Below are 62,641 nucleotides of genomic sequence, written 5' to 3' on the forward strand. Positions count from 1 at the left end.
AGGAGATCAGGCTGAGTAGGAGCCTAGGGACACTCTCAGCAGGGTCCGCCCTGAGGCCACCTCAGCTCTGAGCCAAGCCTCCCTCCAGGAGGCCGAGGGGGGGGGGGGGGGACAGCCGCGGAGCCCCCGCCCCCAACCCCCCTCCCCTGCCCCTCCTCCCTCTGCCTTGCGGGCCCGCCTCCCGGAGATCCTCCCCAGCAGGTGGTCCGGGAGGCTTCCAAGCCCACCTCCGCTCTCGGCTCTGCCCTCCTCCCTCCCCTCCCCCGCGGGCCCTGGAGCCAGCTGACCGACAGACAGACGCAGGTGCTCCGGAGGTGGGGCAGCGCCAGCAGCCAAGGAGTTAACGGACGGTGCTAGCGGGGGCTTGGCGGGGACGCAGGGGTCAGATGACCCTCTGGGATGGGGACGGGCACGCCCGGGTTGCTATTCCGGGGCTCAAATCGTGACCACCTATTTATAGTGCTGGGGGGGGGGGGGCGGGGGGAGCCTTGGCCCGCCCCACACAGGCAGCAGCGAGGCTGTCCTGCGGCAATGTCAAGGCGGCCGCGGCGGCGGCGGCGGCGGCGGCGTCACGGCTCCTGCAGGCTGCCGGCACCTGTCACGGCTGCCGGAGGAGACAGAGGGGCCGCAGGCCCGCGGGGACCCCAGCGCCAGCGGGCACTGTGCAAGGCGAGGACGACGTGGCCGGCCAGATGGGCAGCACCGTGGAGCCCCCCGGGGGCGGGTACCTGCACCTCGGCGCTGTGACGTCCCCCGTGGGCACGGCCCGCGTTCTGCAGCTGGCCTTTGGCTGCACTACCTTCAGCTTGGTGGCCCACCGGGGCGGCTTCGCGGGCGTCCAGGGCACCTTCTGCGTGGCCGCTTGGGGTTTCTGCTTTGCCCTCTCGGGCCTCGTGGTGGCCTGTGAGTTCACCCGGCTCCACAGCTGCCTGCACCTCTCCTGGGGCAACTTCACGGCGGCCTTCGCCATGCTGGCCACGCTGCTGTCGGCCACGGCCGCCGTCATCTACCCGCTGTACTTCACCCGGCTGGAGTGCCCGCCCGAGCCCGCGGGCTGCGCCGCCCGGGACTTCCGCCTGGCAGCCAGCGTCTTCGCCGGGCTCCTCTTCCTGGCCTACGCCGCGGAGGTCGCGCTGACCCGGGCCCGGCCGGGCCAGGTGGCCAGCTACATGGCCACGGTGTCGGGGCTCCTCAAGATCGTCCAGGCCTTCGTGGCCTGCATCATCTTTGGGGCCCTGGTCTACGACAGCCGCTACGGGCGCTACGTGGCCACCCAGTGGTGCGTGGCCGTCTACAGCCTGTGCTTCCTGGCCACGGTGGCCGTGGTGGTCCTGAGCGTGACGGGCCACACGGGGGGCCTGGGCTGCCCCTTCGACCGTCTGGTGGTGGTCTATACCTTCCTGGCCGTGCTCCTCTACCTCAGTGCCGCGGTCATCTGGCCCGTCTTCTGTTTCGACCCCAAGTACGGTGAGCCCGGACGGCCCCCTGACTGCCCCAGAGGCGGCTGCTTCTGGGACAGCCAGCTGGTGGTGGCCACCTTCACCTACGTCAACCTGCTCCTCTATGTCGCCGACCTCGCCTACTCCCAGAGGATCCGCTTCGTGCCCCCCCTGTAGCCCTGTGGGCAGCAGTCCACCCACCTGCGCTCCCCAGGGGCTCCCGGCACCTTGGGGGGTGACCGGGTGAACCCAGACCCCGAAGGAGCAGGCTGGAGGGAGGCAGGCAGGACAGGTGCTCCTGGACCTCGGGCAGTGCTCCGCAGCTAGGCTTGGGGAGGAGGGAGGGAAGACAGACGGGCTGGCAGCCCTGAGCAGGACACAGGCGAGGATCCTCCCCGAGATAGCTCCCAGCCCTCTCTGTCTCTTTCTATCTCCATCTCTCTCCCTCTCTCTCTCTCTCTCTCCCTCTCTCCATTTCCTGGCTTTCCCTGGCTCAGTGCTACCCACTGTAACACAAGAAGCCTTTGAAGTAGGTGCTGTGGTGACCCACTTTAGAGATGGGGCCACTGAGGCTAGGATTTTGGAGGCAGCCCCACGTGCACGTCAGCGTCTGGAGCTCACACTCAGGCTGTGTGACCTAAGCAGAGTTGGAAAGGGGACAATTCCTGCAGGTATGGGAAGGGGATGGAAAGGAGCCCAGGAGAGGGCCAGAGCTGGACCAGCAGAGGGACAAGGGGACCTGGCTCCTGTAGACGTGAGGGAAGGGTTCCCAGAGCCCTGGAAGGAGGCTGTCTCAACAGGGCCCTGCTGGGGAATCTGTGTGCCAGCTCAAAGAGGAGCCAGGACTTGGGGCCCACCTTGCCCACCTCCACGTGGCTATAACAAGGACAAGGGCCACGGTGTGGTCACACAAGGCAGCCTCAGACGCACCACAATGAGCACAGAATGCTGGGGGGGTGGCGGGGAGGTGGGTCCCCACCCAGGGAGGGAGTGCCCGCCAGGCGCTCACCATCAGCCCCGGGCATCAGCTTCTGCAGAGCTTGCGGGGGGGGGGGGGGGGGGGGGGGGGGAGGGGTGGGGGCAGGGAGGCTAGTCTGGAACCGCTGGGGGAGGGCCCAGCCCCTCGGCCACAGCGCCTGGGCCCCGGGTCCCTCCCTGGTACTCCCAGGCCCATGACCTCCACTCAAGTATCCGTTCACCTGGCCGCTGACCACCAGAGCCCATCGGGACTGTCACCCTCCACGCTCTAGCCAGCTTCTCCTGCTCAAGAGCCCAGACGGGGCCACCCCAGAGTACAGCAGCCCCTTGGCCCGGCGAGGGGTCTAGGGCCTCACGCAGGAAATAAACGCCAATGTTGACCCGCATCCTGGCTCTGGTTAGCAGTCTCTGCCAATGGCCAAGGGCACCTCCTGGGCCATCCCTCCAACGTGAGTCGGAAGAAGGGCTGAAACTAGGCTTGACTGAGGGAGGATGTGGCCGGGGGACAGCCTCTTGGGGAAGAAGCAGGCAGTGTCCTCCTCCTCAGTGGGCAGTGGGAGGGGTGAAGGTGCCGCCAAGATCGTCTCCCCCCCCCCCCCACCTCCCGGTGGGGCTCCGGGTCACACCGCCCACACCGCTGCCGGGGGCTGCCAGGGGCACAGCCTGGGGCAGAGGGGCCGCTGTGCCGGGGCAGCCGAGCCCAAGCAGCTTTTAGGCGGGCTTCCCAGGGTTCCCTTGCGCTGGCGCCAGGCAGAGTGTGAGACAGGCGGCTGACAGGACAGGGGTCCTTCACCTGGAGGGGCAGGTGTTAGGGCTCAACGGAGATCCTCGAGGGGGCCAGGAGGCTGCGTCCTGGAGTGTCCTGAGGGCCTCCACGGGCTGAGGGAGAGTGAGGGAGAGCGGGGGCTAGATGGTACCCTCTAGGGTACATCTCCAGGTGACAAAGGAACATGGGCGCCACGTCCTTCCTCGCCCACAGGGAGGTCTGGACACCGACCAGTCTTCCTTCCTTTTCTAGCCACACTTCAGAAATGGTCATCGGTCGCCAACTCCCCAATTTCCTCACTGCCCAGGGGCCTTGTGCCCCCAGGGCACCACCCACCCTCAATTGCAAAGGTCCTGAGAGGGAGACAGAGGCAGGGAGGGATCCAGGACTCAGCATAAGCATGGCGGGGTCCCCCAGGAGGAGCCTTGGGATGTTCTCCCAAGAGTCACCTCCGGGGCAAGAGGACTTTCTCATTCTGGAGGAGGGAGTTACTTGTTTTTATCACTTGAAAAACAGTACTTTCCAAAGGAGGGGGTTCTGTCCTTTGATTATACAGTCAGGCAAAACTCAGTGGGACTGCTGGGTTTTCTGTGTATGGGTTTGAGTCTGGGCCACCCCCAGACAGTCCACGGTGGACAAGAGGAGTGGGCTCAAGGCCAGATGTCGGTGGGCGGGAGTCAGGGGCACGTGGGTCCTGAGGCAGGGGTTCCGGGGGGTCAGAGGCGTGGTGGGCATGGAGCCTGGGGGCGCCGACTGGGGAAGGGCTTCTTACGATGGCCCCTTCCTCAGAGGGTGAGGGCTAAATGCCCAGATACAGGCGTGCGGAGGAGGCCAGGAAGTCCACCTCGCACACACGGTCAGCACACAGTGGTCTGGTGGCGTTATCGTCAGTCATCGCTCTGTCAACAAGAGCTCACAGCCCTGCTTCCGAGGTACGACATCCGGGTGATGCTGAAATCAGGTTTTAGAGCAATCTGTCACCGTTGAAGATACAGAACTGAAAAAATAGAGCAGCTCACCCCTTCCCCGGGGCTGGGGGCAAGGACGGATTGTCAATGATTATAACTTCTTTTATTCGTTCATTTTTTTAGAGGGAGAGAAAGCTGGGGAGGGGGGCAGAGACAGAGAGAGGGAGAATCTTAGGCAGGCTCCATGCTCAGTGGGGAACCTGATGTGGGGCTCAATCCCTAGGATCATGACCTGAGCTGAAATCAAGAGTCGGACGCTCACCCAACTGAGCCACCCAGACGCCCCAACGATGATGACTTCTTACTTTGCCCTTAACTCTGCTGCTGACTGAGACCCTGGACTATCCTGAAACCCAAATGCAAACTCAACTCGGATGAGTTCTGAGCGAGTCCTCAGGGGAAAAATGACTCGTTCTTCCAAATGCAGGGCCAAAGATGTCAGGATTTCAGGTGACCAGATGTCAGGAGACATGGGGGTGCTCCATGGGAGCTGGGGGGACACTATGGGATCTCATCTTCTATTTACTGGTTTATCACCACCCACCCGAAGCACCTGTTTGGAGCGGTTTTACATGGTAACTGGTCTATGGCTTCTGTCACCCCAGAGCCCTAGAGAAGACTCCCAGAGAAAACCCCAGTTGGGAAGAAGAGGGTCTGGATGTCAAAGGGGATTGACCTAGACCTCCCAGGTGCCCCTTAATTTTAAGAGCCCAAAAAGGCTTAGGCTATCCTTTCCAGTTTCCAAGCCTCTTGGTACAAAGAGAAATTTTTGCCTTTTTTTTTTTTTTTAAGTTTATTTATTTTGAGAAAGAGAGAGAATGAGCACAGGAGGGGCAAAGAGAAGGGGGACAGTGGATCAGAAGCGGGCTCTGGGTTGCCAGCAGAGAGCCTGATACCAGCCTCCAACCCACAAACCACCAGACCATGACCTGAGCCATAGTCAGACGCTTAACCAAGGGCCCCTACAATAAAAATATTTTAAAGCGACAAAATACACTATCAAAATTGTATGCTTTAAATGTTTCCATCTTGCAAATTGTTTTCAACTCTCCCACAAAACAAAAAACAAAAACAAAAACCAGGACAAAAAAAAAATCCCTAAGCAAACAAGCAAAACTGTTACACGGTTGGGCGTCTCCAAACAGGATGATCCAGTAGCAGCCATCAGCCGCCGCGCCACTAGGACACCAGCCTGGCGTGCCCGAGCTCGCTGTGGTCCACCCAGGCCCCGCGTGCAGAGCTTCCGGCCGGGCGGTCCCGGCGCCCCAGGCCCCAAGCGCAATCGGGGGCGCGCAGACCCGGCGCGCGGGGACCTCGCGGGGTGGGCGGGGGCCCGTGGCAAGCGGCTGATGCAACCGCCCCTCGGCACCTCCCGCGCCCCTCGATTGGCCGGCGTCTGGCGGCCGCGCTGCCGATTGGCTGCAGCTGCGGAGGCGGGGCCGGCGGGGCCCGGGTGCCGCGTGGCGGGCGCGGTTCTGGGGAGCCGGGAGACCTGCGCGGGGTAACTGGGTGAGCGCGCTGGGCTGGGGTCCTGCGGGGGCGGCGGTGCGGGGAGGGGCTGCGCATCCGCACACCGGCTCCAGGAAGGGGAGGGGTAGCTCGGACGTGGGGAGCTTCCGGGCCCGATCCGTCGCCCCCCGCCCCTCTTCGACCCCTTCCGGAGGTCGGCGCGCCCCTCCCTGTCTCCTTGGTCCGAGACCCGCGGGAGCAGGTCGGAAACGGCACTGTGGGCAGGGAGACTGGAACAGTTTCCCACGTCGGGGCTGCCGGGCAGCAGAGGGGAAAGTTGGACCAGCTGGGATGGAGGGGTTGGGGGGGGGGGGAATGGGCGCAGGGCCAGCGGCCCAGTGGCCAAGCCTGGCACTGCACACCTAACTTCTTCTTGCTGTGGATCCTGCCCCATCTCGCCGCGCAGCTGCCCCTGCGTATCCGGTACCAGCTGCGAGGGCTGTGGGCGGGGCCTGCGTCCAGCATGAGCGTGGGCTTTATCGGGGCGGGCCAGCTGGCCTTCGCCTTGGCCAAGGGCTTCACAGCAGCAGGTAGGCTCCTCAGCCGGGAGTGCCCCTTGTGCAGGGGGCGGGTGGAGGCAGGGGTTTGAGTCCTGTGGGAAGTGGCAGCCTTGGGGTGTCTGGGGTGGCTCAGGGATTGCTGTTTTACTCTGAGCGGTGGGATTTCCACTTTCCTTCCTGGGAATGTGAGGGAGGGAGGCTGGGCCAGGCCTTGAGGAAGGAACTCTGTTCCCCGCAGGCATCCTGGCTGCCCACAAGATAATGGCCAGCTCCCCAGACATGGACCTGGCCACAGTTTCTGCCCTCAGGGTAGGTGCAGGGTGGAGGGGGTCAGGGAGGCAGTCGCTGAAGGGGCTAGTCAGTGTGTCTGGGGAGAGTGTGTGATAGCCTTGACCCTAAGGGCCGGGGGTGGAGGTCCCGGCGGGAGACACCATGCCACCACCACCCTCCCACCCCCCTCCCCCGCTCATGAGAGAAGAGCCTTGGGGGGAGCATGTCACAGACCCTGCCTCCTGGCCTGCTGATAGCCCCTCTTGCTTAGCTCTTGGGACCCAGGTGTCGCTGGTGGGGAGGGTGTGCTGGTCTGGAATGGGGTTCGCCAAGGAGCCTCCACAGGGACGGTGGGGGCCAGGTCAGACACATCTGGGGACTGAATACGTTGGCTCCAGATCCAAGGGTGGGGTGGGCTCCAGGCTGGAGACTTTCCACCCGGACACCAGGGGGATGGCAGCCCGAGGCAGGGTGGGTCAGGGCTGTGGCAGGGATGCGGCACCCCTCTTCTGTTTGCACAGGGGACCTATTCCGGGGCCGACTGCTTCTTCCACTTTGGGGCGGGAAGGGGGGCTGGGGGCCGGCACAGCTCCACACCCTGAGCCCTCGACCCTGGCCGTCTACATTCTCAGCAGCGTCTGTGCTGTTCTCTACGTGGGGCTTGGGGAGGACACTGGGCGGGGCAGGCTGAGCCCACGTCTGCACTCCCCGCAGAAGATGGGCGTGAACCTGACGTCCCACAACAAGGAGACCGTGAGGCACAGTGACGTGCTCTTCCTGGCCGTGAAGCCGCACATCATCCCCTTCATCCTGGACGAGATTGGCGCCCACGTTGAAGATCGGCACGTCGTGGTGTCCTGCGCGGCTGGTGTCACCATCCGCTCCATCGAGAAGGTGGGCCTGTGGGTCCAGGCCGGTGGGATCTGCAGAGCGGGTGGAGGCGGATGCTGCCCGGTGGTCAGGAGCTCTGGCTGTGAAACGGGCCCACTGGCCCGGCCCACGGGGAGGGCGGGGACACGCTGCTTGCGTGAGTGTGTTCACACGCGTGCCCCGCACACCCTGCTGGGTGGGATGGACGCACAGCCGGTTTCTCCTCCAGAAGCTGACGGCGTTCCGGCCAGCCCCTAAAGTCATCCGCTGCATGACCAATACACCTGTCGTGGTGCGGGAGGGGGCCACCGTGTACGCCACGGGCACCCACGCCCAGGTGGAAGACGGCAGGCTCCTGGAGCAGCTCATGAGTAGTGTGGGCTTCTGCACCGAGGTGGAGGAGGACCTAATCGATGCTGTCACGGGGCTCAGTGGCAGCGGCCCAGCCTATGTGAGGCCTGGGGGTGGGTGGCAGCTGGTGGCGGTGGGCGGTGCGGGGACCTCGGGGCACATCCTCCCTACTCCTCCCTGCTGGGTTGCCGTGGGCAGAGCTGCTGGACCCACCGTTGCCTGGAGGAGAAGGAGGAAAGGCCTAGGGCGGAGGTTCAGGCGCCTTCTCCCTGCAGGCGTTCACAGCCCTGGAGGCCCTGGCCGACGGCGGCGTGAAGATGGGGCTTCCGCGGCGCCTGGCCATCCGCCTCGGGGCCCAGGCTCTGCTGGTCAGTGTTTTCCTTGACGCCTTGTTGGGGGCCACTCCTTGCCAGGCCCGATGCTGTCGCCCCCAGGCGGGTGGGTGGAGAGTGGACGTGCAGGGGGGCCGGGGGCAGGGGTGCCCCCGCGGCAGCCAGCTCTCTCTCTGGCTGCAGGGAGCCTCCAAGATGCTCCTGGACTCGGAAAAGCACCCTGGCCAGCTCAAGGACAACGTCTGCTCTCCCGGTGGGGCCACCATCCACGCCCTGCACGTGCTGGAGAGCGGGGGTTTCCGTTCGCTCCTCATCAATGCCGTGGAGGCCTCCTGCACCCGCACACGGTGGGCCCCCGCCGCCTACTCGGGGCTGCGCGCCCCAGCACAGGAGCCCCCGCACGCTGTGCTCAGCCATCGCTCAGCGGATGCTTATCGAGGCCTGGCGGCGGTGCCCCTCACCATCCGTTGTCCTGTGAGGACGGGCTGCCTTCGGCGCCTGCACTCTGCTCCCCACAGTCTCCCCACTGCGGCCCTCAGACCGGGGGGCGGGGGGGATCGCGTCCAAGCCGGGGAGGCAGGCCTGGGGGAACCGGAGGGGATCCCTGTGGGTCTGACAACACCTTCCTCCCGAGCTCCTCCTCCTGGGGAGATTAAGCAAGTTAGACGGCAGGCCAGGCCCAGGATGTGCCTCTGTGCGCTGGCACCGGCTTGGTGAGACCAGGAAGGAAATCAGAGAGGAGGGCGGCAGGGTTAGGATCTTGGCTCGGAGCCATTGTCCCTAGTCTGGATCTGCCGGATGGACAAGGCATCCCTCTCACATCCCTGCCGGCCACGGCCGAAACCCAGAACTTCTCCAGGCGCCACAACACGACGGCAGAGCTGGGATGCAGCCCCCCCGCCCCAGCCTTCAGGGGATACGGATGAGGCACATGTCCCACACTTGGGGCACGATGGGCTGGGGTCTGGGTGCTGTTAGTGGATCCGGTGACCCTGAGCTGATCTGAAGGAGGGGTGAGGGAGGCAGATGGCCATCTGGCGGAGGGGTGGCTGGTGGAGGGAACCGTGGGTGCGAAGGCCGCGAGGTGGGTGTGAAGGCCGCGAGGTGGGTGTGACTGTCCAGCAGTGCCGGGGAGGCAGGCGCTCGTCTTCCCCGGGGGACGGTTGGGCTCAGGAGGGAGACAGAGCCTCGGACCTAACCCTCCCCACTGTCTCCTCAGGGAGCTGCAGTCCATGGCTGACCAGGAGAAGGTCTCGCCGGCCTCCATCAAGAAGACCATCTTGGACAAGGTGAAGCTGGAGTCTGCTCCAGGGTCCTCGCTGGCCCCTTCCGGCCACTCCAAGCTGCCTCCCTACAGCCTGGCCCCGGCAGGCAAGAGGAACTGAGGTGCCGGACAAGCCCGCGCTGCTCTCCCCTCCTCTTCCCTCCTGGGCCTGGAACCCTGAGGCTGTGTGTTCTTAGCCCCAGGCCTCAGTGTGTCACCGCGGCGGCCTGCCTCCCACGACTCTGGTCAGCTCGGGGGTCAGCTGGGGTTGTAACCCGGGATGGGGCACATCACGTCCCAGTGGGAATCTCCAGTCACTGAGGGCTTCCTCTCCAGAACAGAGCTGGATTCTCTGACCTCAGCCTACCTTTCCTTTGCCCCCACACCGGGTCAGGACCACTTCCTCTGGAGCTCAGGAGGCCTGAGCTAACTCCCCATGGTCAGCTGGCTTGGGGCCTGGCCCCTTGCTGAGTACAAAGGTCAAGTCCCCCTCTCCCGCCCCGTACCCCCGACTCCCGTGAAGGCCCAGCTAAGGAGAGAACTTCGTCCCACTCCTGCCCCTTCCCCGACCTCCACTTGGGGGGATGCCTTCTTCTCCGTGTGAGAAGGACCAGAGGGTTCAGTCCAGGGAGCAGGACCACTGCCCCTTATCTCCGTTTGGCATTTGAGAAAAGGGCTCTTCGATAGTCCCGACCGTTAAGGCCCCCATCTCCCATTCCTGACCCAACTTACAAGCCTGTCACTTCTCTCCTGACCTTTTAGGTTAAATACATTGGTTTCCAAGTCAGTGCCTTGATTCTACCTCTGGCACCACGTGTGGAGGGAAGGCCCCAGCTGCCCTAGAGGGTCCTCGTTGGGTGTAATCTTAGAGGCCATCAGCAGCCCACAGGTCCTGGAGCCCTATTTTTGCACGGCATTCTGGCTCGGGCGGGGGGTGGGGGGGCTGGGTCTCCCAGTCAGCAGTAGTGGAGGGAGCTTCTGGGGAAGAGTGTACTGCTTTGGGCCCCCATCACAAGTGTTGTGGCCAGAGGCCGGCACCGAAGGCTGGGCTTGGCGGGCCCTGCTCTGGGAGGGGCGCCAGCCTCTGCACCCTCCACATCTCCCAGTGTAGCAGGGGCACATGTCTCAACCCATGCTGGCAGGGGCAGGTGAGGAAGGAGCCCCCTGCAGAGGTACGTCGGGCTCTCCAGAGAAATAGGACTAGTAGATGTATATACATCTGGGCCTGGAATGTCTGTGGGTCCCTCCTAAGGTGTGAGCCCCATCATAGGCCCTGTGTGTGCAGGGGTGGGCAGTGAGTGCCCAGAATCACCCCTTCCCTGACAGCACCTTGTCACCCTCCCCCTGGGAAAAAGATGTTCTCAGAAGAGGTGGTGCCACAGGCCTGCCCAGGACCAAAGCTGGTCCCCAGCTAATCCCTTCAAGTCAAGACCAGTCTCACTGGGCGTCTGCTGTGTGTTAGACACCGGCCAATACGACGAGGGGCAGTGCTGCCCCCCCCCCCCCCCCCCCCCCCCCCCCCGTGCTGTGGGTCTGAGGAAAGTGAGCTGGTGAGTCCGAAGAGGGGAAGAGGCACATCACGGCCTAGGAGGAGGCACAGGGGTCCGGATGAGCTTTGCAGGGAGGCTTTACTCTGACCCACGAAGAATGTGCTGGGTTCCAGCAGGCAGGACTCGTGAGCCTTCCACCTGTGGTTCTCCATCAAGCCAAAGTTCCACAGGTGGGGAAGCAGGAAAGGCAAATGAGCCTGAGGGAGGGGAGTGGCCTGGGCAGGAAGGCTGCGGAGGCGAGGCGGGTGAGGCCCCCGAGGGTCCTGTGGGGACAGGTGTCCAGGGAAGGCGTTGTAAGCGGGAGCACACTGTGGAGGGGAGCGGGGACGTGTTGTACACGCGATCAGAGCAGGTTAGGGAGGCGGACGGGCTTCAAGGGCCAGGGGCCCACAAGTGCCAGGTGGGAAGCATTGCGGTCCTGCAATGAGTCCAAGCAGGAGCCTTGACAGGGGTCTCAGTGGGTGAAGGTCAGTCTGGCGTACCTTCCTGGCCCCCGTCACTGCTAGCTCTGACACCCACCACGCCCTGGGCCTCCCCAGATGGGGCAGAGGCTGGAATGAATTTACTGTCCTTTGCCCAATGGGCCAGGTGAACCCTGGTGGCAGAGCCACCTCCCTCTGCTTGACCCAGCTTCTGCCTCAGTTTCCTAACTGCAACTCTGCCCTGGGCTCCTGCCTGCCCGGATGGGGCCTTTGCCCTGCTCCTCTCTGCCCGTCCTTTCCTGTACCAGGCTAACCCCTGTCCAACTGGGCTCAGGCTCCAGAACAAACAGGTCAGCAGCCCTTGGCCAGGCAGGGAAGGGAGACGTCCATCCTAGGAGGGCCCATCTCCCTGCCTGGACACCAGTGGGAGCAGGGCCGGTCAGTCTGGGTTTGGACACCAGCCACATTCTATATGGCCGGGGCCTCCTCGAAGTGTCAGGTTGGGGCCTGCTGAACTCCAGAAGAAGCCAGCGGGGTCTAAGATCTGCCCACGGAGGGTTCAACCTGGAGGGGGGCTGTGGGGCTGGAGGACATGGGGGGTGGGGTGGGGGTGGTGGTGCCAGCATTCAGCTGCAGCAGGAAGCAATGTACTAAGGCCCTGAGAGGGCGAGGCCAGACCAGAAAGCCAGGTCTAAGCGTCTGCCCCCTAGCGGCCGATCTGGAAGCTGGTCAAGGTGGTGCTGCCTGGACCAGCAGGGACGCTGAAACCTGGGCCTGTCCCTTTGCAGTATCAATCCCCGGCAAGGCTGTAGTGCTATTCCCGGGGGACAAATGTCCTGCACCGTGGGTGGCAGTCAGCCAGACTTCTGACAGGTGGGAGAGCAAGCACGCACTCTCTTGGGGCCTTTAGCTGGACCCTAGTACAGGTGCTGGGGGCTTGGCTATCTTGATTGTTTCAACAGGGCACCTCCTCTCCCTCGGTGGCCTCTCCCAGACATGCAAACAAACCCCCTATTGGTTATTCTGCAGGTGGTCAGGACACTTTTCCACATACTCTCCCATATTCCTGAAGAGTCTGGGAGGGGGGCAGCAAAGAGTCTGGGTTGTCTCCCAGAGCATTGACCTCCCAGGGCCGTAGAGCTGACCCCCATCCCATGGCCAGAGGGCTGACCTCAGGGCCCAGGGTCATCTCTGTGGGAAGCATCCCTGACATCCACACTGTCACTGGCCTCCAGGTGAGTTGGGCCCCGATTCGCTTCCCGACCTCTCTGATGGCCCTGGGTGGGTGCATCCCCATGCCTGCTTGTCCTTCTTCCAAGACAGAAGAGGTGGCTGGGTGTGTTCCCAGTGGGGAGGAGGAGGAGGGGACTCCTTGCTCGGTGAGAAGGAGCAGAACGCGAATGACTGATAAATCAGCCTCTCAGTCACCTCCCACATGTCAATGGCAGCCAGACTCCCTCCCATGAGGACTGGGGAGTCAGGGGTGTGGGAAGACGAGTGGGGATTAGCCACCGAGCTTCCACCCATGGTGACCCCCAGCCCCAGGCCAATCACCGGTGTTTCCTGATGGCATCGTGGTTCTGGCGTGAGCTGGGTGGCACCAAGTCAACCCCATGTGGCCTGCCAGGGCCCTGCTTCGTGGACTGGCTCTTAAGGTCCAACAGTAGCTCAGACCCCACATCCCTGCCAAGTGGGACCAGGAGAACGGGGCTGACATCCGGTGGTGAGGAGGCTGGAGGAGCTGGAGCCCACAGGACTGCATTCTTATCCTCAGGGGCCTTTGTTGTTCTGTAGATTGAGTTGACTTTAAGTCACACCGTTGGGGCACCTGGCTCGCTCAGTCAGTACAGCATGCAATCTTGGGGTTGTGAGTTCGAGCTCCACGATGGGTGTAAAGATTAAAAATATAATCTCAAGGCCCTGGAGTATGTGAGATTCCAGCGGAGCTCAGTACAATGTCACACCCTGCCCTTAAAGAGCAGCTTGGATTAAGACAACCACGCCCAAACCTGCAACGCTGGTGACAAGGCACTGTGGGATTCAGAGAGGTTACTGGAGGCAGGCAGGGGGTGCTGTGGTGCCCTTCTGCCCCCAGCTTTGGGGGCCTCCTCGAGTGGCCTTCATCAGTCAGTGGCACTGAGTTCCTGTGAAGCCCCGGCCACCTGTCCCTCACTCCTCCCTCTGCCAGCTGAGTCCCACTGACCCGCCTGGCGGGGTGAGTCACCCTTCCTGACTACACACGAGGAAGGAAATCCAGAACTTGGAAGTGGAAATGGAAAGGATCCCTCCAATTTCCCCTCTTGCCCTGGGTTGCCCCGTTCTCTGGGAATTTTGAACAGCAGCGAGAAGTCCTTAGAGAAAAGGCAGGCGCAGCCACGGACTCCTGTGAGCTGAGTTCCAGGCAGATGTGGATGGAACGGGAAAGGAGCAGTTGGTGCACCAACTACTCCACACTTGTTTACGGCGCACCCACTCCTGGGCTGCCTGACTGCCCCTCGCTCGGTGTGGGGTCTCGGGCGTTGGGTGAAGCCAGACCACCCTCCCCGCAGGATCTTGGAGGCGGCCTTGAACACGCCTCAGTTTGCCTCCTGGACAAGACTGTCGGGTCCTCCGTGAACCAGGCCGCGGCTACCTGGCAGGGCGGAGGTCGGCTCGCAATTAGGCGAGGTCATGCCTGCAAGTGCCCGCCAGGCAGCCTGGGAAGCCCCGCGAGGACCCTCCTGGCGATGCCCCGGGACCGCAGGTCCGCACGGGTCCCCCGGGCCAGGAAGGCGGCGGGACAGTCCCACGAGGCTCCCCGCTCGAAGGCCGGAGCCTGGCCCGCAGAGGTGCGCGCGCCCGGGGCCAGTCCCGCGAGACCCCGCCGGGGCAGGACGGCGGCGGCATCGCCGGGGCGACAGCTCCGGGCGCGCAGGCGCAGTGCAGGCGCGTCCCGCCGCGGCGGCCGCCGCCGCCGCCGCCGCCGCCGCCGCTCCTTCCCCTTTAAGCCCCGGCCGGCCGCGTCGCCGCTTCATGAATGGAGCCCACGTGACCAAACATCATGTGACGTCTGTGGAGCGGCGGCGGCGGCGGCGGCGGCGGATCCCGAGCCTGATCCGGCCCGGCCTTCCCAGCGCGCTCGGCCCGGCCCGCGCAGGCGGCGAGCCCCCACCCCGGGCCCGGAGCCCCCGCGCGGCCTCGGAGCGCCCCCCGCCCCGCCCGCCCCGGCCTCGGCCCGCCCGGGCCCGCAGTGTGGTGGGTGAGTGCGGCGGCGGGCCGGGCGGGGGGCTCCGGGCCCGGGGTGGGGGCGGGCGGGGCCGCGGCTCCTCCTGGAGGGCCGGGGGCGGCGCGGGCCGCGCGCTCCCGGCTTCGGGTTGGCCCCGCGCCCTGCTGGCGGCCCGTGCCTCGATTTCCCCGCGGCTCAGAAGCAGCTCCCGGCCCTCGCGCCGGGGCTGCTGGGGGTGGGCCGCGGGGGCCGGAGGAGGGCGGGGCGGGGCGTACGCGGGGCTCGCTCGGCGGAGCCCGGGGCGTCCCGGTGGGAGGGGCGGCCGCGGTGGCGGGAGGAAAGGGTGGGGTCGAGCGGGGCGCCTAGGGCTCCGCGGAAGAGCCTCTGGGCCCCGGTTCTCGCTGCTGATTCATCAGGTGTCTGTGTCCGCCCGCCCGGGCGCGGGGGTCCTCGGCGGGCCGGGGCGGGTGGGGGGTAGGGGGCGGCACGTGGCGGGGCCGGGAAGACCCTGCTCGCGGTGGCTTCGCTCCGTCACACGCGTGCCAGAGCCCAGAGGGAGACTTGCTGAGTCATCAGCATGAGGTCACTCGATGCTCATTCTGATGTCTGGGGGGGATTTGAGCAAGGGGCCTGGGGTCTAAGGGGCCGGGAGATAGGCGCAGGAGGGAAACCGGGGAAGGGCTCAGGCCCAGGGACTGGGGCACCGGTTCAAGTTTGGGCTGGCGTGCGAGTTGAAGAAGGAGTGGGTGAGAAGACAGTGGAGGGGCCTCGGGGTAGGTTTTCTTCCCCCGGCAGAATGTGAAGACCCTGGCCTGCCCGTCCCCTCCCCTCCCCTCCCAGGCATTCTCTTCTCAGGCAGCTGGTCCCTGACCAGCGTCTGGGACAGTTCCCCAAACTGGGAAATAGTTCTCTGAGTGAGAGGAGGGGAGGAGCTTAGGGGGGCCGTGCTTGCCAGGCTGGGAAGCAGGCTTTCCCTGTGACTGGTCTGGTTGGCTAGGCTGGGCAGCCCCTGGGCGGGGAAGAAAGAGAGGAATACACCCTGGCCAGAGAGGGAGTCAGTGGGAGAAAGAGGGGTGCCTTTACTCAAGTCCTGGAGGGCAGTGGACAGGGCAGGGACAAGCAGGTGCAGCTGTACCAGGAAACTGCCAATGAGAGGAAGCGGCAGGACTTTGACATCTGGGGAGTGAGGTGTCTGGTGAGCAGGCCCTGCCCCTTTGCACAGCCTGGCTTTGGGGTTTGGGTCAAAGCTGCAGGTGGTGGTGGCTTTGAGGGTGCCTAGCCTTTGGGGCACAGCAGGCGGGCTGGTGTGGAAGTCATGGAGTGGAAGAATGCGGTTCCCAGTCACCCCAAAATTGTCCTACTTGAGATTGGGGCTCAGTGTCGAGCAGGTGTTAGTAAAGATTGTGGCCCTGATGGGTGTTGGGCCTCTTGGGGGGGGGGGGGGGACAGCCTGAGGGTGGTGTGGCCTGGGCCACCTTTCCTAAATGTATGGGTGCTTCCTGGCCTCCAGGACGGGGGCTGTTTTGTCTAGATCAGAGCTGAACCTAGGGGTTCATGGCTAGGTCGGGCCGCCTTGTGGTTTGTTTTCAGGGACACCCCCTGCCCCCAACACACACACACACACACACACACACACACACACACAGGCAGCTTTGTGTAACACTTCAGCTCATCTTTTGGCTGGAATTTCTTCCTACCTTAGGAAAATGCAGATTCCTGAAGGGGTATTTCTGTAAGTCTTGTCATTATTTATGCTTAGGTGGAAATGAAGTTTGAAACTTTTTTCAGAATCGCTTTCAGTGGCTGAGAGATTTTGGAGAAGGTGGTTCTGAAGGGCAGGGCGGGAGTAAGGCTAGGCTAGGTTGGGGCCACGCCTGTTGGGGACATTTGGACGCTAGAGTTTGCAGGCCACCAAAAGGAGCAGGAGGCTGTCTCGGCCTCCTGCCGAGTGTCCACATCCTAGAGTTCGGGCCCAGGTAAAGGGGACGGAACTCTCGGAACCTGTTTTCCCATCCCAACCGGCTCTCAGCCTGAGTGGGTGGCGCAGGGTACCTTGGTGGTTTCAGGCCCTGGGGACTGCCCGTGCCCTCTCCCCAGGGTGGCCCGGCCTCTGGGGGAGTTGAGTTGGGAAGGATGACCAGGCCCCAGCTCTGGACCGGCCCTTGATGGGGAGGAGAGGAAGCTTCTCCTCAGTCCCGTCTCTGGGATACTCCCCGTCTGGCTTCTAGAGGTGGCCTGAGCTATCCCTAGCCATCTATGTCCAAAGGCTGTCTCTGTCACATCTGTGTGTGTCCCCCGGTGGACAGAGGCCGGGCCAGGGGGCTGAGGCCCCGGCTTTGCAGAGGCCTGCCCCTCCCCCACAGCACGCACACGCACACGCACCTTTGGGAGGCGAGCGGCTGTGCTTGTGCTGAGTTCAGGCCTTCTGCGGAGGGCAAAATCTGTCGAGGAGGCACATTTCAGCTCCCAGCCGCCACGCTCGGCACTTTTCTGTGTGATCTCTTCAGGAAGTCACCGTCGTGCTCAGCATTTGGAGGGGAGGGAGCACGGCGAGTGGGAAAAGCTGGTGGCAGGCCTTTTCCTTCGGGCTGACAGTGGTTGGACCCAGGGCGGTGTCCTTGCACCCTGATTCAGACTCAAGACTGGGGGCGCCCCTCTAGCTCTGCCATGAGGGTTTGGCTTCCAGGGTGGGTTGGGGCCCTGGGGCTCTTCTGACCTCCAGTTCCTATCTTTTCCATCCTCTGCTCTGGAACATCCGGGAGATGCCAGCCTCAGGGCCTGTCTGAGAGCCCGGATGCCCTGGCTGTGATGAGGCACCGCCTGGGGCAAGGCTGGGTGAGGCGGGGGCTCCCCCTGGAGCCAACTGCACCTCCACGCCCCTCCCAGCCCATGCTTTATCTCCCCAGTAGGGTAAGAGACCTCTCCTGCAGCGGGGAAACTGCAGTCTGGCTTAGTCCTCCAGCCATGTCTGACGTCTTTTTCTGCGTCTAACCTGGAGAGCAGGGGGCTGGGGTGGGGGGGGGGTTGGCTGAGCCAGAATTGCCAGGATTAGGTGCACAGAAATGTCCTTGGCAGGGCTTCAGGAAGCAGAAAGTGAGGGCAGAGTGTGGGAGGGGCAACTGAGTGGGTGTCGGGGGGGGGGGGGCCTTTGGTCCAGCCCCCCGGCCCTCTTGTTTCTGTCCCCTGCACTGTGGGCAGTGACCTCAGGTGGGGGGCTGGAAGGGGCTGAGCAGGCCCCTGCGTGGCTAACCGGGCACTCTTATGAAACAGCGAGGATGGGGTGGGGCAGGGGTGCAAGATGCTGCAATCTGAGGCCACAGGAAGGTTGCTTCATCGGCAGCGGAGGTGGGCTGTGTGCAGCCCGCGCTGGAGTGCCTGCCACCTGGAGGGGTGGGGGGCTCCCACCAGTGCTGGAAAGAGTTGAGCTGTTCAGAGTGAAAAGTCTGTGGGAGATTCAGGGCTCTCCTGCATTTCCCTCTTGGCCTGAGTCCCCACTGGCTCCTAAGCCTTCGCGGGGGCAGGGCCAGCTGAGGGGAGGTGGCTGCAGCAGGTAGGACCCTGGAGTACACGTGTGCGGGGTCGCCGGCCCCAGCCCTACCTGCCGTTGGCCAGGCTGGCCTTCCTGGCCCAGCGGTGCTCTGCTCAGGCTCCGGGTCCCCTGGGGCTGTGTTGGCTGGCTGGCAGCCTTGGGGAGTGCCAGGCCAGGCCGGTGAGGGAGCGGGAGCGGGAGCAATGTGCTGAGTCAGCGTGACTGGGCAGGAACAGCCGTGCTCTGGGGCGCACACTGGGGTTATTTTTAAAGCTCCCGGCTTCCTTCTAGGCTGGCCCCTCCTGCATCCGTCTCAACTCTTCCCAAGCCCCTTTTCCTGGTCTCTGCCTTTCTAACAGCGCCTCGGTTCCCCTTTCCCGCCTCAGACCTGCTGGGTTCTCTAGGGACAAGGGGGACGGGGAACAGCCTAGCTAAAGGGTGGCGGGTGGTCCTCGGGGGGGGGGGGGGGGGGGTTGGGGACGGTCAGCTGAGAGGCGAGGCTGGGGGCGGGGGCGGCTGGGCCTCTCCCCCAGGCTCTGTATGGACTGGGGAGGGAAAGCGGGGTGTTCTCCAGGGTCCTGACCTCTGCTCCCTGTTTCGCAGAGTGCCTGCGTGCTGTGCCCCCGGGTTATGACGACCCCCAATAAAGGAAACAAGGCCTTGAAGGTGAGCAGCGGGGTGGATGGAGTCTTGAGGCGGGGGCGCCTCCAGGGTGGGCGGTCCCCCGCTCAGCCTTGACCCCGTGCACTGCCCTGCCCCCAGGTGAAGCGGGAGCCAGGTGAGAATGGCACCAGCCTGACTGATGAGGAGCTGGTGACCATGTCGGTGCGGGAGCTGAACCAGCACCTGCGGGGCCTGTCCAAGGAGGAGATCATCCAGCTGAAGCAGCGCCGGCGCACGCTCAAGAACCGCGGCTACGCCGCCAGCTGCCGCGTGAAGCGGGTGACCCAGAAGGAGGAGCTGGAGAAGCAGAAGGCGGAGCTGCAGCAGGAGGTGGAGAAGCTGGCCTCGGAGAACGCCAGCATGAAGCTGGAGCTCGACGCGCTGCGCTCCAAGTACGAGGCCCTGCAGAACTTCGCCAGGACGGTGGCCCGCAGTCCCGTGGCGCCGGCCCGGGGCCCCCTCGCGGCCGGCTTGGGGCCCCTCGTCCCTGGCAAGGTGGCTGCCACCAGCGTCATCACGATAGTAAAGTCCAAGACGGACGCCCGATCGTAGGGACGCGTGCTTGCCCGGGCGGGTCTGCAAGGGGCCGTTAGGCGCATGGCGAGTTTGGCAGCCCTGTCCCCTTCTTCCTCCTCTCCTCCTCTTCCTCTCCTGCCTCCTCCCTTCCCTGCAAAGCACAACCTGCACCCCGGGGCGCCGGGCTGAGCCCCTTTGATCTCGTCGTTGTCATCGTGTGTTTTGTACGTTGGGATTGGTCAGTTCGGCGGTGACGTGGGGTTGCCTCGGCCCCCTTTGTACCAAGGCCGTGCAGGCTTGGAGTCCAGAGTTGGCCCTGTGGCAACAGAGAAAGATCGGATGAGCTCTCTGGGGCTCGCGGTTCTGAGTAGGGAGGGCTGCTGTCTGCTCCTGGGTGGCCCACAGGCCCCAACAGCTGCTGCCTGGCAGGGGGCTGTGATTCACTCTCAGCGTGGCCAGCAGGCATAGATGGGCTCTGCTCCCAAGAGTAGGGTGTCCTTGGGGGCCCTGGATGGGCCTGGATGGGCGGGCCACCAGCCTGGGCGCTACGGCCGCTGGGAGGGACAGGGCGTTATGTGGCTTTGGGCCAGGGCCCACGGCGCTCAAGCCTGACGCATTGCACTGAACAAGACCAAATCACTGGTTGTGAACATTCGTGAAGGGTGTGTCCAGTGTCCTGCGACGGGTCCCGTGTCACTGTTTACATGACCTATCTGTGTGGTTACGTGGCCCTTTATTTAAAAGAGAGGAGTTCCTTTTACGAAGTTATTAAATTATATGTTTAAAAGCTAAAGAAAAAAAAGAGCTGCAGAGTATTTATAAAACTGTCTTTTTAAAAAAAAAAAAAACAAGCAAGAACATTTGACCATATATATGGAAAAGGGAAGAAAGTATAATAGAAACTTTGCTAGTTTAACAAAAGAAAAAAAAAACAAAAAAAATCCCTTTCTTGTAAACTTATGGACAAGTCTTTGTGGCTGTTGGAGTTTAGTTTTTATATACACAGAGTTATCAGACGTTATTTATAAAACTTAGTTTTAAAAAAGACAAAAAAAAAAAAAAAAGAAAAGCCAAGCTGTGGGCGACCACAAGGCGCATCCTGGCGCCCTCTTTGCTATCTCTCTTGCAATTGTACCGAAAGTGACTTACTCCTTTGCCCTTCCTGCTTCCGTCTCTTGCCGGTGCCGTGGTGTCGTCCGTGCCTGGTGAGGTCTTGTGCAGCGTCACGTGCTGGTGCTTCTGGTGACCTTTGACCTGTGGGTGTCACTTCTTGTGTCTGTTATTCCTGTGTTTGTTTTTTGGATTTGGTTGTGTGTTTGCTTCTGCCAGCTTGCCGGCCCGGACTGGGGCGCTGGGCGACTCCCGCTCCGGCAGAACGCGGGAATCTCCCCAGCAGCCCAGCCCCCCCCCGCCCCCCCCCCCACCTCTGCCTCGGTGCCTGACCCGGGACCCCAGAGGAGCAGATTGGGGGCTCTGCCGCTCCCACCCCTGCACAGCCTTGGCTTCGCATGTCTGTCCTAGGCTTGGGCTGATCCAATGGCCGGGTAGGTAAAACTGGGGGCCATCCCAGACGGCGCCCCTTGCCTCCATGCCCACCGCCTCTGGCCAGGGGTGGCAGATTTGCAGGGACCAAGGAGTCACTGGGGTACCCCCGGGTGTCTTCCTTCTGGCCTCTGGTCAACATGCTTGGGCTCTGGCCTCCAACCCCAGCTTTGTTCCTGTGGGCTGCACGGGGGCCTCATCGGGACCCGTGGAGCCCACGTGGGGGTCGCGAGGCCTGCTGCCCACGTGTCCTGGCAGTGCTGCTGTGCTGTGAAGTGGAGCTTCCCAGGCAAAACCAGGTGGTTTGAGGACTCACCTGGGGTGGCCCCTTCACCCTGCCCGTGAGCCTGGGGCGGGGCGGTTGGGGGGGGGTCTCCGCCGGTGCCAGACAAGGGCTCCAGTGCCCAGGGCCGGGTCCTATCTCTCACCTCGCCCTGACTGGGCTCTGGGCCTTCTTTTGCCTCTGGGATCTGTGTCTTCCAGGGATGCGCTGCTCAGCTCAAGGGGTGCTCCTCTGCGGGGCTGAGCCTACCTTCCCGTGGCCCCTCGGCAGAGGCAGCCAGTCTTCCAGACTGGGCTTGGGAAGCTCCTCGGAGGCCTCCTGCGGTGCCTGCCCTCAAGAGGCTACTGCCCCATCTCTGGCCACATGGGCCTTGGCTCCTCTGGGGGCCCCGAACCCCTGTAAAGCACAGAAGGGTGGGCTGGCGAAAAGAAACACTGTGCGGCCTCGCAGGGTGTGACCTTGTGGGCCGCAGGGAGGATTTTCATCCCAGAGTCTGACCCAGTGTGCCCGTGGGGTAGGAGCAGGGGCACGCTGTCAATTTCTGTCGTGTTAATGGGCTTGGCCCTAGAGGCTCAGTCATTCCCGGTTGTACCCGGGTCGGCCTGCGATGGAGATTTTGACTGTTGGCTCTCAATACTTAGTGGCTTCCTGCCCCTCCTTGCTGTCTGGCTTTGTCTACCTAGGGTCTAGATGAAAGTTGTTGACGTTGGTTGTGGCAGCAGTGAGCTGGAATCGCGTCATAAGAATCACTGAAGAGGGGTCACGTCCATGTTCTCCATATCCGCTTACGGTCCCGACACTTTCGTCCTTGCTGGGAGGTGGTTGTCCATCTGCAGGCTGGAGACGTGGAGAGGAGAGAAAGGAGGTGGGTTTGGAAGTCCAGAGGCGGGTTGGAGGGTGGACACAGACGGAAGAGAAATTGTAGGTCCTTGGTTTAGGTATTGGAAGAAGCTTCTGGAATTACTGAGGCCATGCTTCCCTTCGGAGTTTTTGGATTTGGAGCAACTGTTCCTTGGGTCTGGGAGTACATCCTGTTCCCATCAAGCCAGCCCCACGGGGCCGCTCTGCACTCTGCCCTTTCCCCCTTCCCCTTGGTTTCTTGACAGTAGAGCCTGTGTCCACATGTGACTGGTTGGTGTCTTTCTGATTCTTGTCAATTCAGTTTTCCTACTGTGAGGGTGTTGTGTTCTTTTTATCCTCGACTTTTCTGACACAGCGAATCGAGGGCTTTGGCCGAGGCCAAATCTCCCAAACTGGTCCGCTAAGTAAACCATGACGTGTACCTTCCTTCCCATCACGCCTGAGCCCTACTCCCCCCTCATCCCGACACGGACACTCAGATTTCAGAGGAGAACCCTGTGGGAACAGGTCAGCTCCTGCCCTGAGTGTGGCCCCAGGGAGACTTCCCTATGGCCCTGGCTGCTGTTCTGGGCGGCACCGCTGTTTGTAAAGGTGGGAAGACACGGCTGCTCGGCCGTGTGGTGTGCTGGTTTCTACCGGATACCAGGTCTCCCCGGAGGCTTTTCTGCCCTTGGTCCAGGCTTCAGGTCTGTGTGCACAACCGTGCCCGTCAGCAACAGCTTCTATGGTCAGTTCCTGGGCCCACAGCTCCGATCAGCTGCAGCCTGCTTTCGGATGGCTGGTCAAGCCCCCTCCTGTCCCTGTGGCCTCCCTTTCAGAGGTGGCCAGTTGGCTAAAGCTCCCATCCACAGCTGGGAAGCCCAAGCCACAGCCTGCAGCACCGTTTCCGCTCTGGGATCTTGTAAGTTACTTTTTTAGGCTGTGGTTTGGTGAAAGGAACCAACACAGTAACGATTTTTTTTTCCCCAGAAGCCACTGAATAATTCTTTTTGGCGCGTTTTTGCCTTCCTGTTGGCTGTCTAGTTTTGGAGCAGGTGGGGAGAGTGGAGGACACACAGAGGCAGGGGTGTGCCCTGGAGACTGATGGCCTGTCCTGCTTCTGGCCTGTGTGTGTTGCGCGTGGGCTGTACCTTTGGGCCGGTCACGCACATTTCCACCCCACGCTGGAACAGCAGCCTTGGTACGTGGGTGTCTGGTGAGCCTGAGCTGGAGTGTTAGAAGAGTGTGCCCCTGATGGACTGCGAAGGGGCGGCCCCTCCAGCACCCTCGTGTCCCAGCCCCTTCCTTCTCCCCATCCCCTCAATTTGCTACTCCCTGAAGCCTTTAACCAAACGGGAGTGGGTACAGAAAGCCTTCTCCTGGCATCTTAGGGCAACAGGACAAGGGCTGCCCAGTGCGTCCAGCTCTGGTGCTCTCCTGGCGCTGAGAGGCTGGGTCCAAGCGGAGTTGATCAGACCCTGCCTGTCCTGCCTAGGGCTGAAACCAGGGGGAGGTGGTGGTACCCTGGGACCTGCCGGGGCAGGCAGGGGTTGTGGAAGATCCAGGTGAGGAGGGGCCTCCCTGGGGCGGGCTGTGGCCTCAGCGCTCACCCCGCCCTGTGCAGTATTTATTGCTAAATTATTGTCCAGGGGGGGCGGCACTGGGCCGGACCCCGGGTATTTATTGCTGTACATAGTGTATGTTTGTGATATATAAGGTTTTCTTTATTTTGTATATGATCAATAAACACCTTTTAAAGAGACCGTCAGGTGCTTCCTTTGCGCGCCGCGCGGGCGGGGCCGGAAGGGCGGGGCCGGAAGGGCGGGGCGGACCTTGCGCGCATGCGCCGGTGCACGGCCTGCCGGGAGGCGGAAGCGGAAGCGCGGGTCTCCCGGGAGCGATGGCAGCCGGGGGTCCCAGCCGCTCGGAGCGCAAGGCGGCGGAGCGGGTCCGGAGGCTGCGGGAGGAGCAGCAGCGGGAGCGCCTCCGTCAGGTACGCCGCCGCCCGCCCCGCGCCGCGCCCCCGCCCCGCGCCGCCCTCACCGCCTGCCCCGCGCCCGCAGGTGTCGCGCATCCTGAGGAAGGCGGCAGCGGAGCGCAGCGCCGAGGAGGGCCGGCTCCTGGCCGAGAGCGAGGACCTGGTGACCGAGCTGCAGGGCCGGAGCAGGCGGCGCGAGGGCCTGAAGCGGCGGCAGGAGGAGGCGAGTCCCGGGGCCCGGTCGGCGCGGGGCTCGGTCGGCGGGCCGCCGGGGCCGGACCTCTAGCCGGGCGGGGGCGGGGGCGGGGCTTACGGCCGGCCTCGGCGTCTCGGCAGGTGTGCGACGACCCGGAGGAGCTGCGGAGGAAAGTGCGGGAGCTGGCCGGCGCCGTCCGGAACGCCAAGTACCTGGTCGTCTACACGGGCGCCGGCATCAGCACGGTACGGCGGCGAGGCGTGGGCGGCCGCGCCCCGGCGTCGGCTCCCAGGTCCGGGAGAAACCCGGAGCGCCGGGGGCGGGTGTGGGGCGCCCCCTTCTGGGTGACTGACCCAGGACCCAGGACCGAGGAGAGCACAGTCGAGAAGCTCGAAAGGACTCAAACTTCATTGAGGGCATAAATACTTGTAAACACTTGCAGTTTTTGTGATGCCCCGTTCGAGGCAAGAAGGGAAGAGGAGTAAAACAGGACATAACACGTTAGGGCTTGCAGGCACCTCCTGGTTTCAAGTCCGGGAGGTTAACTCACTGTCCCGAGGTTATGTGGGTAGAGTGAAGCCCCAGACCGTCTCCTGATTCCGCGTTCGTTGTTATTTCCTGAATGTTGAAGGAAAGTAAGTAGATCGCGAGGTAGTTAGAATTCGAGTACACCAGGTAAAGAAGAGAAACGCGTTGGGTTTGGGGACATTTTATTGAGAAGCTATCTCGGGCCGTTGAACATGGCTAGCTTTGAGAGTGTTACCTGTCCACCTAATGGGTGCCTGTCGAGTGTGACCCATGTGTGGGCCCGGCAGAGGTGAACACGGAGGATTTCTGGCCTCGGGGAGGCCGCAGGTGATGAGGGGGATGGCAGTAGCTGGCCGGGCCGGGTTGCCAGAGCAGACATGCAGACACGCCCTCCGCGGTCTCGGAGAGCTGGGACATCCATCCAGCTTGCTTTGTGTGCGAGGCGGCATTGAGGCCGGGCCTTGAAGGTTGAGTAAGGTTTTACAGGAGAGGGCCAGGGGAAGATCCAGCGAGATCGTGTAAGGGGCGCTGACCGTCCTAACTTGCAGACCCTGGTGGTCGGGTCTCCGTCCTCCAGTCATTCCTGTCGTCTCTGAAAGTCCTGCTCTTTAGTTTGCTCTGAGCATCACTGTTTGAGGTTTCTCTTTTCAGTGTGATTCAGAACCCACTGCTTGGGGTGGGCATTTTTCTGAGCCTAAACCGCAGGGAGGAGACAGGGCTCCCCAGAAGGGATGTCATTCACAGCCTAGGGAATGTAAGACTCCTTGCTCCGAGCACACCTTCTGTCTTGTCTCGTGGTGGTTTCGTTTCTCTGCATTGAGAACTAAGGACATTCAGGGTGTTTAGCTCGTCTGGAGAGGTTGGCTGTCTTTGTCAAGGGAGGTCAGGAAACACCGCATCGGGTGTCAGAACTGGGACAGACCAGCACTCCTACCTAGGGTGCCACCATTTGCTAAGTGTTTCCTGAGCACTGGCTCGGCCCTGGGGACACACAGATCAGCCTGACCCGTCCTCTCCCTTGGTTTGGAGGACAGATGGGGCTGCAGAGCCCAGGTTGTACTCGTGCTGGAGAGGCTCCCGGAGGAGGCAGGACTCCTCGGAAGCCGGAGGGAGGAGCTAGACCGGGTGGGGGCAGGGGTCCGGGCAGAGGGAAGGAGCCACTCCATCTGGGTTCAGGCAGGTTGGACTAGGAAATGCTGAGCCTGTGGAATGAACGGAGGCCAGGGCACAGACGAGTCTGGAACACATCAAGGGAAAAACGTTGAGTTTTCGTTTGGGGGAATTTTGCCAATTCCCGTAGTGATGCATTTTCACTGGCCTCGTCCTTCTGAACATGCAGGCAGCCTCTATCCCAGATTACCGGGGCCCTAATGGAGTGTGGACGCTGCTTCAGAAAGGGAGAAGCGTTAGGTAAGCAGCCTGATGCAGCCTTCCCAGCCAGTTGAGCAGGGGCAGCTTGGGCCTGACCTCACAGCTCCCCACGCCTTTGCTTCCCTTCCACCTGGCAGTGCTGCTGACCTGAGTGAGGCCGAGCCAACCCTCACCCACATGAGCATCGCCCGCTTACACGAGCAAAAGCTGGTAAGAGCCCGGTGTGGCTAGCTAGTATACTTGCCGGGTCCCTGGCACAGGACCTGGAGGGCCACCTTTGTGCCCACATGGCAACTGCATCATACCTCTGTCCCAGGGACCCCTGGGATAAGCGCCCACAGAGTGTTTTAGACTCCGGTCCTGCTTTTTCAAGAGAAGGGTAGTCTCTCGCGTGAATCGTAGGGCCGGCCTCAGGCGCAGAGCCGCTGGTGGCTTTTCCCCCCCCGTGTTTCTCTCACATTGTCCCCGCAGACCTCAGAAGCCACCTAGGTCCGGGGGAGGCTTGTGGGAACTCTAAAGACCCTCTGCCGAGCGCTTTCAACCAAGTAGGGAAGGGTCAGTCCCCCTGGTCCTTCAGTGACCTGAAACATAATGACCCAAGAGAGTGTCACTTCGGGCCCCAGCCCCTTCCCTGCCGAGAGCAAACAGCTGCACTCCCAGCTCGCTAAGTGCTTCCGGGTTGGTCGGGGGCAGCTTGGGTTCCCCCCCACCCCCACCCCCCTAGACCTGCTGCTGGGACCGGCCTGCCGCTCCGGTTTTGCCTGCGAGGCTCCACACGGGTCGGAGCTGCCCTGGTTTGGGGACTCTGGGCAGGGTCAAGGACTGCTTTCACTACTGAGCACAGCCCCTCACAGGCCACCTGCTGACTTGCCCTTCCTTGCCCCGCAGGTGCAGCACGTGGTGTCTCAGAACTGTGACGGGCTCCACCTGCGGAGCGGGCTGCCGCGGACGGCCATCTCGGAGCTCCACGGGAACATGTACATTGAAGTGAGCGGTCCCTCTGGGATTCGCGGGCCTGTGCGGGCCAGCGGCTCCTGCTCACGGCGCCCTCTCCTCCTCAGGTCTGTACAGCCTGCACACCCAACAGGGAATACGTGAGGGTGTTTGATGTGACTGAGCGCACCGCCCTGCACCGGCACCAGACGGGCCGGGCCTGCCACAAGTGTGGGGCCCAGCTCCGGGACACCATTGTGCACTTTGGGGAGCGGGGCACGCTGGGGCAGCCTCTGAACTGGGAGGCAGCCACTGAGGCTGCCAGCAAGGCAGACACGATCCTGTGTTTAGGTTCCAGCCTAAAGGTACGTGAACAGCGCCGCGGACGGGACCGGAGGGGAGGGGAGGGGAGAACTGCCAGTCCCTGGCCAGTTCAGTGTTAGAAGCTAGCTTCCTGTAGCTTCGTTCGCTGTTGTGCATGTGGTCTTTCTGTCCGTCCGTCCATTCCTGCAGGTTCTAAAGAAGTATCCACGGCTCTGGTGCATGACCAAGCCCCCCAGCAGGCGGCCCAAGCTCTACATTGTAAACTTGCAGGTAACTTGAGCACCCAGAGACACCTCCTTAGACCTGGGCCTTAGAACAGGAGAACCAGAGAGTTCCTGGATGTTCGTGTCCTGGGTCACAGAGATATGGCAGGAAAGGGCCATTGGGAAGAAGTGAGGTATCCTCACTCGCCTTCCCCTGTCCCCAGTGGACCCCGAAGGATGACTGGGCTGCCCTGAAGCTTCATGGGAAGTGTGATGACGTCATGCAGCTCCTCATGGACGAGCTGGGCCTGGAGATCCCCCCCTACAGCAGGTGAGGGGGGCACGGGTGCATCCCCCCCCTTCCCTGCCCTGTGTGGATGGACCGCGTCTGTCTTTTCTCGTGAACTGAGTGTAGAGAATGCTCTGAGTTGTCGCAGATGGTGTCTGAGGCGTGACCCCAGCTTGGTGGCCTCTGCCAGCAAGGGGGAGTGGCAGAGGCATCAGCTGAGGCCCCCCGGCTGGTGTGACTCCCCATGGGGAGAGAGAATGTGCCAGTGTGTGCCTGGAGAGCCCCCCTCCTACCTCCGACAGCCTGGACGCGAAGGTGCCTTGAAGGGACGTGGTCTCGGCATCTCCAAACAGGATCTCGGTGCACTCGGTTCGGGGAGCTGGTGTACTTTGGGGAAGCTTAAACTGTACCTTAATACAGAATTTGTGATAATTTAGACGTGGTGTATGTATTGAGTAAAAAGTTTACACTTTCTTTCTCTGTGAATTTTCAGGGTCTTATAGGGGAAATCAATAACTTCTTTTAATCAAAGGGTTCAAGAATTAAGGATCCCTTCACCTTCTGGGCCTGGCAATTCTTGTATGTTATGTTTGTGCTGTTCTGTAATGTGGGCCTATTGTGTACTGTATTTTTTTTTTTTTTACATTAACTTAGCTCATTTTCTTTATCAGTGCTTATCTGTATCTTAAGTTTATGATATGTGGTTCTACATCTCCGTCAGACACATGATCTCTTCACGGTGTAGTCTGTAGGCCGCGCCTCCCTAGTCAGCTGGCCTTTCCCGCCCCCTCCCCCACCCCCCCCATCAGGTCTGGCAGTCTGGGAAGAGGGAGAGGGTCTGGCCCACCCACCCCTGACCATACAATTGAAAGGTGGGACCCAGAGTTGCTAGTGACCAACCGCTGCCCCACCTTGGGCGCGCACAGCCTGCTCGATCACCAGCAAGGACGCTGAGTTCTCGGGGGCCGAGCTGGTCTGAATCACTCAGGAACCTTAGCCGTCCGGCAGCTGCTCTGTAGCTCGGGTGTGACGGAACTGCCGCTAGGCAGAGCCTGGCCACAGTTCAGACCCCAGGGGAGGGCAGCAGGGTGACCGCAGTCAGCTTTCCCGCCCTGGGGCAGGTTGTGACTGAGGGGCTCCCAGGCACGTCTGACCCAGCTTTCCCTTTTCGGTAGGTGGCAGGACCCGATCTTCTCCCTGGCGACCCCCCTGCGTGCGGGTGAAGAAGGCACCCACAGTCGGAAGTCGCTGTGCAGGAGCCGCGAGGAGCCCCCGCCCGGAGAGCGGGCTGCGCCACTTAGCCCCGCCCCGGTGCTGGGAGGCTGGTTTGGCAGGGGCTGCACTAAACGCACAAAAAGGAAGAAAGTAACGTAACCCGGTGCTTGACGGGAACAGTTGGCACTTTGCAGAGGACGGAACGCCTGTTCGTGGGGGGCCCGGCCAGGACTGCCCCGGGGTCCAGCCAGAATCCTCTGGCCGGAAGCCCCCTTGCACCGCTGTGCGTGTCTCCGGGAGGACGCCTCGCCTGTGCAGCCTTTGCATAAAGCAGCGGCGGCGGCCGTGCCGTTCTTTGGGGACAGAGCTCGGGTCGTTGCACAGCTGGCCGGCCGAGAGGAAGCGCGGCTGCCTTACCTCATTCACCAGGCTAGTCTCAGGGGCCTCAACCCTCTTTCTACTACTTCGTACTGAAACCTGTTAACTTTATAGGAACCTCTTTCCGTGTGGGGTTTGCGGCAGAGGGGTGGTTTTGGGCCTCGGCTCTCAGCAGCCCTTTTTATTGTTATTAAACATCTCAGCACTGTCCCTCGAGTGTCCTGTGACTGTCCAGCTGGCGCGTGGTGGGGGGCGGGCGCCCCGCCGGGCTGGCTCGTGGGGCTGGGGGACGGGACAGGACGGGGCGGGGACGCTGGTCCCCACGTGGCCCTGCCCCGCCTCTTCGGCCAGGTGCGCTGACGCTATTGGCCGCGCGGGGGAGACGGACTTTCCGGAGGCCGCCGGGCGGGGCGGGGGCAGGGCTCGGCGGTGGCGGCTCACGCCATTGGCCGCGCGCCGAGGGGCGGGGCTCGGTTCCGGGGCGGCCCCGTAGCTCACGCCATTGGCCGCGGGCTGTGGGCGGCGGGCGGGGCGCCGGGGGGCGGGACGGTGCTCGCCATTGGCCGCGCGCGGCGGGTGAGGCCCGCGTGACGCCGCGTGCGCCGGGTGGGGCGGGGCCGGCGGGCGGCGGCCGCTGGGAGTCGGGGAACCGGCCGGGCCGCGCCGCCGCTGCGGGGCCATGATCCGGAACGGGCACGGGGCGACCCGGGGCGCCGAGCCGCCGGGGCCGGGGGGCAGGCGCGCCGTGCGAGTGTGGTGCGACGGCTGGTGAGCGCGGGCGGCCGGGGCGGGGGCGGCTGGGCTGGGGCCGCCGCCCGGAGACGTGCCTGTGGCCCTGCCTGCGCCCGGTGTCCGGGGCGGCCGTGGATCGCGAGGGGCGGGCAGCGAGTCGGGGCCGACCCGCGCCCGCCCCGCCGCGGACGGCTGTGGGCCACAGCCCCCCGGCGCTGCCGCTCCCGCCGCTAAGCCGCCCGCCCGAATCTTGGCCGGTGGCAGCGCGGGGCGAGGGTGTCCGGTCCCCGCGACAGGAATCACGTTGGTGTTGTGAGGTGCGCCCCCTCGGAAGGAGCCGTGTGCTGCCCAGCTCGCCTATCGCTAGATCGGAGAGATTCCCCTGGGTTGCCTGGGCAGGGATCTGGGCAGGACTTGCTGCTGTCCCAGACCCCCAGTGAGGCCCCCAGGTCCCCGGGGCCATCCCAGGAGGGTTACAGTGCCCCCTCCCTTCTCTCTTCTGGCCAGCCAGACAGCTGGACTTGTTTCAAGATAAGTTTGGGGCTGTCAACAGATAAGAGGAAGACTGACCTCTACTGAGGTCTTGCCAACTAGAGTGCTTTCTCCCACCTTTACTTAATGGAAGCCGAGACAGGGCAGCCCCCATCCCTGCTAGCTTACAGCTTCCAAGGAGAGCAAGAGGGGCTGCCGTGACTTTGCAGCTGCACCACAGTCACCCGGGGCAGAGGGAGCGTGGCTTCTGTTGGTGGACTCTGACCTTGGCCCTGGTCGGGCCGGGCCCCTACCCCAGCAGGCCACCCATGGCCACACGGGCCACAGCAGCTAGGACACACCCTGCACCCCTGGCCCAGCCCGTGCAGTGAGCTTAAGGACCAGTCGTGCCTCTGGATTTGGACTTTTCTTCCCTCACCCCAGGGCCGGAGCCATGTGACCCCACAGGCTTCTGTGCCGGGACTGGTGCACTGTGGCGGGAGTAGCAGGTGGCATGGAGTGGAAGAGGGTCACCTGGAGAAGCGGGGGCAGTGTCACCTACTCAGGAGACAACATGAAGCTAGAAGGAAACAAAGCTCCTGTGGGGCTAACTTGGGGCCCCCAGAGAAACGTGCGGGTTCCCCTCGGCACACGCGGGGAGTGCGTGAGTCTTCAGCTGAGAAGTTACTCTTAACCAGGCCTAGATCAAAGGAGAAGAGCTCTACAACCAGAGGCCAGGGAGGTGGTGGTTGGCCCCAGAGAGCAGAGGCTCGCTGAGTTTCCAGAGGCCAGGGGGGAACAAGCAGGATTTCCGAAGCTAGCAGTTGCTTTTGCTCATTTTTGGACTTTGTTTTGTGTTGGCCCCAAGACTGTCCACCTGCCTCAGAGTGGAACAGAGTCCAGCCCGCTCCTAAGTTACTGTCAGTTTAAAGCTTAAAGGGGTTGCCTGCCACAGTTGGCGTTTGGACAGCGGAGGGGCTGAGAGCAAAGGGCAGAGCTCCGTGGCAGGTCTGGGGCGCACGGTCTGTGCCGTGTGCTCCCCGGCCCTGGGGACCAGCAGGCCTTGCCCCTGGGCACAGTCCGGCGCCCGTCACGCTTGCCGAATGTGGCCCAGGGTGCGGTGCTGTGGAGAGCCGGCTACCCCCCTCCCCCTGAAAGCCCAGGCTCAGCCCCAGTGGCGGCTCGTCAGAGGCTGCACCCCCCGCACCTCTGCTCCCAGCTGCCCACTGCGCGTCCTCAGCACAGGGACTCAGCGCCCTGTCCTTTTCACAGCTACGACATGGTGCATTACGGCCACTCTAACCAGCTGCGCCAGGCACGGGCCATGGGCGACTACCTCATCGTGGGTGTGCACACCGATGGTAAGCTGGGGCCGCCGCCTTTCACTAACTCTGCAGGGCCCTGCGAGGGGTGAGACCAGACCCAAGGCCGTCTTTCTGAAGATCACAGCTCAGCATGCTCACCCCGACTCCAGACCCAGACTTAGCGCCCCCAGGGCTTTCCCGCTGTGCGTCTCACATTGAGCAGTGCAGCCAACGGACCAAGCCTCCGGCTCTGCCGCCCACTCCACACACACATCCGCATCGACCTGCTTCCCAGGGCCTTCGAGGACTGAGCACCCACTTGTCAAAGGGAGCGCTTGACTACCTGGAACCCGATGAAGGGACTGTGTAGTTGTCCAGCAAACACATCGTGAGCACCTGCGCTGGCCCGTAGAGGACAGAGCGGTGTCCGCTTGGGTGTGTTCCTGCCCTGTGGGCCGAGGGCGCAGTGACAGAGACAGCTGCCCGCGACGGAGCTTACGCGTGGTCAGAGACTGCTCGGTGCCGGGTGGGGGCTCCTGTGGCCCAGCCCCCCCAGAGCTCACAGGTCTCATCCTTGTCCTTTCTCCGGCTCTAGAGGAGATTTCCAAGCACAAGGGGCCCCCGGTGTTCACTCAGGAGGAGAGATACAAGATGGTACAGGCCATCAAGTGGGTGGACGAGGTGGTGCCAGCCGCTCCCTACGTCACCACGCTGGAGACGCTGGACAAGTACAGCTGCGACTTCTGTGTCCATGGCGGTGAGTGGGCGGGGCTGGGGCTCTGGGACCTCCGCACACTTGGGGCAGCAGCACCGAGGCCTCGGGGGATCTGGGAAAGGCCTGGCTCCTTCCCCGCTAGCGAGTCCCCGCGTGCCAGGCGGGCCTGGGAGGAGGGTTGGGGGTCCTAAAAGTCTGCGTGGCTCTGGGTTGAGGATCCTCGTTCCCGTGCGTGTGTTGCCCCTTAGATGACATCACACTGACCGTAGACGGCAGGGACACCTACGAGGAAGTGAAGCAGGCTGGGAGGTACAGGTGAGCCGCAGCAAGGGTCCCGCCTTCTCGAGGAGTGGGGCTCGAAGCTTCCCCCAGGCTCTGGCTGCCCGCGAGGAAATTGGCCGTGGCCCGCGTCTAGCGGGCAGGGCCGCAGCGTGGGGGGCTGGCGTGTCGTAGGCCTACAGTAGGCGCACGGGGCCGTGACCGGGGAGCGGGTTCTGTCGCCGGTGACTAACTCAGAAGGCCGGCGCGGCCCGGCACGCCCTTGGCAGAGAACGCGCCGCAGGGCGAGACCTGAGAGTCCGGGGTGCGGCGGGGCCGGAGCTGCCGCCTCCCCGAGGCTGGCCTGCCCACCCAGCGCCTCACGCTTGGGGTTTAGCAGCGTTTTTCCTCTATTCTGTCATTTCCTTCAGCTGCTAAAAGCACAGTGGCCTTCCCGCTCTCTGGTCTGCACGCGGCACGGCGGGGGGCTGGGGTGAGCCGGAGGTGGGGCCTCTCGACCGTGTCCAGGACGCGAGCCCTGACCCCACCTCTGTCCCCAGAGAGTGCAGGCGCACCCAGGGCGTGTCCACCACAGACCTCGTGGGCCGTATGTTGCTGGTGACCAAGGCGCATCACAGCTGTGAGGCGAGTCTGGGGGGGGGGCCCGGGTGGCATCCTCGACGTCCCGGGGCTGAGGACACCGCTGGGAGCGAGGGAGCACCCAGCCTGCCGTGTCCTGACCCCTGTGTGGGCTCCAGGACAGTGAGTCTTGGGGGTCCTGGGGTTGGTCGTGTCCGGAGGGCAAGGCCCCTCAACATCCCGCATCCTTCCGTTCAGGAGATGTCCTCCGAGTACCGGGAATACGCAGACAGCTTTGGCAAGGTGAGCACTGACGTCCCCCCGCCGGGCCACCCCTGGGGAAAGGCCGGCCGGGCCCCTCACCCAGCCCCTGCCTTCTGCGCCCTGGCTGGGCACTGACCACCGGGCCTGGCAAACTGGCCGGTCACAGCGGCCCCTGTCTGGTGGCCTCTAACTGGACGGCCTGGTCCTCTCTCCCTTTGTGACCCCCTCACCTGACACCCGGGAAGGAAGGAGACGCTTTCCTCCGAAGGCTCCTCCCAGGTGACCAGAAGGTGGTCTCAGGGTGCTGGATCCCCACAGGGGCCGCGTCCACCGGCGGGCCAGTTGTCAGGCCGTGGCGGTGTTGGCCGCAGTGCCTGCCGTGGCCATGGGGTGGAGCCATGTCCTGCTGGTCACAGGGACCTTACCCAGCCTGGCCCTGGAATGGACTGGGCATGGCCCGCTGGGCCCCCACCGTCCGGCACACAGACGGTTGAGCGAGCTGGCAGGCTGCGGCTGGGGCTCGGGTTCTGGTCCACGGTCCCTGCTGCCTGCTCCCAGAAGAGCCGGGCAGGCAGGTGTGGGCAGCCCCAGGCTCAGAGGAGGGGCTCGGGGGTGGGGACAGGTGAAGGACGTGCCTGCGAGGCGTGTCACCGACCAGACCCCTCTCGGCTTACAGTGCCCGGGGGGACGGAACCCCTGGACGGGGGTGTCACAGTTCCTGCAGACGTCCCAGAAGATCATCCAGTTTGCTTCTGGGAAAGAACCCCAGCCAGGGGAGACGGTCATCTACGTGGCTGGCGCCTTTGACCTGTTCCGTATCCTCTGGGACCTAGTGGGAGGGTCGCCCCCGTCCTGGGCCTTTTCTTTGCATAGCCACGTCTGTACCACCGGGCCACGGGACCCAGAGGGGCCTCACTGACTCCACGGGCCCCCAGACTGGGGTGGAGTGTGAGGGAGCCGGCCGGGGCCCCCTGTTCTCTTACCCGCTCCTTAACTGCGGCATGGACATCGGCCACGTGGACTTCCTGGAGAAGGTGCACGGCCTGGCAGAGAGGCCCTACGTCATCGCTGGCCTGCACTTTGACCAGGTCTCACTCCCTGGACAGCGGATAGGGTGTGGGGGCCCGCGGGGGTTCCTGGGGTGGAGGTTGGGTCGGGGGGGCCCACAGGAGGTGAGGCCTTGGATGCTGGTGGAGGCGGAGGACACAAACCGGGGCCTCTTCTGGGGACCGGGGCGGCCCCACCCACAAGGGACCGTTGGGGGATCACGGCCCTCACCCGCCCTGGGTTGCCTGCTCACCCGACCTCGCTCTGGCCCTAGGAGGTCAACCACTACAAGGGGAAGAACTACCCCATCATGAACCTGCACGAGCGGACCCTAAGCGTGCTGGCCTGCCGGGTACGTGCCGAGGCGGGTGGCCTGGGTGGTGTCTCCTTCCCAGGCTCATGGTCCCAGGGCATCCAGGAGGCTTGGGCTTCCGGCCGGCCAGCCCCACCGTGCTGCCGCCCCAGGCCCTGCTTCCTTAGCATCGAGAGCCCTCTCCCGGCACCCTCTGGCCGGGCAGGCTCCTAGCTAACCACCTGTGCTCCGTGTCTGCGTAGTACGTGTCGGAAGTGGTGATCGGGGCCCCATATTCGGTCACAGCGGAGCTCCTGGACCACTTTAAGGTGAGGCTGCTGGCCGGCCAGGTCGCAGGGGAGGCCAGGCTGAGAACACGGCTGCAGCCTCTCCCTAGGAGGGCCCTGAGTGCCGGGGAGGACCGGGGGGAGGGGGGGGGCCCGTACTCCCTGATCCCTGCTCCCTCCCCAGGTGGACCTGGTGTGTCACGGGAAGACGGAGATCGTGCCCGACAAGGACGGCTCAGACCCTTACCAGGTGGGTTGTGCTGGGCCTGCGCCGGGCGGGAGGTTTCTCAGCCACCTAGCGTCCCCGGGGCCTCACGACGCCTGGGACCCAGGCAGGACTGACGGCACCCGTTCTGGTCTCCCTGAGGGCCCCCTGGGCCCGGGCAGCTGGGCAGTGTCCTCAGGTTCCAGAGGAGGGTCCTCATCTTCTCCCCTCCCCGCTGGCCCCCAGGAGCCCAAGAGAAGGGGCATCTTCTGTCAGATCGACAGTGGGAACGACCTTACCACGGACCTCATCGTCCAGCGCATCATCAAGAACAGGTGAGAGGGGTCCTGGCGGGGCCCGGGGGGGGGGGGGGGGGGGGGGCGAGAGAGCCACGGGGCCCAGGCCCGGGCACACGGCTCACCCTGGCCTGGCCCCCAGGCTAGAGTACGAGGCCCGGAACCAGAAGAAGGAGGCCAAGGAGTTGGCTTTCCTGGAGGCCAGGCGTCGGCAGGAGGTGCATCCCGAGAGGGAGAGTGACTGTGACTTCTGACCAGAGGAAGGTCACCGGAGCGCCCGGGTGCCGGCCCTCCCCCTGCTCTGCTCCCTGCGCCTTGAGGGCTTGGCTCCCGCGGTTTTAACAAAGCCTCCGGTGTTCCCTCTGACTGGCCCCGTCTCGGAAGGGCCAGAGTGGAGGACGCTGCCTCCCACCCCACCGGCCAGGTGCCCTTCCCGCTGAGCCGCACAGAGAGGGCCCGCGGCACGGTGGGGCGGCTCGGCGAACGGGGTGAGCAGAGGGCACCTGCGGCTGGAGGGGCGCTGCCCTGTGTGCCGGTGGAGGCCCAGCTCAGCTCTCCCTGCCCCCGAAGCTCCACAGACCCAGGACGGCCCTGCTGTCCAGCTCGAGGCGGTGCCCGTTCCGCCCTTTGGATCATTGAAGCCAGCTTCATGGGAGCAGAGAGCCAAGGGGGGCACCCCCTTTCCGTCTCAGGGTACAGACCGTGCCATCTCCTGCGTGGATACCTGTTGACCCGTGGCACGTCCCTGGTGCCCTGGGCCTGGCTGTTGGGCGCTGTGCCCCCCACTTCCCTGGCCGGCCTCGCTGCTCCCCCACAGACTGTTCTTGATTTTGTACCTGACTGGCTGGCGCACAACCCAATAAACCTGGTGGGAGGTGCTCTGTGTTGGGCTCTTGGCCCTGCTCCCCGCCCCACCATCCACGTACCGAGGGCGCGGCAGGCAACGTGGCAGCGAGGAACCTCCCCCCCTCCCCAGTTTAGGACCCCAAGATGCTTCAGGCTGAATCCTGTGAAGGGAGGTCCAGATCGGCCTCCCTGGGGCGGGGGGACAGGAATCCACCGGGACTCCCGGCAAGTGTGGGGGAGGCCGCTGCAGACCCGGCCGCACCCTCCTCGAGGGTGGGGACCACGTGCTTCGCTGTGGGTCAGAGGAGAGGTGAACGCAGGGCTCCCAGGCCTCAGGAGGGGCCGCCTGGGCCCCGCGCAGTTCTGGTGCCGGGGCCTCTGAGCAGCCCAGACCAGCCCCTAGATGCTGCGCCGCTGGCGGCCTCCCCCCTGCTGCCTGGCCTGTTTGCTCGTTCCTTCGACCCGAGGACCCGCTGCCCTGTGCTCAGTACTTTGAGGCCTTTGGGGAACCACCCAGGAGCCGCCCCTCCAGCAAGGGACAGCTTTGTCCTCAAAGCCAGGAAGCAAGGCAGAGCCAGAGTGGGCATCCCTGAGGCAGGAGGGTCCCCCCCCTTCCCCCCCGGGATAGGGCAGTCACAGAGGAATTCTCTGACCAGGACACTGGAACTGGCTTAGACGACTCAGGCAGCACCTCCCAGGGGAACCCGGGAGCTGCGTGGACAAAGGTAGGGAGGTGAAGGGGCTGGAGAGGCAGGACGCGGAGACCACCTCCGGGAGCCGGAGTGGGAGCAGGAGCGGGGCGTGGGGCTAGGCTTCCAGTGCCCCAGGAGGGCGGTGTGGATTTGGGGATGGTGCCTCTGTGCGGGCTATCTCACCACAGCCTGGTGGCCCAGAGCCGGATGGGGGCCGGGAGCATCTGGAGACAGGTCAGGTGTGCAGGTCCCGCGGCGTCTACACAAGCCTACCCGCCCGCCCCTCTACCCCCACTCAGAGTCCGGCTGCGCTTCTCATTTATTCATTTAGCCGTTTACTGCGGGCACGGAGGGGGCACTGGGGGCACCGGCCAGGGCCAGATGAGGTCCAGGTCTCCGCGGTGGTCGGGGCTTAGGCGCTGCCACAGTCAGCAGCGCGGAGCGACAGGAACACGTCCGCCCGGCACTGGAAGGTGGCCCGGCCGTCGGGGAGCCTCTGGCAGCTCTGCAGATTCGGGGTCACGTCCTTGACACACACGGTCTGGGGGCGGGAAGAGGCTGAGGGAGCGACCGACGCCCCCAGCGCCCGCGCCCCGCCCCCCCCACGCCCCCCGCCGCCCGCGCCCCCTCCGGCGGCCACACTCACGAGGCTCCGCAGGCTGGGTCGCGGCTCCGCGAAGGCGCCGGCCCGGCCCCGGGGTCCCGCGCCCACGGGGGGCGCGGAGCGGCGCGCGTACGGGGACCTGCGGAAGCCGGACAGCAGTCCCGCGGCGCGGCCCACCGAGTAGTAGCTGGGCCCCGCCGCCTGCTTGTACCACGCGAGGCCGGGCGGCGCCAGCAGCAGGCACAGCGCCAGGGCGGCGGCCACCAGCGGCGCGGACCGGGCCATGGGGACGCGGGGCGGCGGCGGGCGGCGGGGCTCGGAGCTCCAGCCGCGGCCGCGGCCGCCTTATATCTGTGGCCGGCGGGGCGCGGGGGCGGGCGCGGAGCACCTGGCGGGCCCCGCCTCGCGGAGCGGAGCGAGCAGCCGTGCTGGGCAGCGCCTCCGCGCCTGCCGGGGATGGGGCCCCATCCTCCCCCACCCCTGCCCACGGTCCTGCCCGGGTAGAGCCTCAGCCGGAGCAGGGGCAAGCGGGACTGCACTGAACCTCCAAGTAGCCGGAGGGCGCGCGGCCCTAAGAGTTCTACCCCTTGGAGGGCCTCAGTGCTCAAGGTTGGGGAGAGAGCCACCGGGCCCTAGGGACACTTTATCCTGCCCTAAAGAGGCACTGATCCCAGGGCCAGGGCTCCCTGAGGGGATCAAAGCCTGGGTGGGCCTGGGTGCCCCACACCCACGGGGGAAGGTTCTACCAACACGGCTGCTACTACTGAGGTCCTTTAGGAAGAGGTGGGCGGCAAGGCCAGGCCTGACCTCAGGGAAACCAGACCCAGGGACAGCTGACCAGAATCCGCAGGCCCTTCCCACCCAGCTCTGCCCCAGCCGTGGGTGGCCTCGGGAGCCTCAGGCCTCTCGGTGAACCCCAGTGTTCAATAGGAGATGAATCAGACCCAGTCCCTGCCTCAAGCCACAGACAGATGGGAAAACAGCCGCCCCGCCGCCGGAGGGCAAGCAGAGTGGCTCACTGGAGGGAGAGAGTTGGCAAAGGCAGGTGGGATGAGCGGGTGCCTCCCGGAGGAGGGAGAGCAGCCCGAGGTTAGGGAGTCCTGAGCAGAGACACATGGCTGGATGTGAGCAGGGCCTGGTGGGCAGCTCCGTGTTCAGCCTGAGGCCCAGCGGGCCCGGGGAGGACCAGGCTGGAGCCCACTGCAGAAAAGTCCCAAGTGGCAGGTAAGTGGGAACAGCCTGGAGGAGGGGCTGTGACCTTGGGCAAGTTGGCAAGCCCTCGGAGGCGGCGAGGTTGGGAAACCTGGGAGGCTGCACTCAGGGCCCGGCGCTCCAGCGTACAGACATGTCTCCGTGCCTCGTGTGCACTTCCTGTCACAGGAGAAAATTCCCCAGGCAGGGGAGGTGGGCTGGGGGCAAGCCAGGGCGAGGTCAGGAGACTGCCCAGGAGGGCCCTCCGCGGTGCCGCAGACCACCCCTCCTCCTGACTCCCCGGATACGAATCCAGACACTTTGTAGACACGAAGCCTCGAGAATACAGAGAAGCCCCCTGCCCGGGCCCCAGCGGCCAGATGTAACTTTGTCTGCAGGGGCTGTGGGGTGCACCCAAGAGGCTGAGCCCAGGCATCCCTGCCACTCAGTCCCTAAACATCCCGGTCACGTGTCCTCCCCAGGACAGATATCAGCATGGAGGTCCTGGCAGCTAGGTTTCTGGACAAGAGGCATGTGACCTTCAGCTTGGGTAAGGGTGGTGGTCCCCAGGGCCTCTTCTTTTCCTCTGGGTACAATATCCAGATGGGAAGTAGGGTGTCACACAGGTGACCAGGAGGCCAGCCCCTCTGTGTGAACCACCAGTCTTCTGTCCTGGGAGCTGAGGACAAGTAGTGTCACAAGTGCTCAGCGACTAGCCACCCACTAGGCAGATAGACACCCACGAGGCACAGGGCAGGGACCCCAGTGGGGGGTGGGGAGGGTCCACTGAGAATAGACTGGAAGGAGCCAGTGCCAAGTGACTCCCTGCAGCTCCCAGAGACATGCAGCCCACAGCAGGCTCTGTCCAGAAGCGGTCAAGACTCCCAGGGCTGGGACACAGTCCCCAGGGCCCCCCACCTCCGTCCCCAGCAGCTGTGGATTAACAGAGGTGTCCAAAGGAGCTTCCCAAAGGCTGTCCTTCTTCAAACAGAGGATCTCAGACACCCAGGGACACAGATACCCTTGACGTGACCTACACTGGGTAGGTCACAGCCCCGACGAGCTGGCCTCCAACAGGATCACTGGCACCTACTCAGGTACAGCGTTTCAGGAGGGACCGTGGGCAGCTGTGCAGTCAGAGGCCCACAAACTAGTCTGTGGGGTGGCTGGCAGCTTCGAGCAGGTGAGGGGCCAGATGACAGGCCACAGGCCTCCACTCCACCGTTCTTTTGCCCCCCCCCCCCCCCCGCTGGCACACAACGCGCACCCCAGGGCCTTTGCACCACCAGGCCTTTCAAGACCCCAGTCACTCTTGCCCCAGGCTCTTCTGGCTGATCCTGCACTCCCTCTCCTCCCGGGGTGGTGACTCAGGGCCTGGGTGGCATCATCCAGATGTTTATTCATGAGTTTTCCTATCAAGGCACGCCCAGCGGGGCTGCAGCAGCGCCGAGCAAACAGGAGGCCTCCAGCAAGGCTCAGGCAATTCAATGAGTTTTATTTATTGGATAAAAGCGTCAACGCGTGATGAAAAACAAACGCAGCTCCAGTCCTCGTGCCAACGCTGTCACAGCCCAGAGGGGCCGTGTCACTCCTTGAACTTCCATTCCTGGCGGCACATGGGGCAGTGCTGCTGCACCTGCTGTGCGTTGAGCCACTTGAGGATGCAGTGCATGTGGAAGCAGTGGGAGCACTGGCCCCACACCAGGGGACAGTCGTCGCCCGGCACCTTGCCTGCGGGAGGGACAAGAGGACCGTGCGCGTCACGTGGGGCGGGGGGGCCGGCTAGGGACGTCAGGCAGCCGTGGCAGCCCCGGGGGAGGGGGGGGGGGGGGGCCTGTGTCCCGAGCCTGTCACACGCTGGGTTTCAGGAAAGCCCGAAATCGGGAGCGTTAACGCACCTCTGCGGTGCGCCCCCCACGGGAATCACCCTCCCCTCCCCTGCGGGGGCTCAGTTCCAGGGAGCGCTCTGGCCCAGCCCGCAGACCATCTACGGACGCGCCACAGTTCTGCCACATAGCCTGCCACAGGAGATCACAGCGGGAACGCGTCTAGGTTACCCGTCCCCCCAGCCCCCAGAGCCACCCATCTGAGGAGTGAGCTGTTTCTCCCGATCAAGAGAAGAGCTGGGGCCTTGGGACTGGGACAGAGGTTCCTCTCCCAGGCGGCAGCGACCCAGTGCAGGAAGGGGGGGTGGGGGGGACCCTGTGGCATTTACCGCCCTGCCTGTCAGCAGCTGGGAGTGAGCACAGTGCTGCCACCCACCCCTTTTTCGTTTCTGGTCCGAAAGGGCCCCGCCTCCGAGGCCAGGTGCGAGCCGCTGGCTTTTGCCGCAACAAGCCACCTCCATCTACCTTCACCGAGAGGACGTCCACACTGCCCCACATCAGGACAAAAACGGGTCCCTCTGATTTCCCAGAATCAAGAAAATCCCATCACACAGCTGGTGCCAACAGAGGAGGACGACCTCCGCAGGCCCGGGTCGAGGTCCCCCCGCCCCCCCCAGGCCTTGAGAGCTGTGGCCTCTTATCCCCACCCCTCCTGGGGTGGCCGTCCCCCCACCTCACTGCCCTGGGGGTCCTCTACGTGTACCGAATGCCATGTCCACGTGTCACTGGTGCACAAACGCAGGGGACCAGACGGACACACTGGGGCCAGGACACACAAGACATCCTGTCGTGGCAACAGCTGTTTCCACGCATATCCTAAACGCAAGTCTGGGGGCTCTCTGAGCACGGACCCCGCCTCTGGACTCCTGTGACCACGGCCCTTCCTCCCGCCACCAGAGGTGCTCGACCCTGCAAACTCACAGCACTCCCACCGGGCTCTGTTCCCGCGGACCCGGGGCTGGGGGCCCGGCGGTGCTCTGTGGCCTCCCTGTCACCCCCCCTGGCGGACAGGAGGCCAGGGCACACGGTGTATCAGGGCGGCGGCCACTTGCGGAGCAGTAGCCCAGCCAGGCAGCTGGTGTGGGTGCCGGGCCAGGAACCTTCCAGGTCTACTGTCAGCATCAGCTCCCGTCCCTGCGCAGCCCCCGCCCCACGGTGGCGCGTGCACCCCACCAAGTCAGAAAAGAGCCACCGCTATGCCTTTTTCACCTGTTTGGGGCAAAAACTCCTTTTTATAACAAAACATCACTCCCTTTCTGAAATTTTCATGACAAAACCAGAAAATCATACCCTTAGCAAGTATGGAATTACTGAACTCGCTCTGCCCCCCCAGGCACGGGAGGGATGGGTGCTGGGGGGTGAGCAGGACCCTGTGCCAGGAGCCCATGTGGTATGACACCTGATGGAGACTACATCCCACCCCACCCCCACCCCTAAGGCCTTCCCAAGCCCAGCAGAACTCAGCTTGGAATCACCCCTACGAAATTAGAGTCGCTTTGGAAAAGAGGATCCAAGACAGTGGGCAGGAGCTAGCTCTCTGGGGGGTGGGGGAGAACTGGCCACGCTGCCCACGCGAGGCAGGGCTAGGGCAGGAGCCGCTTCCAGAACTCCGTACCGTCCCCACGGCCAGGCAGCCCGCTTCAGGCTCTGACGGGCACCTGAGCACAAGGTCGGTGACTCACCCAAGGGCTGGCTGGTGTCCTCTGTAATGAAAAGCCCCCGCAAGGAGACCTTTACTCCCAAAGCCCTCAGGGACAGGGAGTGATTGAAGACAGCCTCGGTCACCCTGGGTTCTTCACAAGAGCTCAATTTTGGCAAGAGAAACCCCGCCTCACTTAATCTGTACAAAGAGCACCAGAGGCTTGTCAAACACTCTGCACGTTACAACCGGCTCTCACACTTAACCTCGAGTCTGAACACCAGACTCTAGATCCCCGACTCTGGGGCGCCTGGGGGGCTCAGTCGTTTGGGCTGCTTGGGTCACGGTCTCAGGATTTGTGGGTTCTTTTTTTTTTTTTTAATTTTTTTTTCAACGTTTTTTATTTATTTTCGGGACAGTGAGAGACAGAGCATGAACGGGGGAGGGGCAGAGAGAGAGGGAGACACAGAATCGGAAACAGGCTCCAGGCTCCGAGCCGTCAGCCCAGAGCCTGACGCGGGGCTCGAACTCACGGACCGCGAGATCGTGACCTGGCTGAAGTCGGACGCTTAACCGACTGCGCCACCCAGGCGCCCCAGGATTTGTGGGTTCTACGCCCCACGTCGGGCTCTGCGCTGCCTGCTTAGGATTCTCTCCGTCTGCCCCTCCCTTGCTCGTGTGCGCTCTCGCTCTCGCTCTCAAAATAAATAAACTTTAAATCCCCTACTCTCTGCAGCAACAGACCCACTTCCACAAAACTTGAGCACCCCCTTAAACGCAGAGATGCCCGGCTACAGGCCCAGTGGAACCTGCCCTCTGTGGGCTGTGTGGGAGTGCCACCTGTCAGACACAGGCTCACTCTGCCACACCCAGTCGAGGGCAATGTTCCAGACTTTTCTTTTCAGAAGCTAACAGTCTGTTGCTTAGGAGGAAGCTGCGAACGCGTGCCCCTCCAGGCTCCCGTAGCCCTTTAAGAATGATTGAAATAAGGGCACCTGGGTGGCTCAGGTGGGTAGGTGTCTGACTTCAGCTCAGGTGGTCATCTTGCGGTTTGTGAGTTCAAGCCCCCCGTCGGGCTCTGTGCTGACAGCTCAGAGCCTGGAGCCTGCTTCCCGCTTCCCATTCTGTGTCTCCCTCTCTCTCTGCCCCTCCCCTGCTTACACTCTGTCTCTCTCTCTCTCTCAAAAATAAATATTTTTAAAAAATCAATAAAAAAAAAAACACCACAGAGAAGAAATCTGATAAAACCTGGCAGCGGACATGGTGTGAAAAACATGGCTTTGCTAAAGGATCAGCTGCCTCGGAAAGGTTAAGAGAACGGGGGAACAGGGGCTTGTTGTAGATTCAACAGCCAAGGCACAGCAAAGCAAGGAAGCACTCACTGATCCTGCTCACACCATCAAGGACAGAGACGACGACAGACAGCAGGAAAAATCTGAGCAAGGACTAAGCACAGGGGTAACGCTAAGGACTTATCACCACATCTGACGCGACAGCACTGCCGGTAAAAAACCCAAGTCACAGCTAGAGACTCTGCAGGAGTCCAGTGAAATATCCTATTTATCTGTTACCGTAACACACTTGAAAACCCTGAGGCAAACATGGAAACTTTCCTCAGGCATTGTTATCCTACATCCCGGATGCATCCTGGATGCAGGGAAGGGGTATCCTTACAATATTCCACTTTTTGTTCGTTTGAGAATCTTTAAAGACTTTTTTTTTTTTTTTAACATTTATTTATTTTTGAGACAGAGAGAGACAGAGCATGAATGGGGGAGGGGCAGAGAGAGAGGGAGACACAGAATCCAAAGCAGGCTCCAGGCTCTGAGCCATCAGCCCAGAGCCCGATGCGGGGCTCGAACTCACGGACCGCGAGATCATGACCTGAGCCGAAGTCGGAAGCTTAACCGACTGAGCCACCCAGGTGCCCCTCTTTAAAGACTTTTAACACATCTTTGTACCCCGTGTATTTTTGTTTTTTTAAACATTTTTTTTTAACGTTTATTTTTGAGACAGAGAGAGACAGAGCATGAACGGGGGAGGGTCAGAGAGAGGGAGACACAGAATCTGAAACAGGCTCCAGGCTCTGAGCTATCAGCACAGAGCCTGACGCGGGGCTCGAACCCACGGACCGCGAGATCATGACCCGAGCTGAAGTCGGCCGCTTAACCGACTGAGCCACCCAGGCGCCCCTTAAACATTATTTAAGTAGGGGAGCCTGGGTGGCTCAGTCGGTTAAGCATCTGACTTCAGCTCTGGTTGTGATCTCCTGGTTCATAAGCTGGAGCTCCGAGTCGGCCCTCGTCGGCCCTCATCGGGCTCTCGGGCTCTCTGCCGTCAGTGCGGGGCCTGCTTGGGAATCCTCTGCCCCCCTCTCTCCCTGCCCCTCCCCTGCTTGCTCGTGCACATGCGCACGCATGCACATGCTGTGTCCCTCTCAAAAATAAATATTTTTAAAGTTTACTTATTTTGAGAAAGAGAATACATGAGCAGGTGAGGGGCAGAGAGAGAGAGAGAGATCGAGAATCCCAAGCAGGCTCCAAGCTGAGAATTCGGAGCCCAACTTGGGACTCCAACTCATGAACCGTGATGTCACGACCTGAGCCCAAATCAAGAGTCAGACTCTTAACTGACCGAGCCACCCAGGCGCCCCCTTGCCGCACGTATTTCATAGCTGAGTTTGATCACAATAAAAGGCTACAACCCTTTTTCTTACAAAACTTTTGATGGGGTCTCTATACAAACATGTGACCAAACCACTTGGTTTTCTTCTGCCAACTTTTCTTCTTGAGGACAGGGCCCCCAAAACCCAGGCACTCTGTGCAGGTTATTTCCGGGAGACGCCAAGACCAGGCCAGCAGGCAAAGCTCAAGAGGGAGGGAACAAGGGGGACACTCACAGTCCGGGCAGCAGCCATTAAAGGCCATCCGACAGATGCCACAGTTCTCGTCGTTGGCCACCCAGAGCCAAGTGGCCACGCCATTCCAGCACTTAATCTTCACCTTCATGGCCGTGGAGCCTGCGAGCAGAGGAAAGAGATCCGCTGGCTACATTCAGCCTGCTCAGCTACAGCATCTAGGCCCCCAGGGATCAAGAGGATCAGGAACCGATGCCCAGGCTGAGAAATCCAGAGGGGTGAGCACAAATCTGTCTACAAGGTGGCAGGGGCAGGACCGGGACCTCCTTGGGAGGACCAAGCGCCCCAAGAGCTAGGCTCCCTACATCTTCAGAGCAGCCGCAGTCTACCCTGCGTCCACCAAAGGGTGCATGGGCGTTCAACAATATTTGCAAAAACGTGCCATACAGTGCTTTTCAAAGGCATAAGACTAACTTGGGGTTAACAAATGAAGACCCAGACCCGGCTAACGAGGAGGTCATGCCAGGGAACAACCACTCAGCCCGCGGTCCCGGTCGCGGGCTGCTCGGTCGCCAGCTAGGCAAGCTGCGTGCCGCCTCCTCCCCCCGCCGCCGCCGCCACCGCCACCAAAAGGGGACCTGGTTGCTGGCTAGGGGGATGCGGGCCGGGACCCGGGGCTCAGGCTCGGTGAGAAGGTGGGGCGCGGAGAAGGACGCAGAGGCGGACGTGGGAGACGGTGGGGCGCGGGGAGAGGGAAACGCGCGGGAAAAGGGTGAGGGAGCAGAAAAGGAGGAACGCGGGTTGAGAGCGCGGGGAAGGGATGGGGGTCGAGCGCGGAGACAGGGCGCAGGGAAGCGGTAGGAGCAGGTAGAAGGTGTGAGGCGCGGCGAAGGGGTGCGGGGCAGGAGTGCGGGGGCGGGGAGAAGCCGCGCGGAAGAGGCGGGAGCGCGGGGAGAGGGTGTGGGAGGGGTGAAAGGTGCGGGTTCAAGGCTCGGAGTGGGGAGGGGCGGGGGAGGGGCGGCGCGCCAGGCCCGCCCCAACGGCCGCGCTCCGCCCCGCGCTGTCGCACCTCCGCCGGCCTAACCGCGCGCTGCCCCGCCCGCCTTCCGTTGGCAGCGCCCGCGCGGGAAGGTATAAAAACGACCGCGGCCACTGCCCGGCACCTCACAGCTGCGCCCGCCGAACTCGCGCCTCGGCGCGCACGCGCCGCCCCGCCCCCGCAGCCCGCCCACAGCCCGCCCGCAGCCAATCCCCGGCCTCTCCGAGGACTCGGCACCGGAAGACACCGCGCGGCCCCGGAAGTGACGCCCCGGCGTGCTGACGCGCGGGCTCGAGCCAAGGCCGATTCCGCGCCCGCCATGGCCGACAAAATGGACATGTCTCTGGACGACATCATTAAGCTGAACCGGAGCCAGCGAGGCGGCCGCGGCGGAGGCCGGGGCCGCGGCAGGGCCGGCTCCCAGGGCGGCCGCGGCGGCGGGGCGCAGGCCGCCGCGCGAGTGAACCGAGGCGGCGGGCCCATCCGGAACCGGCCGGCCATCGCTCGAGGCGCGGCGGGCGGCGGCGGCAGGAACCGGCCGGCGCCCTACAGCAGGGTGAGTGCGGAGGCGGCGGGCCTCGGTGGGGAGCGGGCCGGCGGGGCGGCGCGCGGCGGGGAGGGCTGCAGGCCGCGCCGGGCCGGTGGGCGCGGGCGCCGACCGGGCGGGGAGGCCGCGCGCCGGCCGGGCCCGGGAGGCGGAGACCCTCCCGGCCTTTGTCTCGGCCGGGCGCCGGGCCTCGTGGCGGCGGGGCCGAGGGGGCGTTGGGCGCGGCCGCGCCGGCGGCGGGAAGTTAGTTGGAGGGAACCGAGGAGCCGCGGGGCCCGGGGCTCCCGGGGGCTCGGCTGCGGCCTGACGCGGCGTGGGCGGGAAGGGCAGGGCCGCGGGTCCGTGTGCGTTTCCCTCCGGGCCCCGAGTGTCGTGCCCGGACCGTGAGGGCGAAGGAGAGTCCTGGAGAGCCGCTCACGGGTCTGGGTCCGTTCTTGTGTTTTCTTTCCCCTTCAGCCGAAACAACTTCCTGACAAGTGGCAACACGACCTTTTCGACAGCGGTTTCGGGGGCGGCGCAGGCGTCGAGACGGGTGGGAAACTGCTGGTGTCAAATCTGGATTTTGGAGTATCGGACGCTGATATTCAGGTAAGGGACGGGAGCTTCTTGGCGCGCAGTTGACCCCTCACCGACTCGGTCCTGTTCGGGACGTGGTCTTGAATCTTCTCCACCGTAGACCAGTGAGCCCTCCCCGGCCCCCCGCGAGGAGCTGCGGGGTCGCAGAGCAGAGGTCACACTAGTCGCCAGCCCCACAAGTAGGCCGGTGTGTTGGAAGACAGGCCCCCAGCCCGGCGTGAGGAGCTGCCGCCCTTCTAAGACGTTCTGTCAGTGAGGATCCCCTGCCACAGCTCCCAGCCAGGCCGGAGAGGTGGCTCTCCCATGTTTCTCGCGTTACCGACTCAGCCGGGATGTTTCTTTGGTTTCTTTTGCATTTATTTTAGCTATTTGTTGGGAGGAGAAGACCTTTTTTCATGGAAACAGGTAGACAAAACGGGCACAGGATGGTGCCGGGCAGCTTTCCTGCTCCATTTGCCTTGAGCTGCAAGCTCCGTGTCTGTCTCGCGGAACTTGCGCTCCGGCTTCCCCCACCCGTCTTTGTAGTGACACGGTTTCAAACCCATCCTTGTTTGAAGCTGTGTTTTCTTTCGTTTGTTTTCTTTTTCCTTTTTTTCTTTTTGATTGAATTCCAAAGGCGCATAAACTTATTTTCTGGTTAAGTAAAGATACCTTGAGGATCGGTCCCAGAGATGGCTGGGTCAGGGTGCTGGGCCTTCCTGGGTTCAATTTCCCAGAGCCCCACTGTTTGTTTGACTACCATGGGAGGACAGAGCAAGGCCGGTGAGCACTCACGGTGTCTCAACACTTTTTTTAAGGTGGTTTCTGGCATCCACTGGAAACCGCTTTTGGTGAACTCCACTTCCCGCTGTGTGCCTGCGGCCGGAGTAGCCCCACACTCTGGGTTCCCTCTCCAACTCCCAGCCTGCCTGAGGTCAGGGCAGTTTCCATGGCAGCGCTTGACTTCAGCCTTTGCGGCAGGCTTGAGTAGGAGGAGAGGGAAAGGTGAGCCAGAAATCTGCCCTGGGGGAGGGGCTGGGTCAGGGCTCCCGCATCAACGAACGGGCCCTGTGAGCTGGTCCACATGACGGATAGCGTCCCTTGCTCTGTGATCTTGGCCTTTGCTGTTTCTTGGTACAGTCCTTGGGTGTGTTGGAAATTTTCCTCTGTTGAAGAAGATAGCGACTTAATCTCGTGCCCTTCACTGGTGGGCTTTGCGGTCCTTTACCTGCCTCCTGGTACCGGTGTCAGGTCCCCACGCTGGCAGGAGCCCTCAGGCCCAGCTGCTCCCGGAAGTTGCTGTCCCGTCCGCCCCTCCCTTCCCCCCCAGTTTGCACTGCCCTGCCCCCATACGTGTCTGCCTCCCAGGGAAAGACCCCCCCCCCCCCCCCGGCCCCCCAGAAGTTCACACTCCCAGGGACGGCCCTGGGCCCCCAGGAAGGGGAGCCGCTTTGCTAACGGCTGCACTTTCCGGCCCCCAGGAGCTCTTCGCTGAGTTCGGAACTCTGAAGAAGGCGGCCGTACACTACGATCGCTCAGGGCGCAGTTTAGGAACAGCTGATGTGCACTTTGAACGGAAGGCAGATGCCCTGAAGGCGATGAAGCAGTACAACGGCGTCCCCCTGGATGGTGCGTCCGAGGTTGGACCCAGGATGCTAGAGGGGCCGCATCTAGTTGTGGAGTCTGGGGCTGGCAGCTGTCCGTGCAGGAATGTGGCTTACCCCTGTGGCTGAGGACACTTTGCATTCGCCCCTTTGTCTCTCTCTTCCATTCTGCCACCTCTCATGCTGCCCCACACATCCGGACCAACCTCTTGTGAACCCCCATCCAGCAAGCTACATCCCTCCCCTCCTTCAGCTCCTTCCGGAAGATTCACTTCTGTGAAGCCTTCTCAGAACCGCCATAGTACACCTCTGAGTGCGGGGCTGTAGTCGTAAAGACAAAGGTACCGGTCCTTCTTCCGTCAGGTCACCCACACCTTTCCACCCACGAGCACCCCGGACACCTGAGCAGACACCCACCTGACCTGGACTCAGAAGGAGCGAGGAGGTCCTGGCGGGCTGGTCATCGGCACCGCCTCGCCCTCCTACCGGTGTCACTCGGCCGCTCCCCTTGCGGGCAGCATCTGAGACACACGGCCCCTTTCCAGCGCTTGCATGGAGCCCGGGGTGCGGTGCCCCCGCGGGTGCGCCTCAGAGCCCTCTAACTGGAGCGCGCCCTCTTGTGTGCTTTGCCACAGGCCGCCCCATGAACATTCAGCTCGTCACGTCACAGATTGACACACAGCGGAGACCCGCACAGAGGTGAGTTGGGGGCCTGTGGCACGTGGCCGCTCGTCCCACGGGCCTGTGCAGGTCACGTGAGTGAGGTCCGTTTTCCTTGCCAGCGTAAACAGAGGCGGGATGACCAGAAACCGCGGTTCCGGAGGCTTCGGGGGCGGTGGCGGCACCCGGAGAGGCGCTCGCGGAGGAAGCCGGGGCAGGGGCAGAGGCACCGGCAGGAGTTCGAAGCAGCAGCTCTCCGCCGAGGAGTTGGACGCCCAGCTGGACGCTTATAACGCCAGAGTAAGGCCCGGGGCCCGGGGGGCGGGGCCGCAGACTGCCTGGTGGGGGGGGGCTCCTTGGAGTGAGAAGTTTCTGTGTGTTTCAGATGGACACCAGTTAAACAGACCGGCAGATCCTCGAGCGGAGCAGGACCCGGACGTCCCCTCGGTGCTCCCTGGCGGGAGGGGGGTGGAGGACCGGGGCTGTGCAGCCAATGACGGATTTGTTTCTTTTATGTTTTAAAATAGGATTTAAAAACTCATGTAAAGGTTTTTTGTTCTTTTTTCTTTTTTTTTTTCTTTTTTTTTTCTTTTTTTTTTTCTTTTTTTTTTTTTTAAATTCTGAAACAGACCTGTTTTGTACCGAGTTATTTTTGGGATAAATTTTACCGGTTGCTGTTGTGGAGAAGGTGGCGTTTTCACCTTTGCCATAATAAAATAGAAACGTGTGTAGAACTGGAACCATTTGATTTGTCCCGCTGTCGGAGTCCTTGCTTGGGCTGGAACTTTGGTGTCACGACCGGATGAGAGCGTGTGGGGAACAGTCCCACGGACACCTGGAGTCCTGGCACAGCCGCCAGAGTCCGTGCTCCAGGCGGGTGCTGGGCGGGAGGACCTGGGAGCAGCCGCCTCTGCCACCTGCACCGGACGTCAGGGGCGGACTGCGGGCCCCACGCTGTTGCCAGACTTCACGTGCCCCGGCTGGGCCGTTCCCTTCCTTCTGGTGCTCTGGTTCTCAGAAGCCTGGGTTCAGCGGCGACTGCAGCATGATCCCTTCGTGGCTTTCTCTGTCTTTTATGTTAAGGGACGAGCCAGAAAGCGTTCTCACAAGAGGACCGGGATGTGCCTGGTGAGATAGCTTGGGGAGCTGTGGCAGGGTCCAGTTTGACGTGCAGAGAACCGGAGGGACCAGAAGAACAGGTGCCCCATTTGGACCCCCCTCTGGGACAGAACGGAGCAAGCTGGTGACGTCACTGGTCTCTACTCCCTATACCTTGCGGCTCGGAAGAGGCCCGGGTCCCAGTGGGAGGCAGGGCATGGAGACCTGTCTGGAGTCTTCAGGATTTTCCACCTTCCTCTCTGGCGCCTGTGGCTGACCCGGTTCCGCCCCAAAGCCAGTGCGACCCGAGGGCCCTGGCTCTGCGGCCGTGGAGAAGAGACCCGGATGAGCCGTGGGGAGCACAGCCCTAGAGCTGTCCCCGAGCCTCACAGTGGGGACAGGGAGGAGGGGGCAGTTGCAACAGGAAGACTGGCCGGAGCACAGCCCGTGGCTCAGGTCGACCTCCACGCTCGGGACAGTGCTCCAGAGTCCTGAGAAAGGAGCGTGTACAGGAGCGGCCCTTTCGCTGTCGGTTCTAGCTGTTGCTCCGGCCTGTGTCATACTGGGGACTGGGCAGAAGAGTGACTCACCTGGCCGGCTCAGCCCTGGCGGAGCCCAGCGTAGCAGGGGAGAGGACCGGCCCGTGCCCGGCCCTGGTGTTGTGTCTGGGAGGCCTGGGCGTGATGGAGGTCGGAGCGTCCAGGTGCAGTGGGGCAGTGTCCCTGGGAGGTGGTGCCAGGCTAAGGTGGTGGGCCACCTGAAGAGAACACCTGGTGGAGGTGGAGGGAGGCCCAGGCCAGAGGCCACAAGCATGGAACTGACGGCCACTGAGATGGGGAGGGCGGGGTGGTGGCCCAGAGGCATCAGAGCAGTGGCCGAGGGTGCCGTGGTGCAGAGAAAGGCCCGGGAGAAAAGCAGGGGAAGGGTCCGCTCCGTGTTGGATCCGGGAGGGGAGCAGAGACCCCGGACACGGTCGGGCCTGGAGCTGGGACCCCATGGGTGCTTGGAGTTGGACGTCGTCAATTTGGCAAGCTGTTGACACATGGACACTAGCAAGGCCGCGGCCGGTGGCGTGGCCCAGGAAGGGCTGGAGGTGACAGGAGATGCAAGAGGGGGTGACGTCACGGGCTGGGGAGGCCACTGAGGGGGAGGAGGACTAAATAAGGAGACCGGAGACGTTGCAGGTGAGTCCGGTGGGGGGCGGCTGGCCAGAGTCCTGAGCCGGAAGAAGCCTCCGACGCTTTCCCTGGGGACATTTCATTTCAAGGGCTGGGGGACCCTGTCACTGTGTCTGTCGGGAAGCTCTTGAGAGGAAAATCGGGGGGCGGGGGGCTGTCGCGTTTGCAGGACAGCATCCGTGATCCGAGGCAAACCAGGCATCTGGCCACCTAAGGGACAGTGCCAGGTGTCCCTACACTGGCCAGCACTTTCGTCCCCCAAAGTACCAATCGAATGAGAGAAAGCCAAAGTGACACTTAGCGGTCTTACATGTCCCTCCTGCACTGCGCCCAGACGCCGAACTGCGATTGGCCAGCGCCTGTCAACAGCCGACCAGATGGATCAGGCCACCCCCTCAGCCCAGACCCGACGCCGGGTAGCCCTCTTCCTGGCCCTCGGTCTGCACGGAAGCTCAGTGGTGCGTCCAGAAGCGCATAGGTGATTCGCTTGTCCGGAAGCCAGCACCAGGGAGGAGAGGCAGCGAGCCCGCACGGATTGCAGGCCCTGGGCCTGGGGCCTGACCCTTACCCGGTGGCTCGTGTGGGGAAGAGGCAGTCGACCCGTATGCTTGGCTTTCGGGCAGTTGAGCAAAGATCCCTATGGTTCCTGAGGAATCTGGAATAAGAAGCAGCAACCTGTCCCTGCGGACTGTAGGAAACCCCGCAGAGGCCGGGGCGGCGGACTCCCTGAGCGAGCGTCGCGCTTCGCACACCCCTGTGGCACCCTGGGACCCGCCGTGTGTCTGTGCTCCTCAGGAAGAGGACAGGTTTGTTCTTGCCTTCGGGGAGCTGACGGTCCGATGCAGGAAACCGACCCGGGAGACTGGAATGCGGCCCGATAACCGCCAAAGGAGCTAGTGCGCGAGCGAGGCCCCGTGTGGGCCGCTGGCCGCGGAATGTGCACCACGCGTCTGTTGAGGGCCCGTGACCCACACGTTACTGGGCGTCCCCTGCGCATGTCACCCATCGTCCCAAGAACCCAGTGAAGTGATCGCTTTATTTCAGAGTTTAAAGAAAACACAGCACACTCACTCCTCCAACAAGTACGTGGGTCCCTGCCACGCGCCAGCCACCATTCACGTGCTGGGGGTAACGGGGAGCAAAACACAGAAATCCCTGCCCTCAAACTGGCCCCTCCGATGAGGGAGAGATGGGGGGAAGGTGAAATACAGGGTGTCAGGGGCGCCTGGGTGGCTCAGTCGGTTAAGCGTCCGACTCTTGTTTTTGGCTCAGGTCGCGATCGTGAAGTTCGTGAGATCGATCCCCACACGGAGCTCCGTGCTGACGGCACACAGCCTGCTTGGGAGTCTCTCTCTGCCCCTCCCCACGCGGGTGTGCACCCTCTCCCTCCCTCTCAGGAAAATAAAATAAACCTTAAAAAAAGCTAAAACTCTTAAAAAGAAAGAAAATATTTTTTTAAGAAAGATAATAGGTGGGCATCTGGGTGGCTCCGTGGGTTCAGGGCCCCACCCTTGGTTTCAGCTCAGGTCGTGACCTCACAGTGTGGGATCGAGCTGAGCATTGGACTCCACTGACGCCGCGGAACCTGCTTGGGATTCTCTCTCTCCCCCACCCCTCTCCCTGCCCCTCCCCGCTCACACACGTGTGCAGCGCTCACACACTCTCAAAATAAGTATCTTTTAAAATGTTAAAGGGTGGCAGATGGTGGTAAGGCTGTGTGAGGAGTAGGGAGAGGCCTTGCTGAGGAGGCGGGGGGTGCAGGTGCGAGGCATGTGGGTATTTAGGGGAAAGTTTTGCCGGCAGAGAGGACAGCAAGGGCAAAGGCCCCGAGGTGAGAACACGGGAAAGCTCGGGGACCCCAGAGTGGCCAGGGTGGAGGGGGCAAGTGCCGTGAGGCCTCACTACTTGGCCTCTTTGCTGGGGTGAAGGAAGGAGCCCTGGGGGGACATCAGCCAGAGATGCACCCTGAGCGAAAGGCAGCATGTGGGGAAAGGCTGCCTGGGCCCAGAATTCGGGGACTCAGCGTGGATGAAGGGCAGAGACCACGGAGTGGGTTTTCGTAGTCTTACCTTAACGGTGAATGGAACATGAGGTGCTCTTTTTTTTTTTTTTTTAATTTCATTTTTAAAAATTTACCTCCAAATTAGCATATGGTGCAAAAATGTTTTCAGGAGTAGATCCCTTAATGCCACTTCCCCATTTTGCCCCTCCCCCCTCCCACACCCCCTCCAGCAACCCTCAGTTTGTTCTCCATATTTATGAGTCTCTTCTGGTTTGTCCCCCTCCCTGTTTTTGTATTCTTTTTGTTTCCCTTCCCTTATGTTCAGCTGTTTTGTCTCTTAAAGTCCTCATATGAGTGAAGTCATAGGATTTTTGTCTTTCTCTGACTGACTATGAGGTGCTCTTTTAAGACAACTTGTTTTTTGGGACACCTGAGTGGCTCAGTTGGTTAAATGTATGGCTTTGTCTCAGGTCATGATCTCACAGTTCATGAGGTCGAGCCCCGCGTCGGGCTCTGTGCTGACAGCTCGGAGCCTGGAGCCCGCTTCGGATTCTGTGTCTTCCTCTCTCACTCTGCCTCTCTCCCACTTGCACTCGCTCTCTCACTCTCTCTCTCTCAAAACTGAACAAAAAAAAAAAAACTTGTTTTTTTTTTTTTTAATTGAAAAAATAACACATTTGGGGCTCCTGGATGGCTCCATGGATGGAGAGTGGGACTCTTGCTCTCAGGGTTGTGAGTTCGAGCCCCATGTTGGGTGTAGAGCTTACTTTAAAAATAGATTAAAAATAATAATACATTCAGTCAGCACAGAAGTGTGATGGCACAGACAGAACTGCCTTCCCACATTCTCCAGACAAAACCCTGGTACCGCCGTGGGTTTATTTATTTTACTTTTTTTTTTTAAGATTTTATTTATTTTAAAAAAAAATTTTTTTTTTAATGTTTATTTATTTTTTGAGACAGAGAGAGACAGAGCATGAATGGGGGAGGGTCAGAGAGAGGGAGACACAGAATCCGAAACAGGCTCCAGGCTCTGAGCTGTCAGCACAGAGCCCGACGCGGGGCTCGAACTCACAAACCACGAGATCCTGACCTGAGCCGAAGTCGGACGCTCAACCGACTGAGCCACCCAGGCGCCCCAATCCTCATCATTTCTTTTAATGTCAGCCTATTTCTCTATTTTGTTGTGAATGTTCTTGGGTGTTATTTTGTAATTTTGATATTCAGATTGATAGGAAAGGAGTGAGAACAGGACAGAGAGTTCCTTCGTGTTCCTCACCCAGATGCTGGCATTCCACCTGTCCGTGTTATTCTGAACTGATCGCGAGTGAGTGCGGCACAATGCATCTTTACCCCTGAATCTTTCTCTGCGTATTTCTCTAAAACAAGGATATTCACACAAGCCCCCCAAATAGGTGAGTCCTGCTTCTCTCTCTCTCTCTCTCTCTCTCTCTCTCTCTCTCTCCCTCTGCCCCTCCTGGGATTCTCTCTCTCTCTCTCTCTCTCTGCCCCTAGCTCACTTGTGCACTCTCTTTCTCTCTCTCTCTCTCTCTCTCAAAAATCAATCAATAAATAAATAATAAAAACAAGGATATTCTCTTACATAGTCAGACACTAACATTGACCCAGTGCCATGATCTGAACTACAGACCTGATTCCATGTAGCCAATTGTCCTAACAGTCGGTGTTGTAGATGCTTCTTTCTTTGATGCCTGGTCCACTGACCTCGAGATGCCTCTACTTGTCTTCACTTGGTAGTTCTTTCCTTATCTTTCCTGACCTCGACACTTTTGAAGGTCGGTCCCATCGGGGATGGTCTCATTTCTTTATGATTAGACCAGGGTTATGTATCCTTGGTAAGATACACAGATGGACTGTTCCATTTCAGTGCTCCCTCTGGGGTGCATGATGGCAGTCTGTCTGTCTTATCGTGGGTGAGGCGGCCTTAGTGCAGATGGGAGCTGCCTGCCTCTCTACTGTAGAGTTACTGTTCATTTTGTAACCCACAACTATCTTGAGGGAGACATTTAAAAAATTTTTTTGTTTAAGTTTATTTATTTTAAGACCCAGGGAGAGTGGAAGAGGGGCAGAGAGAATCCCAGGCAGGTTCTGTGCTGTCAGTGCGGAGCCCGATGCGGGGCTTAAACTCATGAACTGTGAGATCGTGACCTGAGCAGAAACCAAGAGTCAGATCCCTAACCAACTGAGCCACCCAGGCACCCCGCTGAGGAAGACATTTGGGGATTAAGTGAATACCCGTTTCTCAAAGTTCTGCCCAATTGTGCCCAGTTGTGCAAACATGATCACCGTGCTGGTTGTTTTTTTTTTTTAATTTTTTTTTAACGTTTATTTATTTTTGAGACAGAGAGAGACAGAGCATGAATGGGGGAGGGGCAGAGAGAGGAGGAGACACAGAATCGGAAGCAGGCTCCAGGCTCTGAGCCATCAGCCCAGAGCCCGACGCGGGGCTCGAACCCACGGACCGTGAGATCGTGACCTGAGCCGAAGTCGGCCGCTTCACCGACTGAGCCACCCAGGCGCCCCAGATCACCGTGCTGTTTGACGGTGAGTTTTTATATTCTCCTCATTCCTTCAACAATAATCGGGATCCTTTTCTAAGAAAGACAAGTCCCTTTCCACCCATTTATTCAGCTATTTATATCAGGATGGACTCGTGGATATTTATTTGATTCTATGAGTCATAAACCGGTAGCTGCTATTTTGTTGCTTGGACTGTTTTCGCTTCGGCCCTCAGGAGCCTATCACGGTCCCTTCTGTGCCCTCTGACATCCCGTGTCATCGCCTCAGCTTTTTCTGACTCTCTGACACCGGGAGGGGCTCCAGGCTCAGCCTGACCGGCAACTTCCACGGAGACGGGTATTTAGCAACCAAGATCTGGGTGCTGGGTGTGCTCATTGCCTCCGGGCTCTTGGTGCTCCTCGGCCTTCTCAGCACGGGGCTAGGAGATGTACATAGGAGTTCGTGCACACACACCTACCGTCTTCTCCCTATCTAGCTAACTGTGTAAACACGTGGTAGAAAACCGTGAGTTTTACCGATGCCTCTGATTCCAACCCAGCACCAATAGCCCTGCCTCCCCTTTCCTTCCTGTAACTTCTTTCTGTGATGAGGGGGAACCTGCTCATTGTTTGCTTATACGATGCCAGTCCTTTACCTTAGTTTCAGAACTGCCGCTCCATACCCCACCCCCACGAGACACACGTACTAACTAGGGTACGGTATTGAGTTCTGTTATTTCGTGTTGAGCCATAGAGTATCCAGTGATACTCTATGAGTGAGTCCTTTTCTTCTCTGCCCCTTTGGTGTAATTTGTACTATAGTTAGGTTCATTTGTTACCGTTGGTGTCCCACTGTGGCTACCCCACGTATCCTGGTTGACTTTTTTTTTTTTTTTTTGGCATTTTACATATATTAGTTGTTATGGAATTATACACATTTGTGTAATGTTCATAACTGTTTATCTGACTTACAGTGATTCACTGTTATTGATGACTCACTCTGAGATCAACTGAGCATTGGGGGAAAATAGCAATAAGTTATATGCCATTAAAGATTTTAATGCAGAAATAAAACCTTCAGAGTACCAAGAAATAAACTCATTAATTAATTAATTAATTATTATTTCATCTTTCTTAAGTAGGCTACACAGCATGGAGCCCAACATGGGACTTGATCTCACAACCCTGAGCTCAAGACCTGAGCTGAGATCAAGAGTCAACACTCAGCTGACTGAGCCACCCAGGCACCCCTCAACTCATTAATTTAAAACATATCAATTTAGGGGCGCCTGGGTGGCTCAGTCGGTTGAGCGTCCGACTTCGGCTCAGGTCATGATCTCACGGTCCGTGAGTTCCAGCCCCGCGTCGGGCTCTGTGCTGATGGCTCAGAGCCTGGAGCCTGTTTCGGATTCTGTGTCTCCCTCTCTCTCTGCCCCTCCCCCGTTCATGCTCTGTCTCTCTCTGTCTCAAAAATAAATAAACGTTAAAAAAAATTTTTTTTAAAACATATCAATTTGTGGGGCGCCTGTGTGACTCAGTCGGTTGAGCATCCAACTTCGGCTCAGGTCATGATCTCCCAGTTCGTGGGTTCAAGCCCCACATCGGGCTCTGTGCTGACAGCTCGGAGCCTGGAGCCTGCTTCGGATCCTGTGTCTCCCTCGCTCTCTCTGCCCCTCCCCCACTCAAGCTCTTTTTCCATCTCGCTCTCAAAAAACGATTAAACAATAAAAAAAATGTTTAAACATACCAACTTGTGTGTGATCATTTAGCCTACGCTAGGCAGGGTCGATCTTCATGTAACCTACGCAAGTTGTGAAAAGAAACTAGAAAATGTTTAGCATGTTAACGTGAGCACACCAGGTTTTTCGAGGCACATATCCATCATTAACAAGCCATTCAAAGTACCATTAATGATTTCATAAACTTAACATTTCTTTTTGATGTTGTTGTTCTTGTCAAATATATAAACATCCAAGTGTTCATACTTAAGAAAAAAACATCTACCCAAATGTCCATCGACTGATGAATGGATAAAGTGTGGTGTATATATATATATATATATACACACACACCATGGAATATTACTCGACGATCACAAAGAATGAAATCTTGTCATTTGCAACAAAACGATGGAGCTAGAGTATATTGTGGTAAGCGAAATAAGTCAGAGAAGATAAATATATGATTTCATTCATGTGGAATTTAAGACACAAAACAGATGAACATAAGGGAAGGGAAGGAAAAATATGATTAAAACAGAGAGGGAGGCAAACCATAAGCGACTCTTGAATGTGGAGAACAAACTGAGGGTTGCTGGAGGGATGTTGGGTGGAGGGATGAGCTAAATGGGGGATGGGCATTAAGGAAGGCACTGTTGGGATGAGCACTGGGTGTCGTATGTAACTGACAAATCTCTAAATTCTACTCCTGAAGTCATTATTACACTATATGTTAACTAACTTGGATTTAAATAAAATTTAGAAGTTATTTTATTTATTTATTTTTAATATATTTTTTAACATTTATTCACATTTTGAGAGACGGAGTGTGAGCAGGGCACAGGCAGAGAGAGAGGGAGACACAGAATCCGAAGCAGGTGCCAGGCTCCGAGCTGTCAGCACAGAGCCCGATGTGGGGCTCGAATTCACGAACCGTGCAATCATGACCCGAGCTGAAGTCAGACACTTAACCGACTGAGCCACCCAGGCGCCCCTAAAAGTTATTTTAAAAAAACATTTAATGTCCATCTTTGGAGGTTACTTGGGCTCTAATATTTTCTAAGAATGTGCAAAATGAAAGGAGAAAATAAAAATTTAATCTTTTTTTTTCTATACAAATTATAGTTTGAAGGGGTTAAATAGCTGATGACTTGAGGTTTCTTTTGAAGAATCCCAGCTAAGGGGCACCTGGATGGCTCAGTCGGTTGAGCATCCAACTTCGGCTCAGGCCATGATCTCACGGTTCATGAGTTCAAGCCCCGCGTTGGGCTCTGTGCTGACAGCTCGGAGCCCGGAGCCTGCTTCCGATTCTGTGTCTCGCTCTCTCTCTGACCCGTGCCCTGCTCACACTCTGTCTCTCAAAAATGAATAAAGATTAAAAAAAAATTGTTTTAAGAATTCTAGCTAAGAAATGCAGAAGTATTAGAAAGTCACCATTTTATGATGCCTAACAATACACGCCAAAAATAATCCTCAGAGGCTGCTGAAGCCCTTGGATGAAAGGTTGATGTGGCGACTGATGAGGGGCGGGCCAGCCTGACGCCCAGGAGCCTACTGGACCTCACTACAGGTGGGACAAACAGAGGGTCCCCCGAGGGGAAGCGGTGGGAAGCCCACAGCCCTCTGAAGATCAGCTGGGGCACGCAGGACCAGCCCTGGAGGGTTCAGTCTGGCAAATCCAGCCAGAAGTGGCCATGGGAAATTCTCAACCACAAGCGTGCTGGTTTCCTCCGCACCTGAGCGCCACAAGCACAGAAAAGGAGACGAAAGTGACTTGACTGAGGTATAGTAAATACATTTGGTCTTTGTCCCCGGTTCCTGGCACAGAGCTCCCAAATCCCCTGGAGTTTCCTCAATGATTGGAGTGGTTTTTGTAACAAGCCCCTTTCCACCGTCCCAGAGTCGACGTCGACAGGATGACTCTTAGGGGCCTCCGGATGGCTCCAGGGTGGAGGGTAGGGTGGGGGGCTGGTCACCAGAAAGTCCGAGCCATGATCAGGGGACTGGGACTTTCGGCCCCACCCCACCCCAACCTCTGGGGAGGGGGGGGAAGTCTGGAGATCGAGTTAATCATCAATGGCTAACGATTTAATCCATCCTGTCATTTAATGAAACCTCTATAAAAAGCCCCAAGTGGGGCGCCTGGGTGGCGCAGTCGGTTAAGCGTCCGACTTCAGCCAGGTCACGATCTCGCGGTCCGTGAGTTCGAGCCCCGCGTCAGGCTCTGGGCTGATGGCTCGGAGCCTGGAGCCTGTTTCGGATTCTGTGTCTCCCTCTCTCTCTGCCCCTCCCCGTTCATGCTCTGTCTCTCTCTGTCCCAAAAATAAATAAAAAATGTTGAAAAAAAAAAAAAAAAAAAAAAAAGCCCCAAGTGACGGGGTTCAGCTTCTGGTTGGTGGGCACTGGGCGGAGCTGGGAGGGCACTGCACCCACAGGGGGCACGGACGCCCCAGCCCCCACCCCCACCGAGTCCTCTACGTCTCTTGCATTCGGCTGTTCCCGAGTCACAGCCTTTATAATAAACCGGTAACTGCAAATAAGGTGTTTTCCTGAGTCCTGCGAGTTGTTTTAGCAAGTAGTCAAACCTGAGGGGGGGTCATGGGGACCCATGTATTTGCAGTCTGCTGGCAAGAGCGTGGGCAGCCTGGGCACCCCTCCTGTGGTGTCTGGACTACGGGCCCTCTTGTGGCACTGAGCCTGCAGGGTCTGGGCTGACTCCAGAGAGCATCAGAATTTACTTGGACCGTGGGATACCCGGGTGGTTTCGGACGGTCGGTGTAAGAAAAACATCTCAGCAGCACGCTGTCCAAGTGCATGGTGTTGATTCCATCTGGACCCTGATGTACATAGACCAGCCTGAACAGGGGTTTTGAGACCGGGAAAAGGTGAACATTCAGTATCTGATAATACTAAGAAGCACTGTTAATTTTGGTAGGTGTGTTACCGGTGGCGTTGTGTTGAAAATGAGTCCTTATCTTCGCAGGTGAAATGGAGAAGGCAGAGGCCCCCCAAAAATTAAAATGGAAAGTTAAAAAATAAAAATAAAAAAAATAAAAGTTAAGGGTGGGGAGGGCTTTTAAAAATTTATATAAATAGGGGCGCCTGGGTGGCGCAGTCGGTTAAGCGTCCGACTTCAGCCAGGTCACGATCTCGCGGTCCGTGAGTTCGAGCCCCGCGTCAGGCTCTGGGCCGATGGCTCGGAGCCTGGAGCCTGTTTCCGATTCTGTGTCTCCCTCTCTCTCTGCCCCTCCCCCGTTCATGCTCTGTCTCTCTCTGTCCCAAAAATAAAAATAAAAAACGTTGAAAAAAAAAATTAAAAAAAAAAAAAACTTATATAAATAAAAAAAATACCTAAGAAAACTAAACACTGGGAAATGCACAGGGACGTGAACAGGCAGTTCACAAAAGAAATAGGAGAATGTGCCCTTTTAGGGGCACTCAGTGGGTGAAGCGTGCAACTCTGTATCTCGGGGCTGTGAGTTGGAGCCCCACATTGGGTACAGAGATTATTTAAAAATAAAATCTTAAAGGGGCGCCTCGGTGGCTCGGTGAAGCATCTGACTCCCGCTCAGGTCGTGATCTCACGGGTTCGTGGGTTTGAGCCCCGCATCGGGCTCTGTGGTGACCGCTTGGAGCCTGGAGCCCGCTTCGGATTCTGTGTCTCCCTCTCTCTCTGCCCCTAACCCACTCGCATTCTGTCTCTGTCTCTCTCAAGAATAAACATTAAAAAAAAATGTTTTTTAAAAACAGAAAAAAAAAGAACAGAGACTACATGCTACACGTAACAACACAGTTGATCTCACGGTCGTGAGAGTGAGCCCCACGTCAGACTCTATGCTGAATGTGGGGCCTGCTTGGGATTCTCTCTCTCTCTCTCTCTCTCTCTCTCTCTCTCTCCCTCTGCCCCTCTCCCCGACACATGCTCTTGCTCTCTCTCTAAAATAAAATTTAAAAAACGTTTTTGCACACAAATGTTCACAGCAGCCTTTTCCGTAATAGCCAAAATGTGACAAACCCAAGTGTCCATCAATTGATGAATGTGGTGTATCCACAATGGAATATTATTCATCCATAAAAAAAGAACAAAGATGGGGCGCCTGGGGGGCTCAGTCGGTTGAGCGTCCGACTTCAGCTCAGGTCATGATCTCGCGGCTCGTGAGTTCCAGCCCCGCGTCAGGCTCTGTGCTGACAGCTCAGAGCCTGGAGCCTGCTTCTGATTCTGTGTCTCCTCTCTCTCTGCCCCTCCCCTGCTCGCTCTCTATCTCTCTCAAAAGCAAATAAACATTGGGGCGCCTGGGTGGTTCAGTCGGTTGAGCGTCTGACTTCGGCTCAGGTCATGATCTC

At 60.7% G+C, this 62,641-nt stretch overlaps 8 protein-coding genes across 23 annotated transcripts; 6 read left to right on the top strand and 2 right to left on the bottom strand.

Moving 5' to 3' along the window:
• Positions 1 to 467: 467 nt before the first annotated feature.
• On the top strand, positions 468 to 2,424 carry MYADML2 (myeloid associated differentiation marker like 2). The gene has a single exon (XM_058705278.1). It carries the CDS (start codon positions 693 to 695, stop codon positions 1,614 to 1,616), a length of 924 nt encoding a protein of 307 aa, XP_058561261.1. The 5' UTR covers positions 468 to 692; the 3' UTR covers positions 1,617 to 2,424.
• A 69-nt stretch (positions 2,425 to 2,493) lies between these two features.
• Positions 2,494 to 10,034, top strand: PYCR1 (pyrroline-5-carboxylate reductase 1). Of its 4 annotated transcripts, XM_058705273.1 has the most exons (9): positions 2,494 to 2,866; positions 3,973 to 4,115; positions 6,067 to 6,190; positions 6,399 to 6,469; positions 7,145 to 7,324; positions 7,530 to 7,751; positions 7,927 to 8,019; positions 8,167 to 8,330; positions 9,203 to 10,034. In XM_058705273.1, exons 2-9 carry the CDS (start codon positions 3,987 to 3,989, stop codon positions 9,366 to 9,368), a joined length of 1,149 nt encoding a protein of 382 aa, XP_058561256.1. In that variant the 5' UTR covers positions 2,494 to 2,866; positions 3,973 to 3,986; the 3' UTR covers positions 9,369 to 10,034. The 4 variants fall into 4 exon arrangements, with proteins under 4 accessions (XP_058561256.1, XP_058561257.1, XP_058561259.1 ...); XM_058705274.1 differs by lacking the exon at positions 7,927 to 8,019; XM_058705276.1 differs by lacking the exons at positions 2,494 to 2,866; positions 3,973 to 4,115 and adding an exon at positions 5,559 to 5,660.
• A 4,203-nt stretch (positions 10,035 to 14,237) lies between these two features.
• On the top strand, positions 14,238 to 23,560 carry MAFG (MAF bZIP transcription factor G). Of its 7 annotated transcripts, none has more exons than XM_058705279.1 (3): positions 14,238 to 14,453; positions 18,557 to 18,619; positions 18,716 to 23,560. In XM_058705279.1, the coding sequence occupies exons 2-3, from the start codon at positions 18,584 to 18,586 to the stop codon at positions 19,166 to 19,168; spliced, it is 489 nt and encodes a 162-aa protein (XP_058561262.1). In that variant the 5' UTR covers positions 14,238 to 14,453; positions 18,557 to 18,583; the 3' UTR covers positions 19,169 to 23,560. The 7 variants fall into 7 exon arrangements, with proteins under 7 accessions (XP_058561262.1, XP_058561264.1, XP_058561266.1 ...); XM_058705281.1 differs by having other exon boundaries at positions 14,326 to 14,457; XM_058705283.1 differs by lacking the exon at positions 14,238 to 14,453 and adding an exon at positions 14,799 to 14,840.
• An 80-nt stretch (positions 23,561 to 23,640) lies between these two features.
• On the top strand, positions 23,641 to 29,422 carry SIRT7 (sirtuin 7). 2 transcript variants are annotated; one of them, XR_009255348.1, is made up of 11 exons: positions 23,641 to 23,790; positions 23,861 to 23,998; positions 24,112 to 24,216; positions 25,839 to 25,909; positions 26,008 to 26,080; positions 26,759 to 26,857; positions 26,932 to 27,168; positions 27,317 to 27,397; positions 27,555 to 27,661; positions 28,113 to 28,198; positions 28,795 to 28,934. XR_009255348.1 is itself a non-coding variant. In XM_058705269.1 (10 exons), the coding sequence occupies exons 1-10, from the start codon at positions 23,698 to 23,700 to the stop codon at positions 28,991 to 28,993; spliced, it is 1,203 nt and encodes a 400-aa protein (XP_058561252.1). In that variant the 5' UTR covers positions 23,641 to 23,697; the 3' UTR covers positions 28,994 to 29,422. The 2 variants fall into 2 exon arrangements, 1 of the variants encoding a protein (XP_058561252.1); XM_058705269.1 differs by lacking the exon at positions 28,113 to 28,198 and having other exon boundaries at positions 28,795 to 29,422.
• A 398-nt stretch (positions 29,423 to 29,820) lies between these two features.
• PCYT2 (phosphate cytidylyltransferase 2, ethanolamine) lies at positions 29,821 to 36,539 on the top strand. 3 transcript variants are annotated; one of them, XM_058705270.1, is made up of 13 exons: positions 29,821 to 29,980; positions 31,688 to 31,776; positions 32,315 to 32,476; positions 32,683 to 32,749; positions 33,253 to 33,337; positions 33,530 to 33,574; positions 34,212 to 34,350; positions 34,541 to 34,623; positions 34,857 to 34,934; positions 35,138 to 35,203; positions 35,346 to 35,411; positions 35,613 to 35,701; positions 35,805 to 36,539. In XM_058705270.1, exons 1-13 carry the CDS (start codon positions 29,892 to 29,894, stop codon positions 35,914 to 35,916), a joined length of 1,170 nt encoding a protein of 389 aa, XP_058561253.1. In that variant the 5' UTR covers positions 29,821 to 29,891; the 3' UTR covers positions 35,917 to 36,539. The 3 variants fall into 3 exon arrangements, with proteins under 3 accessions (XP_058561253.1, XP_058561254.1, XP_058561255.1); XM_058705271.1 differs by lacking the exon at positions 29,821 to 29,980 and adding an exon at positions 30,012 to 30,261; XM_058705272.1 differs by lacking the exons at positions 29,821 to 29,980; positions 31,688 to 31,776 and adding an exon at positions 31,784 to 32,223.
• A 968-nt stretch (positions 36,540 to 37,507) lies between these two features.
• On the bottom strand, positions 37,508 to 38,198 carry NPB (neuropeptide B). Its single transcript, XM_058705286.1, has 2 exons — positions 37,847 to 38,198; positions 37,508 to 37,741 (listed from the first exon to the last, which is right to left on the bottom strand). Exons 1-2 carry the CDS (start codon positions 38,087 to 38,089, stop codon positions 37,613 to 37,615), a joined length of 372 nt encoding a protein of 123 aa, XP_058561269.1. The 5' UTR covers positions 38,090 to 38,198; the 3' UTR covers positions 37,508 to 37,612.
• Positions 38,199 to 40,470: 2,272 nt separating this feature from the next.
• Positions 40,471 to 46,583, bottom strand: ANAPC11 (anaphase promoting complex subunit 11). 4 transcript variants are annotated; one of them, XM_058703274.1, is made up of 3 exons: positions 46,447 to 46,583; positions 45,420 to 45,539; positions 40,471 to 40,726 (listed from the first exon to the last, which is right to left on the bottom strand). In XM_058703274.1, the coding sequence occupies exons 2-3, from the start codon at positions 45,526 to 45,528 to the stop codon at positions 40,581 to 40,583; spliced, it is 255 nt and encodes an 84-aa protein (XP_058559257.1). In that variant the 5' UTR covers positions 45,529 to 45,539; positions 46,447 to 46,583; the 3' UTR covers positions 40,471 to 40,580. The 4 variants fall into 4 exon arrangements, with proteins under 4 accessions (XP_058559257.1, XP_058559261.1, XP_058559259.1 ...); XM_058703278.1 differs by lacking the exon at positions 46,447 to 46,583 and adding an exon at positions 46,016 to 46,357; XM_058703276.1 differs by lacking the exon at positions 46,447 to 46,583 and adding an exon at positions 45,879 to 46,009.
• ALYREF (Aly/REF export factor) lies at positions 46,578 to 50,522 on the top strand. Its single transcript, XM_058703273.1, has 6 exons — positions 46,578 to 46,972; positions 47,420 to 47,551; positions 49,000 to 49,147; positions 49,758 to 49,821; positions 49,905 to 50,082; positions 50,168 to 50,522. Exons 1-6 carry the CDS (start codon positions 46,736 to 46,738, stop codon positions 50,180 to 50,182), a joined length of 774 nt encoding a protein of 257 aa, XP_058559256.1. The 5' UTR covers positions 46,578 to 46,735; the 3' UTR covers positions 50,183 to 50,522.
• Positions 50,523 to 62,641: the final 12,119 nt, after the last annotated feature.

The sequence above is a fragment of the Neofelis nebulosa genome, chromosome 16 (genome assembly GCF_028018385.1).
Source record: "Neofelis nebulosa isolate mNeoNeb1 chromosome 16, mNeoNeb1.pri, whole genome shotgun sequence".
Lineage (NCBI taxonomy): Eukaryota > Metazoa > Chordata > Mammalia > Carnivora > Felidae > Neofelis > Neofelis nebulosa.

What these genes read in the sequence shown, in the direction of transcription:
- PYCR1 (XM_058705273.1), top strand. Translation starts at nt 3,987, where the DNA reads ATGCCCAGATACAGGCGTGCGGAGGAGGCCAGGAAGTCCACCTCGCAC. An exon ending in CAAGGGCTTCACAGCAGCAG is followed by an intron (nt 6,191 to 6,398) that starts GTAGGCTCCTCA and finishes TGTTCCCCGCAG; the next exon opens with GCATCCTGGCTGCCCACAAG. An exon ending in GCCTCCTGCACCCGCACACG is followed by an intron (nt 8,331 to 9,202) that starts GTGGGCCCCCGC and finishes CTGTCTCCTCAG; the next exon opens with GGAGCTGCAGTCCATGGCTG.
- ANAPC11 (XM_058703274.1), bottom strand. Translation starts at nt 45,528, where the DNA reads ATGAAGGTGAAGATTAAGTGCTGGAATGGCGTGGCCACTTGGCTCTGG. An exon ending in TAATGGCTGCTGCCCGGACT is followed by an intron (nt 40,727 to 45,419) that starts GTGAGTGTCCCC and finishes TCCCTCCCGCAG; the next exon opens with GCAAGGTGCCGGGCGACGAC.
- MAFG (XM_058705280.1), top strand. Translation starts at nt 17,233, where the DNA reads ATGAGGCACCGCCTGGGGCAAGGCTGGGTGAGGCGGGGGCTCCCCCTG. An exon ending in TGCTTTATCTCCCCAGTAGG is followed by an intron (nt 17,335 to 18,556) that starts GTAAGAGACCTC and finishes CCTGTTTCGCAG; the next exon opens with AGTGCCTGCGTGCTGTGCCC. An exon ending in AAGGAAACAAGGCCTTGAAG is followed by an intron (nt 18,620 to 18,715) that starts GTGAGCAGCGGG and finishes CCCTGCCCCCAG; the next exon opens with GTGAAGCGGGAGCCAGGTGA.
- NPB (XM_058705286.1), bottom strand. Translation starts at nt 38,089, where the DNA reads ATGGCCCGGTCCGCGCCGCTGGTGGCCGCCGCCCTGGCGCTGTGCCTG. An exon ending in GACCCAGCCTGCGGAGCCTC is followed by an intron (nt 37,742 to 37,846) that starts GTGAGTGTGGCC and finishes TCCCGCCCCCAG; the next exon opens with ACCGTGTGTGTCAAGGACGT.
- SIRT7 (XM_058705269.1), top strand. Translation starts at nt 23,698, where the DNA reads ATGGCAGCCGGGGGTCCCAGCCGCTCGGAGCGCAAGGCGGCGGAGCGG. An exon ending in GCTTACACGAGCAAAAGCTG is followed by an intron (nt 26,081 to 26,758) that starts GTAAGAGCCCGG and finishes CTTGCCCCGCAG; the next exon opens with GTGCAGCACGTGGTGTCTCA. An exon ending in GAGATCCCCCCCTACAGCAG is followed by an intron (nt 27,662 to 28,794) that starts GTGAGGGGGGCA and finishes CCTTTTCGGTAG; the next exon opens with GTGGCAGGACCCGATCTTCT.
- ALYREF (XM_058703273.1), top strand. Translation starts at nt 46,736, where the DNA reads ATGGCCGACAAAATGGACATGTCTCTGGACGACATCATTAAGCTGAAC. An exon ending in CAACGGCGTCCCCCTGGATG is followed by an intron (nt 49,148 to 49,757) that starts GTGCGTCCGAGG and finishes GCTTTGCCACAG; the next exon opens with GCCGCCCCATGAACATTCAG. An exon ending in CAGCGGAGACCCGCACAGAG is followed by an intron (nt 49,822 to 49,904) that starts GTGAGTTGGGGG and finishes TTTCCTTGCCAG; the next exon opens with CGTAAACAGAGGCGGGATGA.
- MYADML2 (XM_058705278.1), top strand. Translation starts at nt 693, where the DNA reads ATGGGCAGCACCGTGGAGCCCCCCGGGGGCGGGTACCTGCACCTCGGC.
- PCYT2 (XM_058705270.1), top strand. Translation starts at nt 29,892, where the DNA reads ATGATCCGGAACGGGCACGGGGCGACCCGGGGCGCCGAGCCGCCGGGG. An exon ending in CGAGTGTGGTGCGACGGCTG is followed by an intron (nt 29,981 to 31,687) that starts GTGAGCGCGGGC and finishes TCCTTTTCACAG; the next exon opens with CTACGACATGGTGCATTACG. An exon ending in AGCTCCTGGACCACTTTAAG is followed by an intron (nt 35,204 to 35,345) that starts GTGAGGCTGCTG and finishes CTCCCTCCCCAG; the next exon opens with GTGGACCTGGTGTGTCACGG.